General features: G+C 41.3%; 1 protein-coding gene across 2 annotated transcripts; it reads right to left on the bottom strand.

Moving 5' to 3' along the window:
* Positions 1-32,021: 32,021 nt before the first annotated feature.
* RGR (retinal G protein coupled receptor) lies at positions 32,022-51,203 on the bottom strand. 2 transcript variants are annotated; one of them, XM_056530924.1, is made up of 8 exons: positions 50,949-51,203; positions 49,893-50,049; positions 48,768-48,806; positions 47,280-47,401; positions 46,971-47,124; positions 43,109-43,226; positions 37,779-37,892; positions 32,022-33,004 (listed from the first exon to the last, which is right to left on the bottom strand). In XM_056530924.1, exons 1-8 carry the CDS (start codon positions 51,025-51,027, stop codon positions 32,861-32,863), a joined length of 927 nt encoding a protein of 308 aa, XP_056386899.1. In that variant the 5' UTR covers positions 51,028-51,203; the 3' UTR covers positions 32,022-32,860. The 2 variants fall into 2 exon arrangements, with proteins under 2 accessions (XP_056386899.1, XP_056386900.1); XM_056530925.1 differs by lacking the exon at positions 48,768-48,806 and having other exon boundaries at positions 32,025-33,004; positions 50,949-51,200.
* Positions 51,204-60,948: the final 9,745 nt, after the last annotated feature.

The following is a 60,948-nucleotide window of genomic DNA, read 5'->3' on the forward strand; positions in this document are numbered from 1 at the left end:
GCACATTGTATCGTCAATCCACGAGCCTCTTGTATCGTCAATCCACGAGCCTCTTTTGTTTTTGTACGTCACATACATTCCTGTTAGAGGCAGATTGCTTGAAAATCAACGAGCCTCATGTTGTTTCCGTTTCTGCGTTACATATAATTCTGTCTGAGGCAGTCCACGAGCCTCATGTTGTCGTCATCTCTATCTCCCTCTTATGTGTGCTACTATGCCTCTCATTGTGGTCTTAGTTGTACACGTCTTAGTGTTAAGTTCTTTGGTGTGGATGTAGCTTCTGGGCCTTTTGTTGTATGTTTGTCTTGTCAAACGTGTATCTGTTGGTATATTTGCCCTTGTTGGACTTTGTAACCTGCTGGTCATGTATATTTTCTTTTGCGATAAGCCTCAGGGCGTTGCAGTAATTATCTTCTTTACGCCTGCAAGTTTGAGGATACTGCCTTACTGGTACACGAAACCTCAGGCTAAGTGCGTTATATTCTTTTATGTTTGTCTATGCGGGTCTGTTGTTGTCACTTATGTATGGCATGGTTCAATAGGAATACTTATATGTGTAGCACGGGACACTTGCAAATTTTTCTCTCCTGGCACTACCTATCTAAATACCTACTGACGTCTGTGTTTTGGCCACTTCTCAATCTAACCGACTCATTATACCTTCTGTCTATCTAGCACTTCTCCAACATTTCCTATCTCTGTCATTTGCGTTACCTTTATCCATGCACACCCTGGTAGTAGCATTCTGGTAGATGCTATGGGTCCAGTAGTGCCAAGTTGTATATCCCGAATTCCTTCTTGGTTTTGGCTTCATAACAGCTGAGCCAGCTTCTGGGTAGGGGCCTCTCTTTGTCAGTTATCACTTAGATGTTAAGTAAGTTAGGGCACTTTTATCACTCTATTTCATTGACACGTTCCAACCTCCGGCTGTTAACTGGAGCATTTTGTCTGCTATTTCGGGTTCATATGACGTAGGTTATGCTTAACCATTTATTCATGCATTACCTAACTGATGTATTTTTGCCCCCTTTCTATATGATACCCTTCACGGCCGGCCAGGCACACCACAGGCCTAATTATTCATGCAAATGGTACCTTACTTACGGTACATATAAGATTCGACCACAAGTGGGGGTTAGCTGAAACAGTTAACCTAATTTGGGGGAGGAGTCTGGTCCTTATATAAACATCTTATTCACACAGGTGCTGTCGGCAGCATGCAAGGCTTTCCCACCCTCCCTCCCCTTTTTTTCTACAGTTACTCTCAGGGTATCCCCCTTTCTATTGGATACCCTTCACGGCCGGCCAGGCACAACCCAGGCCTAATTATTCATGCAAATGGTACCCTACTTACGGTACATATAAGATCCGACCACAAATTGTTTTTAAGGATCAGTTATGGCAACAAGCGGTAATCCATGGTAACTATTCCAGCTCGCCCATTTTGTTAGGCTTATTCACACCAAAATAAAGTGGCATAAATTATCCTTGTTTGTCGGTAGATGCCTGCCAGTGTTAATATGCACATGGAGGCATGGGAAGACACCATGGTTTTGTCCCACAAATTATCTCTTTTTTGGGAGTAGTCACAGAATTAGCATTCTAAAATAGTGAAGACTGAAAAAGTAATAGCTATTGTATGAAAAGCCAAAAATGTTTTCCCTTTTATGGAGATGATGGGTTGTGTATGTGTAGGCCTAGCTGGAAGTAGGGTGATGGTGGATTGGTGTTATTAGTAGAATCCCACATACAGCAGGTGGTGGTATACAGAACGAGATGGAGGACTGATGTCACTAGCGTACAGCATGAGATGGCAGACAGATGTCCCTAGCGTACAGCATGAGTTGGCGGACTGATTGTAACTAGCACCCAGCAGGGGTGGGGGTAGTACTGCCTAATCAGTGGCATCTGGCACTGGAGGTTTAAATTCCTCACCGATCTATGCCTGATTTATTTTAGTAAAAGTAAATTTTCCAGGCAGCTGGTTGACAATGTTGTTCATTTCGGGGTGACTATGCCGCCTGCTGTGCTGAACACTCTCCCGGAAGCCACACTAGAGGGTGAACAAAACAGAGCACTCATGGAAAGCTGGGCAAGTTTTGGCCAATGGTTTAATCTGGTGAGCCAGAAGTCCATGGGGTCTGGCTGGAAGCAGAAGGTTTGCCAAAAAGTTAATTTCATTTTGGCCAGAAGCCCTGGCTGGCCACAGGGTGGTTGCAAAAGCACATGTAAAAAATGTGATTTTGGCCAGCAGGGTGGTTGCAAAAGCAACCGCTATACATTTATTGAATTTTGCCCCAGCCAGGCGGCCAAGGCTGGAAGTAGCAGCAATGAATGGAGCAAAACTTTTTTTCGGCCATGTATTGCCCTTGGCCGAAGGTACTACTCCACGTATCAATCGTACCATGCAGGGTATGGCTGTCTCAGCAAAATAATGATGACTATGTACTCCTTTTGGCCAGAAGCCCTGACTGGCTGCAGGGTGGTTGGAAAAGCAAACACAACAAATTTGAATTTGGGCAGCCCTGGCCATGGAGTGGTTTCAAAAGCAATTGCAACAAATTTTAATTTGGCCAGCAGCCCTGGCTGGACGCTGGGTGGTTGCCAAAGCAAACACAAAAATTTGAATTTGTCCAGCAGCCCTGGCTGGCCACAGGGTGGTTGTAAAGGCCAACGCAACAAATTTTATTTTGCCCAGCAGCCCTGGCTGGCCGCAGGATGTTTTCAAAAGCAAACAATAAATTTGAACTTTGCCCCACTGGAAATCCCACTGAGACTATAGAAATAGAGCAAAGTATTTTTCAGCCACATATTGCCTCTGGCCATAGGTACTACTTCACATATCAACCGTGGCATGCATGGTACAGCTGACTCTGCAAAATAATGGCGACTAGGTACGTGACACCTTCGCTGAGCACACCCCATTAGTTGCCTAAAGGCCGTGGAGTCCATAAGATGGTATGGGTGGTCTTGTGCCACCAACAATTTGGCCAGGTAGGAATTACAACAGGGTGACTGGGAGAATACCGTTGTCTGGGGGACATGGATTCCCCAATATATAACTGACGGGATCGGGGAGGAGGAGGGAACGAGACAGATGAGGCAAATCCCAAAAATGTGGCTGTTAGACAGTTGGGAGAAGACGGCATGGATTAAAAAAATTATCCCTTTTTTGAGAGTATCAACAGATTCTTAGTCTAGCAAGTGAAGAAGACGACATTGATTGTTCCAAGCCTCCCAAAGATTATCCCTTTAATTGTGGATGATGGGTTGTGTAATTGTAGGCCTGGCTGGAAGTAGGGTGATGGTGGATTGGTATTATTAGTAGTAACCAGCATTCAGCAGACAGAGGTGAGGAAGAGTTATCTGTAACCAGCATATAGCAAGCATTGGTGGATTAGGTATACTTCTACCCAGGCTTTGTGATACTTGAGGTGCTGATGAAGAGACCTAATTCCTAAATTTGGACCCTGCCTGTGCCTCACTTTCTCCCCGCAGTGACGGCACCATGCCTACTTTCCTGCACCTGATAACAAGGTAAAGAATTTCCACATGGCAGGATACAGTAAATAGCTTGGTACATCAAAACCCGACTGTACCCATTTTAGAATTGTTTTTTTTTCTCAAGTATTTAGATCTAGCACCAGTGTCACCGTCACTTGCTCCTGAGCTGCTTGGACCAGAAGGCCCGCTGATATCCTCCTCTTTAACTCCTCTTCATAATCCCCACCACTCCTCTCAGTTAGCACTTCTGATGTATCATTGTGGTCTCCTTGTTCCCCCGCACTACATCCACCATGATGCCTTCCAGAATCCTCACCATGACTACCACCAGTCCCACTAGTGTTATGCTCGGCCACTGCAGCACCTTCCCCCACCTCAGCAACATGCTCCAAAGGCTGACCAGGACCAAACTCTTCCTCATGGCTAGTGCTATCCTTCTGCATAGCAGTAGGGGGGAATCAGAGACAGAGATGAGGAAACAGACCCTCTAGGACCGTCAATTCATTTACCAGTTATATTTTATTAAGGATCATTTTATCTTTTTTGGGAGATTTTTCACCAACCTACTTATCAACTTTAAGTTTCAATGCTATAAACTGAGTTTATCTTACAACAAGGTTTGTATAAGGAAAGTTTAATAAAACTAGAATTAAAAAATACAGTTGCTTTAGAAGCATAAAGGGGTTTAACGATTGTTAAAAACCAAATAGCAGCAAAGTGGAAATCTCTAGATCTTCCAAACTTAGACTATATAATTAATAAAATGCAATGCATATGTAAAATGGAATATAGCTTAGCATTAACTTTGAACAAGCTCCCCATTTTCTTTTCTTTATGGTCGGAATGGATAGCATATATACCCTTGACAAGTTGAGATTGATTGAACGTTAGCTTTGCTTTTGCCCTTTTACAGCAGGATATGGTGAACTTTCTAAGCTTAAACCTAAAATATTAATGATTTAGTTCCTAATATAAGTACTAGTGACACAAACGATGATTCTTCACTTTTTTCTTCTTCTCTTTCTTCTTCTTTTTCTCTCTATTTCTTTTTCTTATCTTTTCTTTCTTTCTTATTTTTTTTCTCTCTTTTCTATTTATTGTCTATGTATTGAGTACTTGTTATGAACCTTGCACTGTGCAAAATAAAAAAAATAAAAAAAAGAAGCGTAAAGGGGTTCTACTGTGCTGACAACTTATCCCCTATCTAAAGGATAGGGGATAAGTTGCCTGATCGCGCGGGGTACCACCGCTGGGGACCCCCGCAATCTCGCACGCAGCACCCCACGCGATCAGGCAACTCATCCCCTATCCTTTACATAGGGGATAATTTGTCAGCACGGTAGTACCCCTTTAACGTGTTGGGAATGCACAGGCTTTTTAGTATAATGCGTTTTTGTGTACACAACTAGAAAGATTTAAGGTATGTTTGCAGAAAAATATGAAATTCAACAAAACTGTGTTAACACACGTGTCAGAGAAACATGCTTTTGAATGCGAGAGATGATAGCACAATGAATAATCACGGTGTTTGCAGAGCAGACCTGTATTAAGATTACAGGCTACACACGTATTACTTCAACATGCTTTTTGACTGACAGAGATTTCTGCACTATGAGTATTGAGGTGTTTGCTGAACTGTATGAAATGCAACAGATTTCTATTAACACTACAGTCTAGCTACAGTGGAGATCAAAAGTTTGGGCACCCCAGGTAAAAATTTGCATTAAAGGGGTACTCCGGTGGTTAATTTTTTTGACTATATGGCATCTTCTTTGTAAGTTTTGTTTTTTTTGCAATATACATGTGTTATATGTTTTGGCAGCATGTATGTGTTTTTCTTACCTGTTTGTTGGGCAGGAAATTCTGTAGTTCAGAGGGTTTTCTTTTACTGTTGTCCACAGTTCTGAGTCTGTTGTAGACAAGATGTCACAGCTTTTTTTTTTTCTCTGTCTGCAAGAGAAAAATAAGCCATGCCCCTCATCTCATCCAGCTGAGTACACAGCTCCACAGCTCCCCTCCCCCCTACTTTGTATTCTAAGGACGCAGGTCTGCACAGGAGAAGGACCTCACAGAGAAGATAAGTGTTATCTGAAGGGGAGGATGAGAAGATGCACGGGCTGGGGATGTATGGACTGCAGGGTAATAAATCTCATACTGGGAATGATCTCTATATGTGAAGGGGGTACTCCTGAATGACACATGCTGGGAGTTGTAGTCCGTGTTGTGTGTGCTAGTGTTTACAAACCAGTGTGCCTCCAGCTATTGCAAAACTACAACTCCCAGCATTCCCTGACAGACTTTGGGCATGCTATGAGTTGTAGATTTGCAACAGCTGGAGGCACACTGGTTGGAAAACACTGTTCTAGCCTATTCAGCATACACATCATGTTACAATAGTGTTTCCCAACCAGTGTGCCTCCAGCTATCAACACACTTTTTGATTGGCTGAAATGACTGCACAATCCGTACTGATGGTGTGTGCGGAACTATATGAAATGCAACAGACCCCTATTAAAACTACAGGCTAAATAGTAAATACATATTACTTATAAACATGCTTTTTGGCTGGCTGAGATTACTGCACAATGCGTACTGACAGTGTTTGCGGAACTATATAAAAAGCAACAGAACTGCAAGCTAGATACAGATCACTACACTGGCTACTGTAGCTGGCTTAATTCAGATATTTGCAGGTATGAACCTTGAAAAAGGCTTTGGTTTTGTGGTAGCAAAAGATGAGTCCTTCAGTGGCTGTGAGAAGCATGTCCCCCTTATCTGCTGTATAGGAGCCCCTATAGGTTTCCTGTATGGGAATTGACTCCTGTTCACACACACAAGATCTCTCTTTTTAATCTGTAGCTATCTTTCTCTCTATTTCTAATCTTAATCTCTATCTTTCTAACCACTAACTATCCCTATGTCTGGCTCTTTCTGTCTCCTCTCTGCAGATGTTCCTGAGCACTGTGAATGCTGTGGGTGACATTAGTGCTTTTACATCTGTGTCCCTGGCTGTGTCCTATTGGCCTTTGTTCTTGATTGACACAGTAAGCAGCAAATCACATAGACCGGGGTTATCATGTTATCATCGATTGTATGGTGAGCCGGAGAAATCGAAAAATTTGGGACGAATCCGGGTTTGCCAGATTCAGCTCACTCTTCTCTACTCAGGAATAGCTGAAGTAAGGAAACAGGAAATCAGCATAGTCAGAACCAGGATCAGGAACCAGAATGAAAGTCAACAAGGCCAAGGTCATACACAGAATCAAAAATCAGGAACACACTTGGAAATCAGAGAATAAGCAAGGACAGAGGCTGTCTGGACTGCTGCAGCTTAACCTGTTCAGGACCCAAGACGTATGCATACGTCTTGGGACCCTGGTACTTAAGGACCCAGGACGTATGCATACGTCCTGAGTCAATCCGGTCTCCGCCGCGCGCTGGACAGAGATCGAAACCGGATGCCTGCTGAAATCGTTCAGCAGGCATCCAGGGCAAACGCCGAGGGGGGCCATGTATCGCCACAAATCGCTGCTGAAATCATAACAGCGATCTGCAGCGATACCGGGCTGATCGGGTCTCTGGGACCCGACCGCCCGGTAATTTTGCATGATCCCGGTTATCACAGACAGCCAGGACCATGCTAAAGTATAGGAGCGAGGTGGCAAGCCTGCCACCTCCTCCTATCCCCTGCGATTCTTCGGTTAGCTAACCGACCAATCGCAAGGGGGGGGGGGCGGTTACTTCCTCCCGGCTCCTGGAAGTCCGGAGAGGACGGGAGGAAGAATGGAGGACGCAGTGGGGGACAGGGGAGGGCTGGGGCCCGGGCCCCGGTACTTACCTCATCCCTGAAGACCCGGATCCCGGCGGCGGAGACGGCGGCGGCAGCGACAGGTGAGTGGATCTTCAGCCGCGGTCGGGCCCTTTACAGCAATGCACGTCGCCGTAAAGCGACATGTATTGCTGTAATGGGACCCTGTAAACTACAACTCCCAGCATGCCCAGACAGCCATTTGCATCTGGGCATGCTGGGAGTTGCAGTTTTGCAACATCTGGAGGTCCACAGTTTGGAGACCACTGTGCCCTTCCAGATGTTACAAAACTACACATCCTCAGCATGCCCTTATTGTCCAGGCATGCTGGGAGTTGTAGTTCTGTAACATCTGGCCCTTCAGATGTTGCAGAACTACAACTCCCAGCATGCCTGGACAGTTTTGGCATACTTGGAGTTGTAGTTTTGCAACATCTGAAAGGGCACAGATTGGGAACCACTGTATTAGTGGTCTGCAAACTGTAGTCCTCCAGATGTTGCAAAACTACAACTCCAATCATGCTGGGAGTTGTAGTTCGGCAACATCTGGCTCTAAAGATGTCGCTGAACTACTACTTCCAGCATGCCTGAGAATGTTTGGGAGTTGTTAATTTTCTACACCTGTAGACACACTGGTTGGGAAACATTGTCTGTTTCATAACTCAGTGTTTCCAAACCCGTGTGCCTCCAGCTGTTGCAAAACTATAACTATCAGCATGCACTGATAGACTGTGCATGCTGGGAGTTGTAGTTTTGCAACAGCTGGAGGTTCCCCCCCCCCCTGTGAATGTACAGGGTACACTCACATGGGCAGGGGGCTTACAGTGAGTATCAGGCTGCAAGTTTGCGATGCAGCAAATTTTGCGCGGCAGCTGAAACTCGCAGCGGGAAACTCGCTGTAATCCTCCGCCCGTGTGACTGTACCCTAAAAACACTACACTAACACAAAATAAAATAAAAAGTAAAAAACAATACATATACACATACCCCTACACAGCCCCCCTCCCCTCCCAATAAAAATGAAAAACTTTTGGTACGCCACTGTTTCCAAAATGGAGCCTCCAGCTGTTGCAAAACAACAACTCCCAGTATTGCCGTTGACTGTCCAGGCATGCTGGGAGTTTTGCAACAGCTGGAGGCACCCTGTTTGGGAATCACTGGCATAGAATACCCCTATGTCCACCCCTATGCAAATCCCTAATTCAGGCTTCAAATGCGCATGGCGCTCTCACTTTGGAGCCCTGTCGTATTTCAAGGCAACAGTTTAGGGCCACATATGGGGTATCGGCGTACTCGGGAGAAATTGCCGAACAAATTTTTGGGGGGCTTTTTCTCCTTTAACCCCTTATGAAAAGGTGAAGTGGTGGTCTACACCAGCATGTTAGTGTAAAAAAATAATTTTTTTACACTAACATGCTGGTGTTGCCCTATACTTTTCATTTTGACAAAAGGTAAAAGGGAAAAAAGCCCCTTAAAACTTGTAATGCAGTTTCTCCTGACTACGGAGACACCCCATATGTGGGCGCAAAGTGCTCTGGTGGAGCACAACAAGGTCCAGAAGGGAGAGTGCACCATGTACATTTGAGGTGATTTGCACAGGGGTGGCTGATTGTTACAGCGGTTTTGACAAACGCAAAAAAAACAAAACCCCACATGTGACCCCGTTTTGGTAACTACACCCCTCACGGAATGTAATGAGGGGTGCAGTGAGAATTTACACCCCACTGGTGTATGACAGATCTTTAGAACAATGGGCTGTGCAAATAAAAAATTTTTTACAGCCCACTGTTCCAAAGATCTGACAGACACCAGTAGTGGGTAAATGCTCACTGTACCCCTTGTTACATTCCTCAAGGGGTCTAGTTTCCAAAATGGTATGCCATGTGGATGTTATTTTGCTGTCCTGGCACCATAGGGGCTTCCTAAATGCGACATGCCCCCCGAGCAAAATTTGCTCTCAAAAAGCCAAATATGACTCCTTCTCTTCTGAGCATTGTAGTTCGCCCGTAGTGCACTTCAGGTCAACTTATGGGGTACCTCCATACTCAGAAGAGATGGGGTTACACATTTTGGGGTATATTTTCTGCTATTAACCCTTGCAAAAATGTGAAATTTGGGGGGAAACACACATTTTAGTGAAAAAAATATGTATTTTTTTACATATGCAAAAGTCGTGAAACACCTGTGGGGTATTAAGGCTCACTTAATACCTTGTTACATTCCTCAAGGGGTCTAGTTTCCAAAATAGTATGCCATGTGTTTTTTTTGCTGTCCTGGCACCATAGGGGCTTCCTAAATGCAACATGCCCCCGAGCAAAATTTGCTCTCAAAAAGACAAATATGACTCCTTCTCTTCTGAGCATTGTAGTTCACCCGTAGTTCACTTCAGGTCAACTTATGGGGTACCTCTATACTCAGAATAGATGGGTTTACAAATTTTGGGAGGTATTTTCTGCTATTAACCCTTGCAAAAATGTGAAATTTGGGGGGAAACACACATTTTAGTGAAAAAAATATGTATTTTTTTACATATGCAAAAGTCGTGAAACACCTGTGGGGTATTAAGGCTCACTTAATTCCTTTTTACGTTCCTCAAGGGGTCTAGTTTCCAAAATGGTATACCATGTGTTGTTTTTTTTTTGCTGTTCTGGCACCATAGGGGCTTCCTAAATGCAACATGCCCCCCAAAAACCATTTCTGAAAAACGTACTCTCCAAAATCCCCTTGTCGCTCCTTCACTTCTGAGCCCTCTACTGCGCCCGCCGTACACTTTACATAGACATATGAGGTATGTCCTTACTCGAGAGAAATTGGGCTACAAATATAAGTATAAATGTTCTCCTTTTACCCCTTGTAAAAATTCTAAAATTGGGTCTACAAGAAAATGCGAGTGTAAAAAATGAAGATTGTGAATTTTCTCCTTCACTTTGCTGCTATTCCTGTGAGACACCTAAAGGGTTAAAATGCTGACTGAATGTCATTTTGAATACTTTGGGGGGCTCAGTTTTTATAATGGGGTCTTTTATGGGGTATTTCTAATATGAAGACCCTTCAAATCCACTTCAAACCTGAACTGGTCCCTGAAAAATAGTGAGTTTGAAAATTTTGTGAAAAATTGGAAAATTGATGCTGAACTTTGAAGCCCTCTGGTGTCTTCCAAAAGTAAAAACTTGTCAATTTTATGATGCAAACATAAAGTAGACATATTGTATATGTGAATAAAAGAAAAAAATATTTGGAATATCCATTTTCCTTACAAGCAGAGAGCTTCAAAGTTAGAAAAATGCAAAATTTTCAAATTTTTAATAAAATTTTGGGATTTTTCACCAAGGAAGGATGCAAGGTACCACAAAATGTTACCACCTTGTTAAAGTAGAATATGTCACGAAAAAACATTCTCGGAATCAGAATGATAACTAAAAGCATTCCAGAGTTATTAATGTTTAAAGTGACAGTGGTCAGATGTGCAAAAAATGGCCGGGTCCTAAGGTGTAAAATGGCTGGGTCCTTAAGGGGTTAAAGGGGGACTCCGCCCCTAGACATCATATCCCCTATCAAAAGGATCTCCCTGCTGCACCCGCCGAAGGCTCATGACATCAAGGCCACGTCCCACTCATGACGTCACAGCCACACCTTGACACCGGATGTCTGGGGTGGTGCAGCCGAGATCACGGGGGGTCTCCAGCAGTGGGACCCCGGCGATCAGAAGTCTTATACAATATCCTTTGGATAGGGGGATAAGATGTCTAGGGGCAGAGTACCCCTTTAAATAGTCAGATCCCAGCAGGGAAGGCTGGCTGATCAGCAGGTGGTCTGAGAAACAAGGAGCTGCATATTAGTATCAGCTGAGGTGTAATGAAAAGCAAGTAGTGGAGCATCGACAGGATGAGAATCTGTTCTGTAAGAATGCGTCATGTTTATAACAGTGATTGAAACTGTTTGAACTTATTGCCTTAAGTGGGTTTTGCCTACTGTCTATGGTGTATGGCAGCCCCCTGACTCTCCCCCAACATATGTGTCAATGGAGAAAAGGGTCAGTCAATTTTTAAGATTTTTATTGTCAGATCTGTTTTTTTCTTGGAGAGATAAGGCAACAGTCTGTGAACATAAGAGAATGGTTATGTATACAGTGTATGCATCACCGCCTAACAGCAGTGCATGCAAGATTTTGCTCATTGGTTAGTAACATGAAATAATACCACTATGCAAGAGACAAATAATTTCCCCACACCATGATCACTACCATTACTATCATACAGTGATTGGATAGTATAACTATGCTGATGCTGAATAAAAAAAAACACTATACACAGATTAATATCCCCACACAGTAACCATATAGTGGTAGATACCAGCTCTACACAGGCTCTGCAGACTGTATAAAAGATTACAGTGCAGTTACTCACAGGAGTCATTCTCTTTTCTTTTCTATCTTGTTCAGATCACCATGAAGACTTCTTCCAACCATAACTTGATAGAAACTGCCAGAAAAACATTTTAGGCTTTGCACATTTCCAGCACAGTTCTCAACTTTCCCCTGTAAATGTAGTATCCATAACCAGTAATGTTACTTTTCAGAAATGCATCTAGGCCTCTTTTGAAATCTTTTGAGTTCACCATGAACACCTCATCTGGCACAGTTTCACTGCTCTTACACTAAAGAATCCCCGCCTGTGCTGGTGTAGAAACCTTCTTTTCTCTAGACGTAAAGGATGCCCCCATGTTATAGATACAGTCCTGGGTATAAATAGATCATGGGAGAGATCTCTGTACTGCCCCCTGATATATTTACAGTATACATAATTATTAGGTAATCTATGCTGGTGTAGAAACATTCTTTCCTTTAGATGTAAAGGATGCCCCCTTGTTATATGTACAGTCCAGGGTATAAATAGATAAAGGGAGAGATGTCTGTAAATAGTTAATTCTGATAATCTTTCTGGGTACTCTAGTCCTCCCTTTCCTCGCATTACTCTGGTTGCCCGTCTTTGAACCCTCTCCAGCTCCACTATATCTTTCTTGTACATTGGTACCCAGTACTGTACACAGTATTCCATGTGTGGTCTGACTAGGGATTTTTACAGTTGTAAAAAAAATGTACACAAAATAAAAAGTGTAGAAAATTTAAAAAAATCTTTTAAAATATTGTTAACAGAAAAACCTGATTTAACCCCTTAAGGACTCAGCCCATTTTGGCCTTACGATTTTTACATTTTCATTTTTTCCTCCTCGCCTTCAAATAATCATAACTCTTTTATATTTTCATCCATAGACTAGTATGAGGGCTTGTTTTTTCCACGACCAGTTGTCCGTTGTAATGCCATCACTCACTTTACCATAAAATGTATGGCGCAACCAAAAAAAATACTATTTGTGACGGGAAATTAAAAAGAAAACCGCTATTTAGCAAATTTTGGAAGGTTTTGTTTTCACGCTATACAATTTACGGTAAAAATGACATGTGTACTTTATTCTTTGGGTCAATACAATTAAAATGATACCCATGATAATATACTTTTCTATTAGTGTTGCACTTAAAAAAATCGCAAACTGTTTAACCAAATTAGTACGTTTAAAATCCCCCTATTTTGAAGACCTATAACTTTTTAATTTTTCCGTATAAGCGGCTATCAGAGGGCTCATTTTTTGCACCATGATCTTTACTTTTTATTGATACCATATTTGCTTATATGAAAGTTTTAATACTTTTTTTATTATTTTTTTTTCGAATAAAATATTATAAAAAAGCAGCTATTTTGGATTATTTTTTACGTTCAGGACGTTCACCGTACGGTATCATTAACATTTTATTTTAATAGTCGGGATATTTACACACGCAGCGATACCAAATATGTATATAACATTTTTTTTTACACTTTTTGGGGGTGAATTAGGGAAAATGGGACAATTTACGTTTTTATTGGGGAGGGGGTTTTTCACTTTTTTTTAACTTTTTTTTTTTTAACCTTTTTTACTTTTTTTTTTCACTTTAATAGTCCCCATAGGGGACTATTTATAGCAATAATTCGATTGCTAATACTGTTCAGTGCTATGTATAGGACACAGTACTGATCAGCATTATCAGTCATCTTCTGCTCTGGTCTACTCTGGTCAGCAGAAAACCCTGGGAGACGGCCGAAGCAAGGTGAGGGGACCTCCAGCCACCATGCTGTATGATCGGATCGTCACGGCAGCTCTGCGGGCGATCCGATCATCCATTTAAAGTACCGCGATGCTGCAGATGCCGTGATCTGTATTGATCACGGCATCTGAGGGGTTCATGGCGGACATCCGTGTCCGCCATTACGGGCGGGTCCCTGGCTGCTATCAGCAGCCGGGACCTGCCGGGCATGACGCGAGCATTGCTCCGATGCTCGCGGTTATGCATAGGACGTAAATTGTTAAGGGGTTAAACAATAGGACATCTTCCAATTAGATGCTTCCTTTAATTATTAATTCTTTAGAAATATTCTAAAAAAAAATATCAGAATCATGTTCTTACAAATTTGTTCTATCACCAACATACACTGAGGGAGGAAGACATCCAACTCTGAGGAGATAAGCCACCACTGGCTTATGCAATCTATATAAACACCAACAAAAAAGAACCAGTAGTGTAAAAAATGTACATTTTATTTAACATATATGCTGATCACAGAATTTTTTTATTAAATACATAGAAGAATATATAAAAACAAGGCACCACAAGAACAAATGCAGTTAGATGAAGGGGGCATGGCACAGTATAAGTACATGGAATACAGGGAAACTATCCTTAAAAAATGTTTGATCCATATACAGGGTACAGAACCTCGAAGTATAGTAGCTACAAGACAATTAAATGTATAGGATATACAGACAACATGTAAACAAGTCCATATCAGAATGAGATATAAAGTGCAAATTGCAAACAGAGAACATCCTGCCATGCATTACCTGCCTGCCACCTCCTACCCCAGCGTACGTTTCGCTTGTGCTTCGTGAGGGGGCATGTATATAACCCCCAAACAGGTGGGTATAAAAAGGTTGCGATAACCAATCAGATACGGCCCTTAAGTGAGTGGCAGATGTACAAGCCACTCATATCTACACATTTATTTAATAAAGAACCTCCCCCAGAGTCATATGCAATCAAGCCTGCCCATTTCAGCCTTTACCTGATTATCGTACCGCATAGACTCTGGCGTCTGACGTCATCATATATATGGCCGCGCGTATGTATGATGTGTCTCCGGCCGAAGCCGGAGTGAAGGAGTGTGCCCGGAAGTAAGGGACGTCACTAGTTACATGACAGTGACATACCGCAACATGCGCATAACAGGTGCGCACAAAGAGCTGTGCGGGTATATGCCGGGAAGCGGGCTAAAGCGATGATGTCAGCGCCGATCATGTGACCACAGTAGTAGGTCACGTGAACAGTGTGGGTAAGTCCCGGAAGACGGGCTAATATGCCAACGTCAGCGCCGGCATGAATGGTCATGTGACTACAGTTCTAAGTCACATGACTCTGTTGATAAACAACAATACATAACCATATACGCCGCTAAATGCAGAGTGAATGGTAGGTATGTATTAACCCTAGCCGGCACAAACAAACAGGACAAAGACATACAAACATAAAACATAGAACATATAGAAATAAAATACATACACGCCACCACAAAAACCACTGCAACCAAGTGATAATACAAAAAGTGCATGAAAGGAAAAGAGTGAGTAAATATGAAATAGTGTGAGTGTGATAGTGGGAATAGATAAGTGCAAGCCAGTGAAGGATCGGCTGAATGTGATAAGGTGATACCGTGAAAATGAAGACAGACAAATAAGTGGAAAGTGTAGAAAATGGAAGTGAATGAAAAGAGAAATGAGTAAATGTGGACATATAAAGAGGGGTATATATAAAAAAAATTATAGAAAGATAAATAAATAAATAAAAATAAAAAAAATATATATATATAATAAATAAAAATGTGAAAATATAATAAGGGTGATAATGAGAATCAGTATAAATGTAAAGTGAAAAGTATATATACTATAATAAAAAATGGTGAATATTAGATGATAAGAATATAATGCAGAAATATATAATAAAAGAATGAGAAAAATTGATTGATGTCTGTCTCCGTGAATGGACCGGTAGGTGATCAATATGATCTAGATCCACACTTAAAAAGGGGTGTGTGTGTGAATATAGATTAAATATATATAAGGACGGGTGTAAGATGTGCGGAAAAAATGATAAATAGGGAGGTTATAACGTGTCAGTGTATAAGTGACCAGGGTGTATTCAAATATATGTAAGACCATATAAAATATGGCCGATCTATCATGATCCAAGAGGAGAGATATACAAAAAAATGTGTGTAAGAATATAGTGAATAATCACGTAGTTATAAGTATAAAATTGTGTATATATAAAATTGATGTAAAAGATGAAACATGTAATAAATGATAAATAATGGGTTATGAAAATAGATAATAGCTAATTTATTAACATAATCAATATATATATATATATATATATATATATATATATATAGATAAATAAGCTAGGGATAGTTTACAATTACTCAGGTGGAAGGCAGGATGCATGGCAATATATTGCTGTCAAAAACATACATAGAGGTAAGGGAGACGCTGGTGAGTAGATAAGGTGCTTATAAATTCAAATATATAACCTCGGCAACCTAACACAAAGAAAGAGAAGAAAAAAAGAGGATTAAAAAAGGCATAAGAGAAATTATTAAAAATGATTAAAAACAACCCAACCATTTGGAGGGTGATAGACAGCGACCAGGAACCGTAATATGTAATAAGAGATATAGTGGTATAGCTACAAGAATGGAATAAAGCTGTCGTGATCATTAAGACCCCTTGGTTGGAGTGTTTTGAGCCTATAGATCCATTTTGTCTCTTGTTGGGCGAGCTTGACTCTCCAATTTCCACCCCTATTTCCAGGAAACACCCGGTCAATCCCTCTCACCTTCAGGCCGCAGGGATCACAGTCATGGAAAATTTTAAAATGGCGAGGGACTGTGGTTAGACGGAATGTGTCTTGTTTGTCTTTAGCTGCCAGGATACCGAGTACATGTTCACGTGTTCTCTTCTTCAATTCGCGTGTGGTCATGCCTACATAGATAAAACCACATGTGACTTAGAACTGTAGTCACATGACCATTCATGCCGGCGCTGACGTTGGCATATTAGCCTGTCTTCTGGCACTTACCCGCACTGTTCATGTGACCTACTACTGTGGTCACATGATCGCCGCTGATGTCGGCGCTTTAACGCGCTTCCCAGCATATCACAGCTCTTTGTGCGCACCTGTTATGCGCATGTTGTGGTACGTCACTGTCATGTGACTAGTGACGTCCCTTACTTCCGGGCACACTCCTTCACTCCAGCTTCGGCTGGAGACACATCATACATACGCGCGGCCATATATGATGATGCCAGAGTCTATGCGGTACGATATGACTCTTGGGGAGGTTCTTTATTAAATAAATGTGTAGATATGAGTGGCTTATACATCTGCCACTCACTTAAGGGCCGTATCTGATTGGTTATCGCAACCTTTTTATACCCACCTGTTTGGGGGTTACAGACACGCCCCCTGACGAAGCACAAGCGAAACGCACGTTGGGGTAGGAGGTGGCAGGCAGGTAATGCATGGCAGGATGTTCTCTGTTTGAAATTTGCACTTTATATCTCATTCTGATATGGACTTGTTTACATGTTGTCTGTATATCCTATACATTTAATTGTCTTGTAGCTACTATACTTCGAGGTTCTGTACCCTGTATATGGATCAAACTATTTTTTAAGGATAGTTTCCCTGTATTCCATGTATTTATACTTTGCCATGCCCCTTCATCTAACTGCAGTTGTTCTTGTGGTGCCTTGTTTTTATATTTTCTTCTTTGTATTTAAAAAAAAATGTCTGTGATCGGCATATATGTTAAATAAAATATAAATGTTTTACACTACTGGTTCTTTTTTGTTGGTGTATATATTCTTACAAATTTGACAAACAAGCAATATGAAGTAATTTTAGCCTTGCCTTATTACCACATTTTCAAAATGCAGTTCACTTTCTCTTTTGGTTGAGAATATGTGAAGCCACTTTTTAGGCCGTGTCTGTGAACATGTTGTAGTTCCAGATGTTGTGTCTGGTGACCTCCTTTTTCTGCATTTAACCCAAATTTAGGTTAGAAACATCTGTTAGAGCAGACATTCAGCTGTTTTCAGACTAATTCATTGAGAATATTTGCATGTCACAGATCCCCTGGGATAAATTATGTTTTAGGTTTTCCTCTTAATAGAATGCATCTAAGAGCAGTGAAACTTATTTCTACATTCATTTTATATTAATTTTCATTTTAACTTTTACTTTTTTCCTGCTTTTAACATTTTGCAGTTTTACTTTTTTTTTTTTACTCCGCTTTCCCATTGATAAAACATGCAGGCTTGGCCAAGCCATGTGTGCAAGTTTGTGGTGGAGGTGGAAGGAATATCTGTTGACAAGAGTAAACTGTCATGAATGAATGCCCCACTGTTTGTATGAATTAACATAGTATCCAGACGATTGTGTCCCGGCAACTTTCTCTGAATCCTTTTAGTGATTACATAATAGTTACATGTGTATTTATGCTTACTCTACTCATCTGTCATTATGGACCTGCGGATGAACTTTGGTTATTGTTGTTTACATGTTGTTTGGGTTCTCATAATAATCGTACACTTTGCTAATTATATTGCATTACAATGATGGTGATAAATGTTTTTCCCTCCCATATCTTTTTTCTTATATCAATTTATCTAATTATGTTTTCTTAGCTTTTCTTCTAGCATTGCTTTTATTGCGGACCCTGTGGCTCAAGCCTCAGTTCCACTACTACCGGATACTACTGACTGTGCGACTCAAACCTCGGTTCCGTCACCGTCTGACATCCAGCATAAAAATCCTCATCTGTGATAATCTGATCATTCAAGAATGTCCATGTTGTAACCTCAAAATTTCCCCCTGTAATACAATATGCATTTATCTATAGTATATACTATTCACTTTGATTAAGTTTTTATATTTTTGAACATACTTCTGGTCAAGTCCCTCCTGTTGGGAGCCACTATTGTTGGCACCCATTTTAAATTGTATTTATATGAGATGTTGATGTACTTGTTTTTATGCCAATCTGAAGAAGGGCTGTAAGGCCGAAACCCATTATTGGACTGAACTTTAAGTTTTGTTTCCTACTATTCCATGTTGATGTAGGGCCTATCAACTGAATTTTCTCCTGACTACTTCTACCCTTTACTTGCGGACTGGTTACCGCTACCCTACAGCAGCAGCATAGTGGATCTACTTTGTTGTAACCTTGCTATAAGGGTGATATGCATATTTTTATTCTGCTATGGGGTGTTTTTTTTTGGGAAAGGGTAGAGGGAAGTTGGTAGGTGACTAGTGTTTGTAAGGGGGGTGCTCTGTCCGGCCAAAGGTGACCCTAAAGATAGATAGGGGAATGTAAAATTGTAAGACAGGAAGGAAAATGAGAAAACTATATATATATATATATATATATATATATATATATATATATATATATATATATAGGTTATTTTAAGCTAATTAGTTATTGTATGTTTTTTTTCCCCCCTTCCTTCCTTCCCTTCATTGCATTGTGTGTTGTGGGCCCTCCAAATTTGTTTAATGAAGGGAAGAATGAAGATCTGCCTCCCTTAAAAAGAAAGCTGCATAATAGTTTGCATAAAAGGAAAGGTTGAATAAATAGTTTCTCCTCCAGCTTGGTGATCCTGGAGATGTGGAATAAACACATCATCAGTTGATCACGAGGAAATCAGGAAACATGGTGGTACGAAAGGGTACCATCTATCTCTGGAAAGAGTTGTAAGCTAAATTTAATGTAATATAATTGATGGTATATAACTTGGAAAATAATAAGCAGCTGTGAAAAGGAGAAAGAGGAAAGTTGGGAGAACGAAAGGAGGTGGAGATGAATGGTGTGGCAGGGCCCAAACTGGAAATTGGAAAATGAGTGGATTTGAGGGGAGGAACTGTGTGTGTGTGTGTGTGTGTGTGTGTGTTTTTTTTTTTTCTTTTGCCCTTATTCGGTGGAAATTAGGGGAAGGGGGAGGAAAAAGAGGGAAGAGAAATGTGGAGCCTATTAACACAAGAGTAGATATGAAAGTGGGTGATACCGGTTGGACAGGGCAATGTACCCAAAATGGATATTGTAAAGGGGTGAGGGGGGGTTAACTTCTTTAATAAATACTGGTTGTAACTATATAATGAAGTAAATATTATTGTAATTGAGATATAAAGGAATAAAGGAATAATAAACAAAAGGGGTGATATGCATATACCATATGCACTCAAGGTGAGCAGTATACATTAAACCTTGACCCTCTGTCTGTTCCCCTTTTTTCTATACTGTTCTCTTTAGCTTACGCTCGGTGATCTGAGACGGCAACTTGGATCAACTGATCGGAATGTGCAATCGCTACCAAGTGGACCTTTCATTCATTTCAAAAAGGAAGGAAGAAAAATACTATGGAATTCAAAATGAATCGATTCAGCAATAGGAAACTCCTTTTCCAACAGACGGTATCATCAACTTTACAATGAAAAAGAAAGACTTTCTGCACTCACCGGGGAAGCAATTCCACAAAAGTTTACTTAGACATCAATCTTGAAAGGTAACGGACATCACTGCGGTGCACAGGACAGGAAGCTGGCACAAAGCCGTCAGCAGGGCCATTTAGGAACGACAGGCTGTTTTGCGTCAATGACGCATCATCTTGTAGTGAACCGGATGATGCGTCATTGAGGCAAAGCAGCCTGTCGTTCCTAGACACCCCTCCATTGACTCCCACTGTTGCTTGGTTCATATGGCAGTGGCTGTTCTGCTCTATTTATATATTTTGTATCATCAACTTCACTGGATCACTGGATAAAAAATAAGCATTATAATAGACAATAACCACATACTTATAATAATAATAATCGTAAGAAATCTAATCATGTCAATACTAAGATTGCCCAACAATACAGAACTTTTACAGCTTCAAAACAAAAGTACACACCTATCACACGTTCTGAATTCAATTCAATCTCCTCACCAGCAGGTTACGCTGCATCTCAAACAATGTCCAAACGAGATGGACAAGACCGTCAGGCAATTACTACCATCTATACAGCAAGGGTACATAGATATGTTACTTCGACCATGTGCCACCGGCTACCCCTATACCACTTAAATCCGTTTCCAAATATGTACCACTGGAATCTGCCTCTAAGTCTGTATACCCCTCTTATACCATTGTAAACACGTCTGACATTATAGCTTCTCCTATTTCAGAGGATGACTCTTTACTCACCATTCATGCTACTCTGCCAACCATGACTACTCAAGGTAAAAGTAATTTATTGGAACAGTCATATTTCACCTCTACTGAACAATCATTATTGTTACTCTCTAATTCATCCAATCCTGTAGAAACTACAGTATTTTTAGGGTTACCTCTGACAATCATGTCTCCCTATCCCCAACATCCAGAACACATAGTAATGGAAAAAATACATCTAGCCCCCCTATCTGATCAAAGAGAAATCTGTCAAAAAGAGGGGAAGAAGAGGAGGAAGATGCAGAAAAAACTGAAAAAGGCAAAAAGAAAAAGCAGAATGTGTAAAAATATTTAATTTTATTTGCTTGGTGTGGCAGAGAGATCATTACTAAAGAGAAGACTGTCTTTCTGCCTTACAAACAGGAGTAATGATTTCGATCTTTTTATAGATGTTAATAATTTCATCATGAAACTTAAAATTAAAAGATTTTTTGCTATAATTTTTTTTAAAGATAAACCAAATGGAGAAAATCTAAGTGAAGGAGCAGACCATGCAAGTAGTATTAATCCACCACCGATCTGCACTAATCTGTACCCTTATTCCACCTTCTACCCTATCCAGAACAAAGGGAATTTATTAGATACATTCTCTACAGTTGTACTGGCGGACCTTGAGGAAATTAATAAAACAAGTGGTGACAATAAATTTCAACATAATCTGACCAAAGGTGAAAAAGAAGAGATAACCCAAACATTATTAATAAACTGGTGGATAAAGGCAGAGAAGTGGTTATTTTAAACAAAACAGGCAATATTATACTGTAGAAGTTGAACGCTTGTTGTATTTTATAAAATATTACCTTCCAATCCCACTGCTAATTATTCAAACTTTTGAAGTAATTTATTGTAACAGGGTATGAAAATGGCATCCTATCCAAAAACGAGATGAATTAGATCATTGTTAAAGGGGTTGTACACCATAAGGAGAATTTAGTACATACCTGGCAGGCAGTAATGGACATGCTTAGGAAGCATCTGCGCTTGTCTTGGGGCTAAATGGCTATGTTGTGAGATTACCATAATACTATGGCTAGTTTTTTGTGAATTGGTATTTTCTGTTTGACTTTTCCTTTTTTTTTTTTTTTTTTACTACAAATCCCACAATTCTATTTTCCTCCCTCCCACATATCAGCCACCCCACCCATTGAAACATAAATGAGCTGTATCCATTCAAAGAGCTGTGGTTTTCAATCAGGGTGCCTACAGCTGTTGCATCAGTTGCAGATTGATCTCTCTCCCACCAAGCGATCCCTCCACCATTGAAGCAGACAGGCTCCCTGTCATCAGCTGACTAGTGAGTCAGGTCTCGGCTGCATTGCAACCTGGGAAAAATCTGAGACAGTCATTTTGTATGCTGTTAAAAATAAATATTAGGGTGAAAATCACAGAAGAATTGTGAAAAAAACATCACACACAGGTACAGACACTATATTATGAACAACACTAACTTTACAGCTCCTGTAGCATAGTCAAATAAAAAAAAAAAATCCTGGAATACCCCTCTAAGAAACCTTCATTACCACTGTTTTATTATTTGCCTAAGATTCATAAGACCCTTACTAATCCCCGATAAAAGTAGAAAAAGGGAAAGACCGAAGGACAGCACCTTGTGCGTTACTCCAGATAGCAGTGGGTGGGAATATTACTTCCCCTCCCTGCTGGTAGCAGGAGGGAGGTGCAGGCTCTATAGAGTGGCCGCTCTCCTTAACCCCTTAAGGACGCAGGGTTTTTCAGTTTTTGCACTTTCGTTTTTTCCTCCTTACCTTTTAAAAATCATAACCCTTTCAATTTTCCACCTAAAATCCATATTATGGCTTATTTTTTGCGTCATCAATTCTACTTTGCAGTGACATTAGTCATTTTAACCAAAAATTCACAGCGAAACGGGAAAAAAAATCATTGTGCGGCAAAAGCAAAGAAAAAATGCCATGTTGTAACTTTTGGGGGCTTCCGTTTCTATGCAGTGCATATTTCTGTAATGACACCTTATCATTATTCTGTAGGTCCATACGGTTAAAATGGTACCCTACTTATATAGGTTGGATATTGTCGTACTTCGGAAAAAAATCATAACTACATGCAGGAAAATTTTTACATTTAAAAATGTCCTCTTTTGACCCCTATAACTTTTTATTTTTCCATGTACAGGGCGGAATGAGGACTCATTTTTTGCGTCGTGATCGGGAGTTTTTACTGGTACCATTTTTGTTTTGATCAGACTTTTTGATCACTTTTTATTCATTTTTTAATGGTATAAAAAGTGACCAAAAATATGCTTTTTTGGACTTTGGAATTATTTTACGTGTACGCCATTGACCGTGCGGTTTAATTAATGATATATTTTTATAGTTCGGACATTTACACACGCGGCGATACCACATCTGTTTATTTTTATTTACACTGTTTTTCTTTTTTATGGGGAAAGGGGGGTGATTAAAACTTTTTAGGGAAGGGGTTAAATGACCTTTATTAACACTTTTTTTTAACTTTTTTTTGCAGTGTTATAGCTCCCATAGGGACCTATAACACTGCACACACTGATCTCTCATGCTGATCACTGGCGTGTATTAACACACCTGCGATCAGTGTTATCGGTGCTTCACTGCTCCTGCCTGGATCTCAGGCACGGAGCAGTCATTAGTCGATCGGACACCAAGGAGGCAGGTAAGGGCCCTCCCGGTGTCCTGTAAGCTGTTCGGGACGCCACGATTTCACCGCGGCGGTTCCGAACAGCCCGACTGAGCAGCCGGGTTACTTTCACTTTCATTTCACACGCGGCGGTCAGCTTTGATCGCCACGTCTGAAGGGTTAATACAGGGCATCACCGCGATCGATGATGTCCTGTATTAGCCGCGGGTCCCGGCCGTTGATAGCCGCCGGGACCGACCCGATATGACGCGGGGACACCGTGTGACCCCGCGGAATTACGCGGGAGCCGGCGGAGGACGTACATTTACGTCCTTCGTCGTTAAGAGGTTAAAGGGGTATTCCAGGAATTATTTTTATTTCACTATTCTACAGGTGCTGTAAAGTTAGTGTAGTTCATAATATAGTGTCTGCACCTTTGTTTGACGGTTTTCTCACAATTCTTCTGTGATTTTCACCCCACTATATATTTTTAACAGCATACATAATGACTGTTGTCTTGTATTTTTCCCAGCCTGCAATGCGGCCGAGACCTGACTCACTAGTCAGCTGATGACAGGGAGCCTGTCTGCTTCAATGGGTGGAGCGATTGCTTGGTGGGAGAGAGATCAACTGCAACTAATGCAACTGCTGTAGGCACCCTGATTGAAAACCACAGGTCTTTTGTTTCAATGAGTGGGGTGGCTGATGTGTGGGAGGGAGTAAAATGGAATTGTGGGATTTGTAGCAAAAAAAAGAAAAGTCAAACAGGAAATACAAGTTCACAAAAAGATAGCCACAGTGTTATGGTAATCTCATGACATAGCCATTTAGCCCCAAGACAAGTGCAGATTCTTCCTAAGCATGTCCATTACTGCCTGCCAGGTATGTACTAAAATCACCTTATGGTGGATAACCCCTTTAAGCGTATAGGAAATATGCATTTCACCCCGTATAGTTATATATAGATATATATATCCTGTGCAGCCCAAGGTCCAGGAGTACCAGCCAGTGTCCTGTAGATAACTGGGATATGGATGAAGAGAAATAACCTTTGCAAGCAGGCACTCAGAAGTCCATGGAAGATATCACACTTGAGACACGTGGATAAAGTATAGGCAACTTTATTGATGTAGAGCAATGACGCGTTTCAGGGGTACACACTACCCCTTCTTCAGATTGACATAGTACATACATAACAGCATACATGGGGGGTTTCCATAGGTATGTTCATTGGTAATCAAAATGGAGGACAGTGCAAAGGGAAAAGGTCACATTGGTAGAAAAAAGAGGATTCACTAGTCAGTAGTCACATCAGGCTCATAGAGGTACATCTGGGATAGATGGAGGGACTGAGCTATGAGATAAAAATAAAAAAAAAGGCATATAGTTATGAATAGAGTACAGTTTGTAGTGTACGTTCTGTTTCTTGTATTTGAACTGTGTCTGGTGCTGGAACAAAAGCGAGGCTTGGAATGTAAACATCAAAATGTGAATGGGTGTTACAGAGTTAAACTCCGGCACGCCGGAGTTGTTGTTAATGTACAGTGAAGGTAACCAGGGATGTGTCGCTAGTCAGCTTCACTGCAAACCAATGGAGATGCATGGGCGTGAACACAGAAGCGCTCAGTGTGCAGAGCGCATTGGTATCGCGATCTGCATCTGGGAAAGTTTATCTCCGTGACACGCATTCACGTTTACATTCCAAGCCTCGATTTTGTTCCTGCACCAGACACAGTTCAAACACAAGAAACAGAATGTACAATACAAACTGTACGCTATTTTTAACTATATACCTTTTTTTTTTTTTTTTATCTCATAGCTCAGTCCCTCCATCTATCCCAGATGTACCTCTATGAGCCTGATGTGACTACTGACTAGTGAATTCTCTTTTTTTTTTTTTTTTTTAACCAATGTGACCTTTTCCCTTTGCACTGTCCTCCATTTTGATTACCAATGAACATACCTATATTAACCCCCCATGTATGCTGTTATGTATGTACTATGTCAATCGGAAGAACGGGTAGTGTGTACCCCGAAACGCGTCATTGCTGTACATCAATAAAGTCGCCTATATTTTATTCACGTGACTCAAGGGGGATATTTTCCATGGACTTCTGAGCACTTGCTGGCAAAGGTTTTTTCTCTTCATCCATATCCCAGTTACTAATCCCCAAGGCAGACTGATTATTTCAGGAATAAATTCAATATCATGAAATCAATCTCTCTATATCTTGTTTTCAAACTGTATCATGTATAAACATTTTATAGATTATATTTTTAGTATTTGGGAAGGTAATTTGGAGGATCTTAATTCATTTTTAACCTTTTTTAATACTAACCAATGGGGATTGTGTTTTACCCAATCTATATATCAGAATGACACAGAATTCCTGGATTTTTTAGCATCAGACTCTGGCAATGAAATTTTCACTAGGACTATTTTTTCAAAATGTTGATAGAAACAGCTATCTCCATTTTAAAAGCAACCACGTGGCTTATGAACATATCATTCGGACTTTTCAAATGGATATGCAGGAATTGCACAAAAGAAACTGACTTTCATCAATCAAGCAACAAACTTAAAGCACGCTTTGCAGGAAAAAAATATCCCAAAACACTCATCAAGGCTGTGCATGCAAATTCACCTAGGAACAATGCCTTCTACTTAGGACAAACAGAAAATCAAAAGATGCCAAAATTGTTAGACAGTGTAATTTTATTACCACTTACTCAAGTGATCACAATAAAATAAAATAAAAAGTTCTATAAAAACACTGGCCTTTATTGCTACAGGGCAAATACCTTTCCTCAGTCTTACAACCAAGACCCAGAATCACCTTCAGGAGGGCGCATACATTAAGAAATATTCTAGCCCCCAGCTTCAAACAGATCAAACAAACTAGAACATTAGCCCACCCTATTGGTCTGGATGACATTAAAGGATTCTTTAACCCCTTCATGACCCAGCCCATTTTCACCTTCATGACCTGGGCATTTTTTGAAAATCTGACCACTGTCACTTTAAACATTAATAACTTTGGAATGCTTTTATTTATCATTCTGATTCCGAGATTGTTTTTTCGTGACATATTCTACTTTATGTTATCGGTAAAATTTCACTGATATTTGTATCCTTTCTTGGTAAAAAATCTAAAAATTTCATGAAAATTTTGAAAATTTAGCATTTTTCTAACTTTGAAAGTCTCTGCTTGAAAGGAAAATGGATATTCCAAATAAATTACATATTGATTCACATATACAATATGTCTACTTTGTGTTTGCATTAAAAAATTGACAAGTTTTTACTTTTGGAAGACACCAGAGGGCTTCAAAGTTCCGCAGCAATTTTCCAATTTTTCTCAAGATTTTCAAAATCGGAATTTTTCAGGGCCCAGTTCAGGTTGGAAGTGGATTTTAAGAATCTTTATATTAGAAATACCCCATAAATGACCCCATTATAAAAACTGCACCCCCCAAAGTATTCAAAATGACATTCAGTAAGTGTTTTAACCCTTTAGGTGTTTCACAGGAATAGCAGCAAAGTGAAGGAGAAAATTCTAAATCTTCATTTTTTACACTCGCATTTTCTTGTAGACCCAATTTTTGAATTTTTACAAGGGGTAAAAGGAGAGAAATCACCCTAAAATTGGTAACCCAATTTCTCTTGAGTAAGGAAATACCTCATATGCGTATGTAAAGTGTTCGGCGGGCGCAGTAGAGGGCTCAGAAGGGAAGGAGCGACAATGGGATTTTGGAGAGTGAGTTTTTCTGAAAGGGTTTTTGGGGGGCATGTCCCATTTAGGAAGCCCCTATGGTGCCAGAACAGTGGACCCCCCCCACATGTGACCCCATTTTGGAAACTATACCCCTCATGGAATTTAATAAGGGATGCAGTGAGCATTTACACCCCACTGGCGTTTGACAGATATTTGAAACAGTGGACTGTGCAAATCAAAAATTTTATTTTTCATTTTCACAGACCACTGTTCCAAAAATCTGTCATACACCAGTGGGGTGTAAATGCTCACTGCACCCCTTATTACATTCCGTGAGGGGTATAGTTTCCAAAATGGGGTCACATGTGGATATTTATTGTTTTGCGTTTGTCAGAACTGCTGTAACAATCAGCCACCCCTGTGCAAATCGCCTCAAATGTACATGGTGCACTCTCCCTTCTGGGCCTTGTTGTGCGCCCCCAGAGCACTTTGCGTCCACATATGGGGTATCTCCGTACTCAGGAGAAATTGTGTTACAAATTTAGAGGGTCTTTTTTCCCTTTTACCTCTTGTGAAAATGAAAAGTATAGGGCAACACCAGCATGTCAGTGTAAAAAAATTATTTTTTTACACTAACATGCTGGTGTAGACCCCAACTTCACCTTTTCATAAGGGGTTAAAGAAGAAAAAGCCCCCCAAAATTTGTTCGGCAATTTCTCCCGAGTACAGCGATACCCCATATGTGGCCCTAAACTGTTGCCTTGAAATACGACAGGGCTCCAAAGTGAGAGAGCGCCATGCGCATTTGAGGCCTGAATTAGGGATTTGCATAGGGGTGGACATAGGGGTATTCTACGCCAGTGATTCCCAAACAGGGTGCCTCCAGCTGTTGCAAAACTCCCAGCATGCCTGGACAGTCAATGGCTGTCCGGCAATACTGGGAGTTATTATTTTGCAACAGCTGGAGGCTCCGTTTTGGAAACAGTAGCGTACCAGACGTTTTTCATTTTTTGGGGGAGGGGGGCTGTGTAGGGGTATGTGTATATGTAGTGTTTTTTACTTTTTATTTTAGGTTAGTGTCAGTGTAGTGTAGTGTTTTTAGGGTACAGTCACATGGGCAGAGGTTCACAGCAAGTTTGCCGCTGGAAGTTTGAGCTGCAGCGCAAAATTTGCGCCATCTCAAACTTGCAGCACTCACTGTAAACCTCCGCCCATGTGAGTCTACCCTGTACATTCACATTGGGGGGAGGGGGCAAACATCCAGCTGTTGCAAAATCCGAGCATGGTCTTTGGCTGTCCGTGCATGCTGGGAGTTGTAGTTTTGCAACAGCTGGAGGAACACTGGTTTGGAAACACTAAGTTAAGTAATAAACTTTCAAGTGTTTTGCAACCAAACTTAGTGTTTCCAAACCAGTGTGCCTCCAGCTGTTGCAAAACTACAACTCCCAGCATGCATGGTCTGTCAGTGCATGCTGGGAGTTATAGTTTTGCAACAATTGCAACAGCTGGAGGCACTGAGGTAGGAAACGGACAATGTTTCCCAACTAGTGTGCCTCCAGTTGATGCAAAACTACAACTCCCAGCATGCCCAGACTGCCAAGGCATGCTGGAAGTTGTAGTTTGGCAATATCTGAAGGATCAGATGTTGCCGAACTACAACTTCCAGCATGCTTGGGCAGTCTGGGCATGCAGGGAGTTGTAGTTTTGCAACATCTGGAGGTCCACAGTTTGGAGACCACGGTATAATGGTCTCCAATCTGTGCTCTTCCAGATGTTAGAGAACTACAACTCCCAGCATGCCTGGACAGACTGAGCATGCTGAGATTTGTAGTTTTGCAACAACTGGAAGAGCACAGATTGGAGACCATTATACAGTGGTCTCCAAACTGTGGACCTCCAGATGTTGCAAAACTACAACTCCCAGCATGCCCAGAAAGCCAAAGGCTGTCTGGGCATGCTGGGAGTTGCAGTTTTGAAACTCTTAGAGGCAGCAGTGAGATCGCTTTATGGCGATCTCACTGCTGCCAATGAAGATGCCGCACTGCTGCCGGAAACTCCCCTCCGGGACGCAGCGCAGCCGGGACCGCACGGAGGACGCCGGGACCGCACGGAGGATGCCGGGACCGCTCGGGACACCACTCCGACGGGTAAGTGACGCCGGGGGACGGGTCAGGGACACTTAGCAGAGCGGTGTGTGTCCCGATCCCTGTGATCGGGACTCACACACCGCGCTGCTAAGTATTCTGATAGCGAAACGCTGCTATCAGCTAGTCAGATTTGGCGATCGCTGGGGGGGTCGGGGGACGAAACCCCCCGTGGTCGCACGGTAAGATGGCTGGCTATCAGTGATAGCCACCATCTTTCCGGGCGCTGCGGGATGCCGCGAGTAGCGGCAGTAATGTCCATGACGTACCTGTATGTCATGGGTCGGGAACACCTTGCCACCCATGACGTACAGGTATGTCATAGGTCGGGAAGGGGTTAAAGGGGTACTTTGGTGGTCAACATATTTTTCCATTTTTGACTTACCCTATTTGTTTTGTTTCATTTCTATTCTTGTTGTTTAAGCTACTCTATTTTCGTTCTTTGTTGTCTTTTTATTCCCCACTTTGTTTTGCTATCTTTGCTTCCATTTCCTGTTTCTTGCTGTGCTGAAAACCACAAATCCCAGCATGCCACATGCCTTGCTGGTTTGGGGCAGCTCCTTTTTTTTTTTTTGTTCCGCCCTTTACCCACCCTACTATTTTCCCGGGTTGGCCCCTTTATACACAGCACACTAATATAATCAGCCCTGGTTGGGATACACTGGCATACACACACAAAAGGGACTACAACTCCCAGCATGTGTCATTCAGGAGTCTTCAGTCTGTGGTATAACACCAGCATGCTGCCTCGGTAGTCTCCTGAGGGTTGTAGTTCACCACATCATAATAGGGCATACACCAGTGCTTCCCCACCAGGGTGCCTCCAGGTGTTGCAAAACTACTACTACCAGCATGCCGGACAGCCAAAAGCTGTCCGGGCATGCTGGGAGTTGTAGTTTTGATACAGCTGAAGACACCCTGGTTAGGAAACAATGCACTTTGTTTGCAATATACTGAATAGGCTAGGCCAGTGTTTCCCAATCAGTGTGCCTCCAGCTGTTGCAAAACTACAACTCCCAGCATGCTCAAAGGCTGTCAAGGAATGCTGGGACTTGTAGTTTTACAACAGCTGGAGGCACACTCTTTTGGAAACACTGGTGTAACATGATGTGTATGCTGAATATGCTAGGAGAGTGTTTCCCAACCAGTGTGCCTCCAGCTGTTGCAAAACTACAACTCCCAGCATGCCCAAAGTATGTCCAGGCATGCTGGGAGTTGTAGTTTTGCTACAGCTGTAGGCAGACTGGTTTGTAAACACTAGCATATACACATAACAGGGACAACAACTCCCAGCATGTGTCATTCAGGTGTCCCCCCCCCCTTCACACATAGAAATCATCCCCAGTCCTAGATTTATTCCCCTGCAGTCTATAAATCCCCAGCCCGTGCACCTTGTTATCCCTTCACATACATCTTCTCTGTCTTCTTTCAGTGCAGACCTGCGTCCTCACAAGACAAAGCAGGGGGAGGGGGAGATGAGGAGCTGTGTAGGAGCTTCTTGCTCTCATGCACACCTGTGACCACCAGGAGGGGGAGATGAGGGGGCGTGGCCTATCTCTGTCATGCAGTTTTGAAAGAACAGAGAAAAAAAAAAAAACATGACATCTTGTCCACAGCCTAATCCTAACCTGTGGACAACAGTCAGAGATCCAACACAGAACTACAGAACTTCCTGGCCCACAAACAGGTAAGAAAAAAGACACATGTTACACAAACATATAATACATGTCAATTGCAAAAAACATGAACATTAAAAGAAGATGCAATATAGCCAAAAATCTTAACCACCGGAGTACCCCTTTAAATGTTCATTGCCCAGATGCAAATGCTGCAACAATATTACACATAGAAAAAAAATCCTTTACATCGAATGTAACAAAAGAAACCTTTCCTATCATCTCGTTTATGAATTATGAAAGATCCTTTGTGGTATATCTTCTGGAATTCCCCTGCGCATTACAATACATAAGGCACACCATCCAATAATTCAGGAACAAACTGAACAAACATAGGAACAATGTGTGGCTATACCTATGGCTAAGTATCAACTGCACAGTTTCTTGAGACATGCTGTGTACTGTCAAAACAAGGATTTCAGATCCTTTCTTCCCACCCCGATAGAACATCCAAAAATGAACAACACCACTTCAAAAAATTGAAACAAAGGGAGAACTATTGGATTTTCAAGCTACAAACTTTGGTACCTAAAGGCCTTTTGAATGAATGAATGAATGAATATATTGAAAGTGTCATCAAGAACCCCTTATATAGTTTCTTTGAGGAACTATTAGCTATGGCTTACATTTCACCTAGGCTAATTATTGCCTTTGTCCTCTTATATAGAAGTGTATAACTGTCAACTCTAACTGTATATATTTATATACTAGATTTAATCGCTATGTATGTTTGCCCCACGCCAGACCTGCCGTCCCGACCATGGAGCTTTCCAAGTTGGAGCTGTGAGACATCTTTGGTTGCGGTGAGTGTAGGAGTCTTTTTATTTTCTGCATTGTTTATTGCCTAATAGTTGTATTACTGGGATTTATCTTAGCACCTCCAAGAGTCTCAGTCTCACAGTATAAAAGGATCACATGACTTGTAATAGAAAAAACACCAATAGAAAATGTACCCAAAATAGATGAATGTACAAAGAAGAATAGTTTTTGATATGGAAATATGTTTTATTTTATGCAACAAAAAAAGTATGGCCACACTGGTCACTGTCACTTCTTTTCAGAGCTACTAAGTGCTGAAGCTCACACTTAAGTCAATGGAAGCTTCAAGGCTGCCCCCCCCCCCCAAGCTGCCCAGTGAGAGCGACTGCGTGGCCCTTCATAGGGATGCTTCTTTGTGCCCATGTGAACTTACCCTTATAGTGACACCTTTTCATAACCCATAAACCCCACTTCAAATGGTCCTGAGTAATTTCAAATGCCATGGTTGAATTTCAGTCAAAGTCTGGCCCTGCCATCATTGCTCTTCTTTAGACTAGCAGCACATGTGACAAGCCCAGATTTTCTTGACTTCTGTGATGAAAAATGCTGAAAAATACAATATTTGCTGGTAGGATGCTTTCAAATAAGGCCAAGGTTCTCAAACAATATAACTGGTTGGATGTTGTACTTGTCAAGGTGAACAATAAATCCTGAATAGGCTAGATTTATAAATGTAACTTTGTGTAACAATCCTTTATAAATGTATGCAGGTTACTTCTGAGACCCAGCAGGAGTAAATCATACATACACGTATAAGAAGAATAACAACAAATATAAAGAAATACTTGAGTTTCTTTTGTATAATTTAATTATTTTCCTCAGTGGTCCCTACACAGCAGATTTCTATAATCTTACTATAATTATAACTTATATCTACAAATCATATAGAACATAGATAATTTATATTGGAAATAGTACAAGACAAAATCAAAACTGTATTCAGATGCCCTTGTTTTATTGTACCTGCTGGATTTTTAGTGTTACACAGGACATTTGCATTGTATTAAACCAAAGTAGCTCGTCACTTTCACATGATGTTTGGAAGCACAGCTCACTACAGGTTAACTGAATGTTGCCTGCATTTTTGACATCACTTCTTACTGTCCACTACTTTATGAAACAAGGCAAGTTCTCCATTCTGAATTAATTTGATTTGTTATCAGTTTCCGATTTTTCCATTTTTTGTCCTGTAAGAAACTGCCATATACCTCCTCTGTAGTTCTCATTTCCAAGTCCATAAATATAAGCATTCACTGCAGGAGACATCTTAGCCAATAGAGCAGGCATCTGGGAAGAGATAAGTGCACTGTATAAATATCATCACTACTAACAAGTAATTTTAAGATGTATATGTGTTAACAATTATCTTGTAATTATGTCTCTTGATGTATGTCAATAACTGTGATGTAAAAAATGTTTTTTCCTGCTGTTACCCCTTGAGTCTGTAAAATAACTATAAAGCAGCAACAACTCATTTTGGATCAAAACACATGGCATCAAGAAGTGTTGTCACTTATTGTCCTTTGTGACCATCCTGGTGACTCAGGTGACCTATGCTGCAGTTGCACTGCATTGTTGGTAATATTGGATTTAAATAGTTTTTTTTATCCATAATACTTTTTTGTTTTCATTTTTTTTTTGCATTGAAAAGCTTTATTGAAAAGCTTTCCCACCATATTAAGTATTGTCATATCACAAGGGTATGTTCTGTTTTTTAGGTTTGACCTTACCAATCAGAAATGAGCAACTGGAAATTATTATTAATTTTATTCTGTACAACCCAATTTTTTTCTGATTCAGAAAAAAAATGGATTTTTCAAAATTAGATTTTTTGGGGGAATATGCTTAGGGCTACCGTACACTGGGTAGGGCACTTTGTGTGTGTGGCTGCCTGGAAGTAAGCAGCAATACTGTATGCATCACCGCATTTGATGGACTTGAATGCTTAGTACCAACAAGAGTAGGGTCTTTGACAGAAGTCCGTGATCCTGAACGTAGTTTCCTGTACATACATGAACTATACACTGTGAAGCAAGGCATAATTGTATGCCTCGCCACTTAGTTACAGACATGGACCCACAATGCTCCCTGAGATAACTTAAAACAGACAAAAGTAATAATTAATAACATTTTACAGAAAAATTAACTGATGAAAGTCAGACATTGTTGTAAAAGGTTGCTAAACAAAATAATAATAAAAAAATAAAGAAAGAAACCGTCCTGGACAGAAATGATGGTACCTGAACTTAATGTTGGTACACAACCTTTTAAGGCAGTCAATGCGATCAAGTGATTTCTGTAACTCTCAATGAGACTTCTGCTCTTGTTTACAGGCATCTTGGTCTATTTCTCATAAGTGAACTGCTGCTGTCTCAGGCTTGAAGGATGCCTTCTCCAGACTACAGGTATCTCATAGAAGACAACTTTAGAATAGTCCAATATTTTGCTCTTAGCCCTTCCTTGATGTTTTAGCTGTGTGTTTTGGATTATTATCCTGTTGGAAGACCCATGACCTATGACAGAGACCAAGCTTCCTGACACTGTGCAGCATATTTCGCTCCAGAATGCCTTGATAGTCTTGAGATTTCATTGTATCCTGTACAGATTCAAGTCACCCTGTCAGGTGCAGCAAAGCAGCCCCAAAATATAATTGAGCTTCCCCATGCTTCACAGTAGGTACAGTGTTTCTTCATATGCATTTTTGCGTCTGCGAAAATAGAACTGATGTGACTTGTCAAAAAGCTCCAGTTTAGTTTAATCTGTCCAAAGGACATTTTCCCTGGAACCTTTGTGGCTTGTCAACATCCATTATGGCAAATTCCAGTCTCCTTTTTTATGATTTGCTTGTAACAGTGGTATCATACTTGATCAAAAATGTTGCAAAAGCACCACCAAAGCCACTCATCAATGCCGTGATTCATTCCATTCACATTCCAGTACAGTGCATGCAATGTCAGGGTCCGACCTCCTGGGCCCTAGATCATCCAAGCAAAGTAAAAAGGAATCACAGAACCACCAGATCCTTAAGTGCAAAAAGCTGGATGCTTTTATTAATCAATCTGGTGATGCTGTGATTTCTTTTTATTTTGTTAGCGTCATCCTTGGTCATCTTCCATTAAAGCCTACTATGGCTCATACAGCGACAGGTGGTGTGATCTGACACGGATGGAGTTCATCTCTAATTTCTTTGGAAGTTGTTCCGGGTTCTTTGGTTACCGTTTATTTTGTCCGTCTCTTGGATTTGTCATCAATTTTCCTCTTTTGGATACATCCAGTTAGGCTACAGTTCCGTGAATTGCAAAATTGTAGTCACAGGAACATCAAGCCTTCAGTTTTAATGTGCTGGTCTATAATTTTCTTTCCAACCCTTTGCAACAACACTCTCCTTGTGACTACTTTTCACCCTTTAAATTGGCAGACTTGTTGATACAAGTTTGGAGACACCTGTGACGCTAATTGCAGGATACTCCTTAGTTTAATGTCCCTATTGTCAAATTATTTCCTATTTTTTCTAGGGGTATCATAAATATTGTTCAGGCCAGTTTCATTATTTTGTTTTTCAAAATGATTCTGTTGAACCCCAATTTAAAAGCAATGTCTGACTTTCATCAGTAAATGTTGGTAACTTATTATTCATTATTACTTTCATCAGTTTCAAGTTATTTCAGGGAGCATTGTGAATTTTACTGTCTTTAAAAGAAGGGTACTAACAATTTTGTTCATGTCTATAATATCACTGTTGGATCAATTCGATCACCAAATTGTCAGGTTGGATGGGGACTGTTGGTGGACAGCCATTTTCAGGTCTCTGGCTGGGCCACTCAAGGACATTTACAGAGTTGTCCCAAGGCCACTCCTGTTTTTTCAGTGCTGTGTGCTTAGGGTCATTGAGAAAAATTTAGCTATCTTTTTAAACAGCTTTTTTCGTATAAATTTATCGCAGGAAAAGTTGCAGGCTGGTCCTGTGCAACTTTTTCTGCGACATTTCATTTAGACTGTTTAATTTTTCTGACCATTTAGTTATATGATTTAGATCCCTTTATGCAGTGGTCACTAATTTATCATGTGCAAATTTTAGGGGAAATGTCGCAAAAAAGTTGCACGGGCCAGATTTAGAAGATATCACAGACAATTCACCCTGCCCTACATAATAATTTCATGTGACTTTTAATTGTTGCACATTTAACCAGAGCAGTTCTGTGCCTAAGTTTCTAAAGTGAACAAGAAGCAGGTACAGATTTGATAAATGCCCCTCATTGTCTTGTTGAGAGGTGAACCTTAATCTGAGGTCCAGAGCACTCTAGATCAGGTTTTCATTTAAGAATATATTTGATCCATTAAGCTTTCCCTCGACACTGACTAGTCTCCCTGTCCTAGCTGCTAAGAAGATTCCACAGCATGATGTGGTCGCCACCATGCTTCATTTTAGGGATGATTTTGGGCAGGTGATGAGCACTGCCTGGGTTCCTTCTTGTTTTTCACAAATTGAGAGTCATTTAGGTTTTTTTGCAAAGTCCAGGTGGACTTTTTGAGTCTTTTATTTAGGAGAGGGTTATTTCTGGCCACTCTGCACACAGGATTTAGCCAGAGTTCAGCCTGAGTGATCATTAGGTTGAGTTCGATCACTAAGTTTGGTGGGGCGGCCAGCTCTAGGAAGAGTCCTGGTTGTTACAATCTTCTTCCATTTAAGAGTTATGGAGGCCACTGGTCTTGGGAACTGTCCCTGGCTCTGCACAATCCTGTCTCTGAGCTCTACAGGCAGTTATTTACACCTCCTTTTTGGGTTTTTGATCTAATGTGCATTGTCAGCTGTGAGGCTTATATAGAAAGGGCTGTGTCTTGTCTTTCCAAACTATGGGGGAGATTTATCAAAACCTTTCCAGAGAAAAAGTTGCCCAGTTGCCCATAGCAACCAATCAGCTCGCTTCTTTCATTTTTAACGAGGCCTCTGCAAAATTAAAGAAGCAATCTGATTGGTTGCTATGGGCAACTGGGCAACTTTTCCTCTGGACAGGTTTTGATAAATCTCCCCCTATGTCCTAAATGAATTTACCAGAGGTGACTCCAATCAAGGTGTAGAAAACATCTCAGAGATGAATAAGAGAAATAGTGGCATTGTAAAGGTTCTGAATAATTATGGCCATAAAAAATGTTCAATATTTCTTTTGCAAAAAAAAAAAATATATATATATATCTGTATTATTACATAATTATTATGTTTTTTGCATACATATTATGAGGTATTGCGTGCAGAATGATGAGGGAAGTTTTTTTTTTTTTTTCACTTTAGCACAAGACTGCAATATAACATTTGAAAAAGTAAGAGGGTTTGCAGACTTTTCAAGACATCATTACTTTCTATTATTGGAAAAAACATTTTAGACTGGAATCACAAATAACATTTGTCATACAGTTTTTATTTATGCAGATTTTTTCACAGAGTTCAGCCCATAGACTTACTTTGCGAGTTTGTCTTGATCATGTGACATGGAGCCAGGAGAGAACATGCTGAGCAGGGACTTTCTCTAGCTCGTGAACACTCAAACCCCTGTGGATCCTAACTTTTGACATGTCGCTAGGGCATGTTCAAGGTTTTTCCAAATGACAGTGGCCATTTAAGCCAAAACTAGGATTCAAAAAGCTGAAAAAATAGGCATTTTTCTTCTTCCTGATGCATTCATTTATGGCTTTGGTTTAAAAAAGCTGATTAAAAACTGCATCTCAACAACTACATGTGTGATTTCAGCCAAAAGATATCTAAACACCAGCCAAACTTACCATCTAGGTGGCACTGACCAATCATCTAATGTGTATAGGAGGTTCTTTACTCCATACATTGTGCATGTGTCTGGTGGTGGTGATAGGGCATGGGAAATCAGGAGAGATATCTATAGTCTGAATGAGCATGTAACATCAGCTGTCTAATGTGTTTGGTCAGCTTTAGGTCGGAATCGCACATGCATTTTTTTTGGCAGCTATCTAATAATCATGTTTGTTATGGTTCAAATGTATATATATTGTTGATTTTTACTACAAAATAATAAAATAACTCTCAACTTACCATACGTAGTTTCGGAGAAAGGATAGTTGCATCTTGAATGATGGCATAAAAACAAAGCAGTGAATAGGGTCCCCAACAAATCATTAGTGATTTTACAGGCAAGCCGGTGTTCATCTAAGGAAATCATATGCGAATGTTAAACCAGTTTCTTTTTCTAACTATGGTTTTCTATATTTTCTTATATTTACATATCTATTGAAACCAATACAATTCCATATAAAAGAAGCAAAAATACCACACATGCATTAGACCAACATGTTTCGAGTCTTAAAGGGGTTCTCCGGTGCTTAGACATCTTATCCCCTATCCAAAGGATAGGGGATAAGATGCCTGATCATGGGAATCCCGCCGCTGGGGACCCCCGGGATCTTGCACGCGGCACCCCGTTTGTAATCAGTCCCCGGAGCGTGTTCGCTCCGGCTCTGATTACCGGCAACCACAGGGCCGACGGTGTGTGACGTCACGCCTCCGCCCCCCGTGTGATGTCACGCTCCTCCCCTCAATGCAAGCCTACGGGAGGGGGCGTGATAGCTGTCACGCCCCCTCCCATAGACTTGCATTGAGGGGTGGAGCATGAGGTCACACGGGGGCGGAGGCGTGACATCATATGCCGCCAGCCCCGTGATCAACAGTAATCGGGGTTCCGCGTGCAAGATCACAGGGTCCCCAGCAGCGGGAATCCCATGATCAGGCATCTTATCCCCTATCCTTTGGATAGGGGATAAGATGTCTAAGCACCTGGAGAACCCCTTTAATCATGGTTGTTAAGTAACACCCTACAGGGATTTCAATCCTAGCAGGAAACTGACATATTCAATGTAACCCCACCTCTTAAAGACCCATGCATATATATGCAAAGATGAATAAAAACAAACAGAACTCAAAAAGCATGTTGTACCCAACAATAATTCAGAAAGTGTTTTTTTTTTTTTTTTTTTTTTTTTTACATATATGGGTCTTTAAATAAACTGTCACCTCTGTATAAGGTACAGAACTGGACACCTCAGCAATTTGAGCATAAGAACATAAGAAAGATGATACCTTTGTTTACTGTGGCTGCAGTTTCTAAACCTATATTGCCCTTGTAGTGGCATGCCTCCTCCTCATCCTCAACCACATGATTGACATACAGGGCTCCATGGTGGGAAAAAGCCAGGGCAGGGAGGAAGCATGCTGCTAACTTGGCCGGCATCTCCAACTGTTTGGCTGGATGACAAAACAGCTGCAGTATAGCTTTACAATCTTTATTCTTGATCCAAAAGGATTACATGTGAAGGGGAGAGCGGACTATTAGGTAGAGCTTCAGGCGACGGGCCTGAAGAAGCGCTAACGTGTGACACTGTCCGTCGCCCCAAGCTCTACCTGATAGTCCGCTCTCCCCTTCACATGTAATCCTTTTGGATCAAGAATAAAGAAATCCTGCTGCAGCAACACGGCCAGTGCTCCATTTCTTTCCTTTCTACATTTGGCTTGATGTTAAGACTCTTGTACGTAGCAGCACAGCCCTATCTGCACAGGTATATAGGCGTCAGCCTTGCAATGTCTTTAGCTGCATTATTGTCTCACTGAGTATCATATAGAACGGTGTGGAGTCTCCCTATCTCTCTTTTTATACGGTCCAATAAATAATTGTACTGCCTCTCCTGATGCCCTAACTCAGTATTTGCCAAACAGGTACAGCTGTTGCAAAACCTTTGACTGTCTGGGCATGCTGGATGTTGTAGTTTGGTTACAGCTGGAGGCACCCTGTTTGGGAAACACCACACTGAGTGTTGAGGTGTGCAGCTCTGTACCTCGTATAAAGGTGACAGTTGCACTTTACGAGTTGTCTACGAGTTGCCTACCCTAAAGACAGGGTCACACATGCCGTATTTTGGTGCATATTTGCTGCTGCATATTTTCCTACCCATTAAAGTCAATGGGTAGCAAAATCAGCTGTGTATTTTGCTACCCATTGACTTCAATGGGTAGAAAAATATGCAGCAATAAAATTTGCATTGGTCTATTGCATGTAAGTCCACCTTACTGGATTCAAGTTTTATTTATTGCATTTAAGGGAACTAAATATCCTTACCATCCCGGAGGCAGAGTCATCCCCCGGGATGGTGAGGAGGATGATTTTACCATATATAATGCCTTGTCATTATATATGGTATATGGTAAAATGTAATGCTTGGTTCCCTTTACAGGGACATTCAGAAAACTGCATTTAAATAGGACTTTTACATCAAGATTTATAACTTACTAATATAGTGTTATCACAAATATTTCTGGGTTCAGCATGCTTTTGCTGGATTAACCCCTGACAGGAAGTTGAGCAGTTCTTTCATTAATAATGTAGTATTGTCTCCAGATCCCGATTCTGCCTTCACTCCCAAGACAACACATCACCATCTGCTCTCAGGATGCTTGGCTGGGGCTTGCCACTGAGCTCCAGCCATGTCTCCTGAGTGATGTCATCAACTCTGACCAGCCCCTATAGCCTACATCACCATCTCCCTCTCATATACATATATATCTTTAATGAGGTGTGTAGAGACCATTCTGCATTGTGATGAGCAATGCAACGAGCAGAAAAGCAGCAAATGCTGAACCTCACTGATTGTGCTATAGTCTGCTGTGAAATTATATGTTCTGCCAAAGCACTGGGCAGGGAACTGGCAGAAGTGCTGTGGGAGGGAGGTAGGCAGGGTGGGAGGTCTGTGATGAAGAACTGAAGAATGCATTTTGGGAATTGCAGTACTGAGCAACTAGGTACAGGACTAAGACCTCCATAGCAAATAGATTTTTGATGGTTTATTAATTGGGGCAAACAGGTAAGTGAAGCTTTATGCTTCTGCAACATTTTTATTAATAGTAAGCTCTAGACAGAGATTCATGTCCATGCTTGAGGGAATGGTAATTAAAGGGGTACTCCACCCCTAGACATCTTATCCCCTATCCAAGGATAGGGGATAAGATGTCTGATCGCAGATGTCCCTCTGCTGGGGACCCCAGCGATCTCTCCTGCAGCCCCTGAGTCATCAGCTCTCTGGAGCTAAGTTTGCTCCGTGGCTGATGACAGGGCCGTCGGTTCGTGACATTATGGCTCCGCCCCCTCATGATGTCAAGCCCCACCCCCTTAAAGCAAGTCTATGGGATGGGGAGTGGTAACAGTCACGTAGACTTGCCATAGACTTGCATTAAGGGGGTGGGGCATGATGTCGTGAGGGGGCAGAGCCATGACATCACGAACCACCGGTCCCTGTATCGTGAGACATCAGCCATGGAGCAAACCTAGCTCAGGAGAGCTGATGACTCGAGGGGCTGCAGGAGAGATCGTGGGAGTCCCCAGCGACAGGACCCCTGCGATCAGACATCTTAGATGTCTAGGGGCAGAGTACCCTTTCAAGTAATTGGGGATTGTTTGATATTAGGTTAAAGGAAAACTGTCAGCCTGTTCACCCACACTAAACCCAATACACTGGGTTATGGTGTGGGTGAACAGGAGTCCAACAGGAGTCCAACATGGAGAGATTTCACACTAGTATTCTGCCATTCAGGAGTTTTATAAAGCTGTATTCAGAATACTGGGCACACTAGATGGGCCACATAGTACTTATCTGCTGACATATTTTCTTTTTATATTTTTTTGTATTATAAGCTCTGCACTAAGACTCCCAAATGGCAGAATACTAGTGTGACATCTGTTATTTTGCTTTATGTTTGTCTGAAGTTCTGCTGCCTCTATAAGACACATGTATTCACCTGTTAGTATTCACTAAGTGGAACCAGGTGGAGCATTGATCCGTGTGCACGCGACTGAACTGTTTTGAAATATGGTACTTCTCTTCATGTCTCCCCTCGAAAATGGCCACTTCACCAGACAAATATTCCTCACAGGAGGGAAAGCTATACATTAAACTGGAATACTGTGTGAGCCTTCAGTAGGTGACAGGCAGTTCACAGGGCTCACAGTATATCACCTGCTTTATGTGCAAGGGAGCCGGCCTAAGCCCTAACAGTGATGGGCTGCTTGTCCTCACCATGCCTGTGCTCTTATTGATCCCCTGCACTAATCCCTCTGCCTTACTGCAGCCTCTTAAAGAGTACCTGTCATCAAATCGTATTTTCTAAACTAACTAAGATTATATTCCCTAACTACTCCAAACACCCCTCCTGTCCTTAAAATTTTTCTGAGCTTTAAAAAGCTCTGTATCATACCCTTCCCCTTGCTCACATTGTGTGAGCTCCCAGAAGGAGAAAGTGGGCATTCCCCAGAAAGCACTACGTCACTGAAGCCTGCAAGATCTGTGCCTCGCGATGCCCCTCACGCACTTCCTGAGTTTGGTCTCCTGCCAGGCCGAGAGGAGACCAAACTAATTGTTTGACTTGCGTCAGGGAACAGAATAGAGCCACCTGGTGGCCATTTTTTCAATCACATTAAAAACATATAAAGATTGAGAATTTTAACAGCAAGTAAATAGCAAAGTGTCTTATAATTACATAAGGAATAATATATTAAAAGTTTAGTTTGGTGACAGGTATACTCTTTAAGGCTTGCAACCCAGGTGGCGTAGAGAGGTCATCCATTTGCAGTCTGCATCCTGGGGGAAGCATGACGGTAGTACTGGCAGGTATCGGATTAGGTATCGGGGAAAGTAATTGTGCACATGTCTTGTAATAGAGCCAATGCCGATATCAGTTTTGGGACATCCCTACCAGAAAGAAGGGTAACACCTATTTAGAGTATATGGTTTGCTTAACACTGCCCAATGAATGGTGGTGACAGTATCGGCATACATCCCTTTTCATGAGAATTATAACATCCAGTTTCCAATTAATTTGTAAACTCAATGCAGACTTAGAAAAAGGTGATCCTGAGTTGTTATGTCATGGGCAATGCATGTATTTACTGAAAAAAGACACGTAAGGAGCTGAGACAGTTGCTGTTTAGCTGTAACTTTTTCACCCAATAGTGTTGACATTCAGGAACAACTATTCTTTTTATATTCATTGCCATTTGCAGGGAATGTGTGGCTTTTCTAATCATCCCATTATCCACATTTTTAAGCAGCAAGCCAGTTAGTGGAGTTTTGGGCAGACCTCAAAGAAAGTTCATTGTGGGCAGCCAGAAGGTATTAATAGCCACATTCAAAGCAAAATCCAAAAGAACAAGTTACATAAATGTTCCAGCTATTACATCAGCATAAATTCAACTGCCAATATCTAAGAAATGCGCTCATTGTATTCACTAGATACAGAGCAGGGATTATCCTTTAATTTCCTAACAAGCTTATTATTAGCTGCTCCAAGAATGCAGGGGCTCACAGCGGGAGAGACCACATTACCTTGACTGGGCCACTTTTCTTTAGCTTCTGGTATATGGACTGGTAGGCAGTCATCATAATAAAGAGAGGGATCAAATACTCAAAGAAAGCCAGGGGGAAAAGGAAAGAGATGAAGTTTCTGTGAAAAGAATGTAGTGTTTCAAAACAGAAAATATTAAATATGCAAAATTTTCTATCTATCTATCTATCTATCTTTATTACAGTTGCATTTGTGTAACTTTTTAATTGCATTCCACCTCCATGTCTACCATGGGTGAGATCACCCAAACTGCGAGCATGATAGATCCTTGTGAAGCTATTAGTTTAGGTTTTTGGTCACATGGTTGACAGGGATTTGTGGCTGTGTCATGAGTACATACATGTGCCTATATTAAGCTTGTATAAAATAGGCCCTACAGAAAGTTTCTTTCAGGCTAAGTTTCCACTTTTTTTTTGGACAAAATGCCCCAAAAACTGCCATCACTGCCGCACAGCATTTTTCATGGCAGGGGCCAAATGTTGACAGAGAGTCAATAGGGAATTATGAAATGAAGTTTCCCAATAATGCAGCATGCCGAGACTAAGGCTTTTTGTCCAGAAATCTCAGCATTTATCTCCCATAGAGGTCTATTTTTTAAACCCTTAAGGACCAGGGGTTTTTCCGTTTTTGCATTTTCGTTTTTTCCTCCTTGCCTTTAAAAAATCATAACTCTTTCAATTTTGCACCTAAAAATCAATATGATGGCTTATTTTTTGCGCCACCAATTCTACTTTGTATTGACATCAGTCATTTTGCCCAAAAATCTACAGCGAAACGGGAAAAAAAATCATTGTGAGACAAAATTGAAAAAAACAAACACCATTTTGTAACTTTTGGGGGCTTCCATTTCTACGTAGTACATTTTTTGGTAAAAATGACACCTTATCTTTATTCTGTAGATCCATACGATTAAAATGATACCCTTTTTATATAGGTTTGATTTTGTCGTACTTCTGGAAAAAAATCCAAGCTACATGCAGGAAGATTAATACGTTTAAAATTGTCATCTTCTGACCCCTAGAACTTTTTTATTTTTCCGTGTATGGGGTGGTATTAGGGCTCATTTTTTGCGCCGTGATCTGAAGTTTTTAGCGGTACCATTTTTGCATTGATAGGACTTATTGATCGCTTTTAATAAATGTTTTCATGATATAAAAAGTGACCAAAAATGAACTATTTTGGACTTTGGAATTTTTTTGCGCGTACGCCATTGACCGTGCGGTTTAATTAACAATATATTTTTATAATTCGTACATTTCCACAAGTGGCAATACCATATATGTTTATTTTTATTTTTATTTACACTGTGTTTTTTTTATGGGAAAAGGGGGGTGATTCAAACTTTTAATAGGGGAGGGGTTAAATGATCTTTATTCACTTTTTTTTTCACTTTTGTTTTGCAGTGTTATAGCTCCCATAGGGACCTTTAACACTGCACACACTGATCTTCATCATTGATCACTGGTTTCTCATAGGAAACCAGTGATCGATGATTCTGCCGCTTGACTGCTTATGCCTGGATCTCAGGCACTGAGCAGTCATTCGGCGATCGGACAGCGAGGAGGCAGGTAGGGATCCTCCAGCTGTCTTGTAAGCTGTTTGGGAGGCCGCGATTTCGCCGCGGCTATCCCGAACAGCTCCCTGAGCTAACCGGCATGCTTTCACTTTCACTTTAGACGCAGCGTTCAACTTAGCCACGGGTCCCGGCCGTTGTTAGAGGCTGGGCCCGACCCGCTATGAGGTGGGGCCACGCCGTGGCCCCGCATTATAGATCGGGAGTGGACTCATGACGTAAGGTTACGTCATTGGTCCTGAACAGGTTAAGCAGAAATGCTGTTTCAGCACCTACGGAGGTACAGTATACAGTGGTGCATAGGGCACTGCTGTATACTGTACTGGAGCCCAGACTCCCTGCTCCTAGCGAAATTAAGCTGTGCCCACAGGTATACAGCTGTGGGTACAGCTCAAACTGTACAGGAAGTATACATTATATACAACCTGCCCAGCAAGGAGCATACAGTAAAGCAACTATCTGTATAGGTCACTGTAATAGTTTACTGTAACTGTTTGCTGAGCTGAGCCCAACAAGGAAAGAGTTAACAAGCACTAACCCCCAGTTATTGTAGCAGTAGGTACCATGGTAATAATTGAGGGTTAGTGCTAGCTGTTTTGGGGGCTAACGCTGCTTTATCATATGTTGACAAAAGAGTTAAATAGAGCTGCTCAGGGTTACAGAAAACCAGTAAGCCAAGTATACCCCCTGCTCAGCCCCACTAGGAACAGTATACAGCCGTGCACCCCTTATGCACTCCTGTATACTATATGAACAGCAGTAGTATGCATCCCTACTTACCTCCTTACACTCCATACCCTGCATCCCCCCCCCCCTCAAAAAAAAAAAAAAAAAATAAAGAGTAAAATTGCTGCAAAGTGCAGTGGCAGTTTTCCAGCAACCAATGAGGAACCTTCCTTATTATCTCACAGGCACATTTCCATAGTGAAGCAGGACAGTTTTTTTTTTCTATATCAGGTTACTATATTGTTTCTGTTAAAACTATACTATTAACTAGATAAAAGGAGGACTCCTGAAAGCTTGTAATTACAAAATGCTGATCATCCAATAAAAAGCCATTACAAGATTCTGCAACATTCTATGATTTTGCCTCTAGAACTGGCCTGGGATGGAAGGTAACACAGAGCTGAGAGAAATTTGATCGGCATTGATGTAATCCTGCAATTCCCAAGAAGTCAGCCCCACAGGAAAGACTGATTCTACACAGTAAAGCATGTACTGGTCTTGTGGTTTGAGTGGTGGTCACATGACCTAGTTGCCATATTGACAAGGCTCAAAATGTATGGATGCAAGTGAGTTGACATGAAAATGATGACACTGCAGGAATATTGATGGTGAGTTAGCGTTATTTGTCAAAAAAATTGGCTGGAGTGCTTCTCAAGTTTAAGGAGTCTGAAGAGAATCAGCGTCACCTGCAGTAACCTATTGGTATAGGCTTAAAGCTGATGCTGACGCTGATGACAATAGCACTTACTGTTTGCTGATAGATGTCTCAGTTCCCCCGTTATTCTATTTCTTTCTTATGCAACTGAGGTAGCTTGGTGCACTTGGTATTTCCAAGAAGTGCACTGTGACATTTTTTCTGGTTCTTCACAGTAAATGCCCTACTTTACTGTGCTGTTCCTCCTGCCCTGTGAAATCACTCTCGTGAACAGAGAGATTTCACTTCATACCGCCTGCAAGAGAGATTTTGCAGGGGAGTAAGATCATCAGAGGAAGGTGTTTACTATGAATCTCAAGGACAAAGGTCACAGTGCACTTGGTGCTTTGACGTGTGTAATTCTGTGATTCCTACTTTTATCTGTGTAGGTACCCAGTGGTTTGTAAAGTGCTAAATATATCAGTGCTATGTAAATAACGATTTTATAACTATTAGAAATCATGTCATATGTGGGTACATTCCATGGATGACCCACTTATAGCAAAGGGTGGATGATATTTGATATTTTACTTGCACTACTATAATATGAGGACCACAGGCCCATTTTTTGATTGTGGGGGGTCCCTGCTGCTGATCCTTGTGATTCTGATCATATCCTGCTTTATGAGGTTGCCCAGTCAGATACATCAAATTCAAGGTCCACTATATCCTCAAAAAATGCATTTTATATTACAAAAATGTATTAGTGTTTGATGTTTCCCAAGTTGCATACAAAGGGAGTTCTACATAACAATGGATGCTGATCTTTTTCTACCTTTTTCCAATATCTTTCTATATCAATATATATAGAGCAATACAGATGTGGTTTAATATCACAAAAGAGTCTTACCTGTCAGCTTTAGAGTAGTCTAGTGTGCAGCATGTTCTCAAAGGTTCATAGTCATATTCACCCCATCCAAAGAGTGGCATCATAGACCAGAATGCAGCAAATCCCCAGGCAAACAACACCACAGATATTGATGTGCTCCAATGTAGCTTGCTACCTGCAAATGAGTTATACATTAGTTATACACTAGTGCTGGGTGTCATACAACATTATCACATAACATTTGATGTAAAAAGATACAGGTATGTGTGATAATGTGTGTGTGGCAAATACTGAATGTGTGCTCTGTGTGCTACGAGCCTCCAAACTTACGGGTGCAGTACTGGTGATAGCGATCCCATGCTATTGCAGCACAGGAGCTGATACTTGACAAAGCAGCAACAAAACCTTGGAATCCATGAATTTGGCACCCGTCTGACCCATAGGGCCAATACCTGTAAAGTAAAAAAAAAAAAAGTAGCAATCCAGAAATGGCTATTGTTGCATTTGGCATTATTACAAGAAACATAATATGCCGTATAATTAAATGGGCACTGAAAGAATTAAAAACTTTTAATATGTTGAACATCTTGGCAAGACACTAAACTTTCTAATCTACTTCAGTTATCTTTTTTTTAAATAGAAATCATAGTTTATGAAAAAGACCACTAGGTCCTAGTGGACTCCTCATACCATCCAAAACATGGTCCTGTCTGGATTCAGCATCAGATCTGTCCCAGCTGAAGCACCGGCTGGGACAACATCCAGGTGTGGGCATGCTTAGCACTCCTCTGTGCTCACCCTTGTCCTGTCTATCAGACGGCAACATGAAAACAGATAGGAGGGGTTACAGAGCAGCCTGCTGTGATTGGATGAAGTGACCCAGCACAGCACAGTAAACTCAGCGAGGAAGTGAATAAGTAAGGGTGGGCTCAGTGCTAGCCTCAGACACGCCCCTTCCTAAGCAATGGATGTCAGAACGAGTGAGCAGCAGTACAGAGTGATTTTTTAGCCATATGTAAAAGCTAGACACATAAAAAAAACATGTAAAGCATCTGCATGAACAGAACTAGTGAACATACATAAGCATTATTTATTTTGCTACATGACAAGTACTCTTTAAAGCCTACATTCAATGATGGCTCTGGTGGTGGGATATGTGTTTAAATTTTGTCTGAGACTTGCATGAGGCTTCAATGATTAGGATTCAGATTTGCCGGAAGTCCCATAGACTTGCATAAGAATTCCCGCAATTCCTGATCATTGAAGCCTTGGAAGTTGCTGTGAAATTAAAACACATATCCTACCATCGGAGCCACCATGGATCTACAATACCTCTATATGCCTCTATTGTTTCTTGCAGAGGAATACAGGGAATACAGAGGTTATTTTTGTCAGATTCTGTACAATTAAAAAATAACTTTCATGCTCTCTCATATGTAGTGATTTAAGGGGAGCTTATCTATACACATACTGTATGGCACCCACCGCAACTTGGCAGTATGGCAGTACACGAAGGACACACAGCTGTGTACTAGGAAGCTGTACGACCACCTTGTGCTGCTTTGCAGGCTCCATGCTCCTGGGTCCATGTATGAGGTCAGTAAAAAAAAGTTTTAGTTCCAGTTAAACAGTATATTAGACCTTTGAAGTCATTATAGATGATAACACAAACCAGAGTTAGGGCCATATATTACCTCTAGGGCAAAATAAAATAACCCAATATCTCTCGTGCAGCATAAAATGAAGACTTTTATTTTACCAAATTGTTATGACTATTAGAAGTGAACATTCCTTTCTCAGATTAGCCCTATTTTGTACCTTATTGTACACTGCCAAAGATGATGACGGTGCCATGTACTGTAAATAACAAAAATGAGCATCTTGAAGTGCATTTATAGATACATTAGAAATCTTACTCTTTGGCAGAACATTTCTCAAGGAAACTTGGTTACCTTTAAGCTATAAGCCGGTTAACTTTATTGGGTTTAGTAAAAAAATTCACATGCACTAAAGAGCTCAAACCAGAGATATATGTCAGTTTAGCTTGGCAAACTTGTACAGGCGCTAGCCCTGGACATTCCGGCATCTATTTAGTAATTTGTTAAACATATGAAAAAAAGTATGATATGAAAGGGATTGTATAGGATTGGAAAGAAAGCATCCTTTAGGAAACAGTGCAATGCTTGTCCATGGGCTGCAGCACCAGATACTTGGCAGATGTTTTTCGGTCCTGGCCAACCCATTTAATGCCATGCAGTTTGCATATCTTCAACACAGGAGAAAATAATAGAAGAATGCCCTGACATCATGTGCTAGCGCATGTGCATGTTTGCCAACATTTTCATTGACTACTGTAAGATCTCTGTTTTTTTTGTTCATGGTAGCAGAGGGAAGCTTGAGTTAATGCGTACAGGAAAAATGTTTTTGTAATAATAAACCCATTTATTAACTACATTTTATTGCATTTGTAAATGCTCTGCCAAGAGAATAAGGCATAAGCAGTAACCAACTCTCTTATGGCTCATGCCCACAGCCATGAAATAAGACAGATTGACATTTTACACACGTACACTAAATTAATCCTTGCCATTTAAAGCTAAAATATGTAATTTTTATTAGACATAAGATACTTTGATAGTTTAACTTCTCTGAGGATTCTTAATACAATGCGCATAGAAAACTATAAACCTATCTTGAATTCATATAGTCTTATGACATCCATTACACATAGATATTGGCCCCTAGATGCTTGCATCACCCAAGCTCCGTTCGTCTCTTTTCCATGTGCATAAAGCATATAACATGTAACATATTATTACAACAAATAGACATTCAATTTATATCGGGAGGGGGGAGGGGGGGAAAATATATTCTGTAACTAACACAGTACATGCTATGTAACAGTTCATTTAATTACTGATCAGATAATGGAGAATATGTTACCTTAAAAAGCTGGAAAAGGCAGCTACAAAGGCATTAATACAGAGTGCACTGTCTGCCACTGCCAAGCTTATTATAAGCAGGTTGCTAGGTGTCCTAAGCTCTCTGATTTTGTAGAAAGAAAGGATTGTCAGACCATTTAAAATGAGCCCAAGCAGAGCTGCAAGAAACAAATCATTCATGATCATCAAAAGTAACACTGAAATAATAATCTTACCATAGGCAGGTTCTCTGAAACCAGCAATCGCATTGTTATTTGTAGACACAGAGTTCAGTTTGTACTTGTTGGGCCCCCGCCATTCCAATCTAACAATGAATTGATATATTGATCAGCACTAATCCCAGTTCTTCCCATTATTATCACTTCTAAGGTTCCCCGATGGGATTCTTCTCATTAATTCAAAGCAGTGAAGCTAGATGATAGATCTTAACATTTATGAACTGTACATAGCGAATGACAATATATGATCTTGAGGGCTCATAAATACCTTTATAGTATCAACAATGGCAGGCAAAATATAGATAGTAGTGACATCAATGGTTATTCGAGCTTCAAAACATTTGCAAGAAAGATGGAAAAACACACAGAAATGCAGTTGGTTCTAAATCCCTCAGGATTGTCTATTTTTCATTTAGTTGTTGACCTTTAATGTCAGTAATTTTTCATCTGCATTCATGTGCGTTTTGCATTCATTCTCATGGGAAAATTGACATGATGTATAATAGGTTTTTATTCTTTTTGCGTTCTATTTGCAGCATTAGATCACCTGTTGATGGCTGGTGAGAAACAATGGTTGTATTAATGGAGATGTATATGTTTCCAAATATGGGCAGCAAAACTGCTGGTTTCTGGTAGCAATGTGATACAATATGCAATAAAATATTTCAGAGGAAATAAACCATTAGGTTGTTAACATTTTATTCTACCCCCTATTTTTTTGTAGCTTTGCTCTGCACTAGAATGCCCTGGCAGCAGAGAAATACTAATGGAAATATTGCTCTTTTATGGCTTATTATAATTAAAAATAAAATGAATCAACAACAAAATGAAGATCTTACCTTCAACCAGAAGAGCTGTACCAATGCCAAATACCTCAATTTCAGAGAAGCCTTCAGGAAGTGGGTAAGACGTAACCATGTTTGCAAAATTGTGCTAACACCCTGCTGAACTGTCTGCTGCTTTCCCTTCACACAGGCGCACACTAGAAAGGCTTCCTTTTAAAGGGTCTGTTTGTCATGAAGCATCATGCAAGTCATTATGTAAAAAAAAATGTTTCTTAGTAGTTAGGACTAAAACATCCCAATCCCCAGAAGAATTCCCTAATGATGTGAATGAAAGCAGGATCCCTCCCTTTGTATTGCCCCCCCCCCCCCCATTCCACCTTTTCTAAATCGTATTTGCATAACATAGTAAAAAGGCTGCATTCATAGCACTGAGAACAAGGGGTTTGTGAATGCATGATTATGAAAACTGCCTTGTGAAGTACAACAGAATTATCAGAACATGAAGCAAAAGGCTAGAACACCAGGATCCTCTGTGCACTGTCTAATTGGAAAAGATGTAAAATTATTCATAGAAAGAACCTTGTTTGGAAACTCTCATCGGTTCAGTGACATGGTTCAGTGACATGGTGAACCACAGAGTAAACCTTATTTACAATAGAAAAATTATAGTAACCTTTAATTCAAAGATTATACTAAGAAATACATATTTGTGCTTCTATAGACATTTTATAAAGTTCTTTCCTTGTATATGTTCTCCAGTGAGACATTTAATAAACTATTTTCTATTAATCATATTCACTGCTAGAGCCGATATGGAAATGTCTGTATCCGACATTTATGTTTATTGCGAACATGATCTGTGCCTAATTTATTTTCCATGGAAGAGTTTTAGATGTTAAGGGGATTAAAAGTTTACTAGGGGCGGGGGTGAATGGGACAGAATTCTACAGTATTTTACAGTATCTTAAGAGTAAACAGCTAAAAATATTCGCACACATTAAAATGTCATTTCTATATTCACAGGTTATCAGTTGAGCAGTGACTCACAGTATAAATCATTATTAAGGGAATTTTTCAGCAGATTTTACCCTATATAACTGTTAACATGTTATATAGGATATCATTATCTTGCTTTCAATGTCCCCATGGCCTCAAAGCCAGCAGACATAGTGGCAGAAATAAGTTTTTAAGTTGTCCTACTGCGTTTGCTAGTTCTGGGACAGTCTGGCATCCTCAGGTGGTCACTGTGTTTCAGTCTGTAATCATTCTTGCCCACTTAAGCTGGATTTATAGCCCGGGCTTCTCCGAGGTCACCGCTCTGCTTCCTCTGCACACTAAAGTCATGGTAGCCCAGAAGCAGTTTTTTTTTATAGGAATAAAAAAATAGGCTTACACACCTGTGACGCTGGAGGAGGCCAAGCTGTCAATCATGCCATACTAGGTTTGATTATAGGCTGAAGTACATTGAATATCTAAAGATGCCACACCACTTTGGGGACTACTTGGAGCTTATAAGCATACATCCCGGGACAACTTTGAAACATATTTTTCGCCACTATCACTGTCGGCCATGAGGACATGGCGAAATGGTAAGCAAGATGATTTTATCCTATATAACCTGTTGTTGCCAACAGTTATATAGGGTAAAATCTGATGACAGGTTCCCTTTAAATAAATACATATGCTAACTATGTGAAGAACATGCCGAGAAATAGTCTACATGTGACTGCTCCATAAAAATGTATATAGCAGTAAATGATATATTTTTTCTGTTAGCACCAGTGTGGAAGGATCCACCATCAAAATTGATTCTGCTTACCAAGGACTTGGTGCTGCCTGCTTCTTAAGATCTGTACACAGATTTGTCAGTTCTGTGCTCTTCCCTGCACCTTTCTTTACAGCAGAGTGATTAAGGACCTGCTAATGAGTCACATGACTGCAGGTCCTCAAGCCTCATTGCACAGATGAAAAGGGCAGACAACTAAGGTGTGTACATGATTATATATACAGTGGGGCAAAAAAGTATTTAGTCAGCCACCAATTGTGGAAGTTCACCAACTTAAAAAGATGAGAGAGGCCTGTAATTTTCTTCATAGGTATACCTCTACTATGAGAGACATAATGAGAAAAAACATCCATAAAAATATTGTCTGATTTTTTTAAGAATTTATTTGCAAATGAAGGTGGAAAATAAGTATTTGGTCACCTACAAACAAGCAAGATTTCTGGCTCTGACAGAGCTGTAACTTCTTTAAGAATCTCCTCTGTCCTCCACTTGTTACCTGTATTAATAGCACCTGTTTGAACTTGTTATCAGTAGAACAGACACCTGTCCACAACCTAAAACAGTCACACTCCAAACTCCACTATGGTCGAGACCAAAGAGCTGTTGAAGGACACCAGAAACAAAATTGCAGACCTGCACCAGGCTAGGTAGATTGAATCCGCAATAGGCAAGCAGCCTGGTGTGAAGAAGTCAACTGTGGGAGCAATTATTAGAAAATGGAAGACATACAAGACCACTGATAATCTCCCTTGATCTGGTGCTCTAAACAAGATCTCACCCCGTGGTGTTAAAATGATCACAAGAAGCAAAAATCCCTGAATAACACGGGGGAACCTAGTGAATGACCTGCAGAGAGCTGGGACCAAAGTAACAAAGGCTACCATCAGTAACACACTACGCTGCCAGGGACTCAAATCATGCAGTGCCAGATGTGTCCCTCAGCTTAAGCCAGTACATGTCCTGGCCCGTCTGAAGTTTGCTAGAGAGCATTTAGATGATCCAGAAGAGTAATGGGAGAATGTCATATGGTCAGATGAAACCAAAGAAGAACTTTTTGGCAAAAACTCAACTCGTCGTGTTTGGAGGAGAAAGAATGTTACGTTGAATCCAAAGAACACCATATCTACTGTGAAGCATGGGGGTGGAAACATCATGCTTTGGAGCTGTTTTTCTGCTAAGGGACCAGGACAACTGATCCATGTAAAAGAAATAATGAATGGGGCCACGTATCATGAGATTTTGAGTAAAAAACACCCTCCATCAGCAAGGGAATTGAAGATGAAACAAGGCTGGGTCTTCCAGCATGACAATGATCCCAAACACACCACCGCCCGGGCAACAAAGGAGTGGCTTCATAAGCATTTCAAGGTCCTGGATATTCATCCTTTATTCACAAATTTTGCGTATTCGTTATATATTTATTCGCATATGGGAATATTCGCATATTCGCGTATTCGAGGAAGAAATCAGTGAGGGGGTGGACAACTTTACTATTGATTGCTAGGGATGTTGTTGATAACCTCTGACAATCATATTTTCATCATTCTAATTGGCCCACAAGTGAAAAGAAGGAATATGCGAATATTCACATATGCGAATATGCGCATGTGCGGAAAAGTGAATATTCGTAATTTCGAATATATGGTGAATATATTCGCAATATTCGCGAATTTGCAATAAAAATTCAAAATGCAAATATTCGTGCCCAACACTACTCTAGAGGAGATCTGCATGGAGGAATGGGCCAAAACACTAGCAATAGTGTGTGAACACCTTGTGAAGACTTACAGAAAACATTTGACCTCTGTCATTGCCAACAAAGGGGATATAACAAAGTATTGAGATGAACTTTTGTTATTAACCAAATACTTATTTTCCACCATAATTTGCAAATTCAGACAATGTGATTTTATGGATTTTTTTTTTTCTCATTATGTCTCTCATAGTTGAGGTATACCTATGATGAAAATTACAGGCCTCTCTCAGTGGGAGAACATGCACAATTGGTGGCTGACTAAATACTTTTTTGCCCCACTGTCAGTAGGCAGGGATAGGTGGAGTGGACAATAATAGAGTGCACTCCTTCCTTGCCTCGACGTAACAATAATGTGGCTAAAAAGAAAAAAATGAATGTGTTCATCAGCCCAAAAAAGCAGCATCCGCAAGGGAATTAAAGTGTTACTGTAATTTAAATGAAATTTATATAACGCTCATTTGCCTGATAATTGCCTGTGTAAACGGTCCCTTAGTCTGTTATATATCACGCAGCAGCTGGACAGAATCAGCGATGGCACGGCTCCTCCTACGCTGCAGACTCTGAACATTCTCCCCTGTACTGTCACAAGCGGCAACAGTTCCTGGCTCACCTGGTATGGGCCACATGTGTGCACAGGCTGTCTCTTGCATGCCCATGATTCCTGTCATCCTCCAGTCCATGGCAGGCACCACCTATAAGAGAGCACTCCTCCCTTCCTGTGGTGCCTGACTTATAGTGTAGTTTGTCTACAGTGAAAGTATCTGTTCCTGTCTTGTGATCCTGAATCCTTGACCAAGCCTGCTACACACTCTGCCTTAGTCTGATCCCTCAGTACCTGTTCTGGTCTCCTTTGCCTGTGACAAGGCACCATGACTGTAGAACAATATCTAGCTCTACAACCTGCCTGCATAATTGTCCTGAATTAACAAAGCCCAGTGAGCCATTTTCTGAGATGGTCTTAGTGACTGAATTAAAGATGAGCTATCTGAAACTGTGGATGCTCTGTCACACTGGCGACATGTATAGACATGTGATTCCTGAAGCGATACTCGCAAGACACAAGAGTGAAATGGACACCTAAACGTGCACCTGTCTTCCAGATTCCTGTTCAGACTCATTCCTGTTCAGACTCGTCTGAAGAACCTATGCAGGTGGAATATCTGAAGTTCAAGGACCTATCTGGAAGCCCACTTTACCATCGGGAGCCGGGTTATTCTTCGTTGCTAAGACCATGCATAGATTATTGTGGATTGAACAAGATCATGGTCAAGAACAAATATCCATTGATTTCTGAATTGTTCGACTGTATAAGAGGAGCTCAGATATTCACCAAGTTGGATCTGCAAGGAGCATATACTGTAAACCGATTCTCATCCGTAAAGGCTTTGAGTGGAAGACTGAGTACAACACTCATGATTGCCGAGTACCTGGTTATGCTGTTTGACCTGTGTAATGATGAGTTTGAAGAGTTTGTGAATGACATATTGCGTTACTTGTTATTCGATTGTGTAGTGGTATATCTGAACAATATTCTCATCTACTCTCCTGACTTGTCCACTCACTGGAAGCAAGAGCACCTCATCTTAAAGCGATTAAGGAAAAATGTCAGTATGCCACGTTTAAAAAATATGTCTTTTAACAGTCTACTTTACACATTTTGGTATACGTTTCCTGTAGTGAACTGGCCTCCTTCACAGGGCCTCTGTGTTATTTAAAAATTCCTGGGATTTGCTAAATTTTACAGACAATTTATCCCAAACTTCTCTTCCATCACCGCTCCTATTTCTGCATGCAAATAGATACAGCGGTCGGCACTATGTGTCTTGTGTTTGAAGCTTGGCTACTGTTGCAAGTTCATTCATTTGGATACGAAGTAAGCTTGCGGAGGTGCTCTATCTCATAGAATATTCAAATAATGTATCGGCAATATAGGAAATGAAGATGAAAAGAGTTCACTCACCTCTTCAGGTGTTTGTACTTTATTATAGGGTGCAGAAAAACAGCGCCTACATGGATCTGTTCGGACGCCGGCTAAGACACGAGCGACAGTACCGTTTCACACCGATATGGTGTTTCTTCAGACTCATTCTCACCTGTGCAGGGGGAGGATTTAACTCACTTCCTGCTTGACGTGGGTGAGAGGTGTGTCTTAGGAAACAGTATTGAAAAAGACATAATATAAAAACAAAATACAAATAACACAGTGCAAATAATAGTTTCAAATAAACATACTAAAATCCTGCCTATCGTTTAAGCCCGCATTGCCTAAAGCTTTCGTGGCAATAATCCATCGTGCTTCGCATTGCAGTAATGCCTGTTGTCTATCTATGCCGTTCTATACCCTTTCTATGCCGAGTACTTTTAAACATCTTTGGTTTCCACTGGGTGCTTCAAGTACATGTGCTATAAGTCTTGGTGCTCCTTTTCCTGTTCTCAGGGAATAGATATGTTCCCTGAACCGGCTGTTTAGTGCTCTGCTCGTGCACCCGATATAATATTGCTTGCACGGGCAGAGGACCGCATAGACAATGAAAGTTGTGCAATAGCAAATGCAGTCCTTGTTAGGTATACTGATGCCTCCTATGGTGGGATTTTTTTCTGTAACCATATAGGGGCACCATGTGCAAGAGCCGCATTTGAAGTTTCCTTTGGGTACCGACTTTTCTAACCAATTGGAATCTCTTAATTCTGAAAATTTACTTTGTGTAAGTATGCTGCCGATAGTGTTGCATTTTTTAAACGAAATGAGAGGTCTTCCTTCGCTGAAATTTTTCAGATCAACATCGTTCTGTATTATACACCAATTTCTGTTGAGGATTTCTTTAATTTTATTAGCCATAGGACTGAATTTAAATGTGAACACAAATTTATCTTGTTTTATTTTATCTTTTTGCTTCTTTGGATTACCCAACAATGTGAGGCGGTTTTTCACTTTAGCTTTTGCTAATGCAGGGTTTAATATTTCGGGTGGATAACCCCTATTCATAAACCTGTTGTACAGCTCCTTGGCTTGTTTGAAAAAATCCTCCTCACTGTCGTTAATCCGCCGAAAGTCTCAAAAATTGGCTGTAAGGTACTGCGGTTTTAGTGTGTTTAGGGTGGTAGCTGTTGAAGGGTAATAGCATGTTTCCTGAGGTTTTTTTGCTGAATCCTGACACTTTAATACCCCCTTCCTTTTTAGTAATCAATACGTCCAAAAACTCTTTTTCATGACTAATAACTGAAGTGAATTTCAGATTCAGATTGTTTGTGGAATTTAGATGTCTAACCCATTCAGTGAATGTTTCTAATGGACCTGTCCATACGAAAAATATATCGTCCACAAATTTAAAGTATATGTAGATATGTCGCAGGAATGGATTAGTGCTGTTAAGTACAAGTCTTTCTCAAAGCAAGCAACAAAGAGGTTGGCAAGGGCACATGCCAAGACCATCCCGCTTTGCGGCGGGCTCTGGTGAAAACCAGTAGCAACCCTAGAACCAGTCCACCGACACGGTCCACGCCAATCCCTCGCTGACACAGTGGATCCACATCCAGCTAGCCGAATCCTAACATGCCCATTGCCACTCCCTCCATTTGCATATACCAAGTTTCATTAAATTGAAGAGAATCGCAGATGAAGTTGAAGAACTGTTCGCACTTGCCCGTGCCGGCGAGAAGCCCCCTCACACAAGACCCACAGGAGCCGAAGAAGGAGAAAAAGACGCAATGAAAACGCAGAAAAGAAAGAAGGTATCTTGACGGACTTAATCACAGAGACTGCGGAAGACAGCCTTACCATCATTAACTTGACATTCCTCTGGACAGTGCCATAAAGTCATTATTAACCAAGGGATTCAATTACTGCATTACTGAAAAATTAAACAGGGTAGATTTTGAAATAGATTTCTCCCGTAGCATCAGAAAATTAACTTTACGTAAATTGTTTGCTGGTAAAGAAAGTTCAGTTACTAGAAAGGAAGGGGAACTCCCTGCAGTAATTGGTCCACTTGGGTTTAGGGCACCTGGAGATATTTCTCCAATAGACAATGCATTTTTAAATGATTTGATGGAATTGTTAGAAGGGATACCGGGGGAGGATGAGTCTAAGTCAAAATTTTGTCCGCACACACAGCCAGGTTCCAACATTGAGCTGTTTGATAAAAAAGTGCTTGAGGAGATGCAAGCTCTCATTTATCCAATGGATCCCCCTAATTTGTCAAAACAAGAATTCTGCGCATTACAAAAATTAAAAAGAATAAAGATATAATAATAAAGAAATTAGACAAAGGGGGAAACATTGTTATTATGACAAAACAATACTACATAAAGGAGGCTTATCGAGAGCTCAATGATGGGTCTGTATATAAATAACTTACTGAAAATCCAACCCAAAGACTACTAGCTAAACTTCGATCTTTATTAAGACATTATGTAGAAATGGGAATTATTTCTGAAAAGATGGCTGTTAAGCTCCTCCCCACTACACCAAAATCACCTCAGTGGTATTTTTTTCCCAAAATCCACAAGGATGCCCGATCCCCTTCCGGACAACCAATTGTCTCCGGGATGGGATCGGTCACCGAACCATTGTCACAATTTCTCGATTGGTTGCTACGACCGCTAGTAAAGAGATACTCGCCCTGGTTAAAGACACCAGTGACTTTCTGAATGCTTTAGAACATGTCACTTGGCCAGAGAAGTTTGTTCTTGCCTGTGTGAGGGGGCTTCTCGCCAGCATGGGCAAGACCGAACAGTTCATCAACTTAATCTGAGATTATCTTCAATTTATCCTAACTTGCAACGCATTCCAATTTAATGAAACTTGGTATATGCAAATGTGGGGAGTGGCAATGGGCATGTTAGGATTCGGCTAGCTGGATGTGGATCCACTGTGTCAGCGAGGGATTGGCGTGGACCGTGTCGGTGGACTGGTTCTAGGGTTGCTACTGGTTTTCACCAGAGCCCGCCGCAAAGCGGGATGGTCTTGCTGCGTCGGTAGCAACCAGGTCGTATCCACCGGCAATGGCTCAACCTCGCTGACTGCTGAGAAGGCGTGGGACAGAAGGACTAGGCAGAAGCAAGGTCAGACATAGCAGAAGGTCGGGGCAGGCGGCAAGGTTCGTAGTCAATGAGGATAGCAGGAGATCTGGAACACAGGCTTTGGACAACACTAAACGCTTTCACTGGCACAAGGCAACAAGATCCGGCAAGGAAGTGCAGGGGAAGTGAGGTAATATGGACAGGGAGCAGGTGGAAGCTAATTAGACTGATTGGGCCAGGCACCAATCACTGGTGCACTGGCCCTTTAAATCTTAGAGAGCTGGCGCGCGCACGCCCTAGAGAGCAGAGCCGCGCGCTCCAGAACATGACAGCCGGGGACCGGGACAGGTAAGTGACCTGGGATGCGATTCGCGAGCGGGCACATCCCGCTATGCGAATCGCATCCCCGCCGGCAATGTCAGTGCAGCGCTCCCGGTCAGCGGGTCTGACCGGGGCGCTGCAGAGAGAGAGACGCCGTGATCGCTCCTGGGAGGAGCAGGGACCCGGAGCGCTCGGCGTAACAGTACCCATCCCCTTAGGTCTCCCCCTCTTTTTGTCTCCTTGTCCCTTCACAAGAGACAAGAACATAGTGGACGCCTCTTGAGTCTCCTTCTGAAAAAAGAAGTCCTGGGTAGCTATACCAGCGGCAGGTAGTTCAGAAGAAGTGGGAATGGGGAGGGGGGGCAGAGGGCGAAGGTTATCACGGGGCAGAGTGTCACCAGGACGGGGGCTATGAGGAGGCACGGCACAGTCCTGATAGGCCTTGGGGAGACCAGGCACAGGAGCAGACACTGAGGCCCGACAGACGGGACTGGGAGCAGACGTGAGGCATTTCTTGCGGCAAGCAGAACCCCAATTCTTGATCTCCCCGGTGGTCCAGTCAAGGGTGGGAGAATGATGCTGGAGCCATGGCAGACCGAGGAGGACTTCAGAGTTGCAGTTGGGAAGGACGAAAAATTTTATTTTCTCGTGATGCAGTCCAATGCTCATAGGCAAGGGCTCTGTGCGGTAACGCACAGTGCAGTCCAACTTCACTCCGTTGACCGAAGAAATGTAGAGCGGCTTGACGAGACGGGTCACCGGGATGAAGAACTTATTCACCAAACAGGCCAGAAAAAAATTTCCAGAAGAACCAGAGTCCAAGAAGGCCGCGGCTGAGAAGGAGGAGTTGGCAGAAGGAGAAATTCGCACGGGCACAGTGAGACGCGGAGAAGCAGACTTCGTACCAAGAGACGCCACACCCACGTGAGCTGGGAGCGTGCGTTTCCCAGACATGGAGGGCGAATAGGGCAATCCACCAAGAAGTGTTCGGTACTAGCGCAGTACAGACATAAATTTTTATCCCTACGGCGAGTCCTCTCTTCATGGGTCAGGCGAGACCGATCCACTTGCATAGCCTCCTCGGCAGGAGGCACAGGGGTAGATTGCAAAGGATACTGTGAGAGAGGTGCCCAGAGATCAAGGTCTTTTTCCTGGCAGAGCTCCTGGTG

This window comes from Hyla sarda, chromosome 7 (assembly GCF_029499605.1).
Source record: "Hyla sarda isolate aHylSar1 chromosome 7, aHylSar1.hap1, whole genome shotgun sequence".
Classification (NCBI taxonomy): Eukaryota; Metazoa; Chordata; class Amphibia; order Anura; family Hylidae; genus Hyla; species Hyla sarda.

What these genes read in the sequence shown, in the direction of transcription:
- RGR (XM_056530924.1), bottom strand. Translation starts at nt 51,027, where the DNA reads ATGGTTACGTCTTACCCACTTCCTGAAGGCTTCTCTGAAATTGAGGTA. An exon ending in CTTTGGCAGTGTACAATAAG is followed by an intron (nt 47,402 to 48,767) that starts GTACAAAATAGG and finishes TTTACTTTACAG; the next exon opens with GTATTGGCCCTATGGGTCAG. An exon ending in AGAAAAGTGGCCCAGTCAAG is followed by an intron (nt 37,893 to 43,108) that starts GTAATGTGGTCT and finishes TGATTTCCTTAG; the next exon opens with ATGAACACCGGCTTGCCTGT.